Below are 72,089 nucleotides of genomic sequence, written 5' to 3' on the forward strand. Positions count from 1 at the left end.
CATGACTGTATACTTACATCTTGGTCCCTTAGTGATTTTTTATTAACTTTTAAGCTTGTAATTAATTCCATAACACTACTATAATCAAAATCCAATCTTATTTCATTGATTTATCACTTCCCCTTCAACCACCATAAAACCACATTTCACTCTTTTTGCATGAAATCATGCAAAAGTTATACCAAAAGAAAGAGAATTTAGTGGAGTACATTTTCCTTTTTCACACTTTAGTCCAAATTCTAATTAAAAATGACCAAAAATGAAACAAAAAATCACACTCACCTTGGATATGGAGGTTACGATCAGCTACTGGAGAAGAAGAAGAATTTCAAGAGAATTCTATCAAAATATCTCTTAATTAAACCATTAAAGCTAATTTAAAATGATTTTTTAATTCTTTTTGGCCTAAAAGTCTAGATTGCCATTAATGAATCCTTATTTTTACCTCCATGCCACTCCTTTATTTCTATTTTAATATTTATAAATAACTATAAAAATCTCATATATTAATTTCCCTTTTTGGCCTTCCAATTTTTCAAAATTTCAATTTAGTCACTAAATTACACTATTTCACTAAGACAAGGTAAATTCTTTTAATCTGATTGATTTACTTCGAATTCTTCAAATTAAAAATACTAAACAACATTTTTAACCTCATACTACCATCCTTAAATTTTTTGTAAATTTTTTATTTGATCCGAATTTCAATTATTTTACCGAACTTTACCGATTAATAACGTTTTCTACAAATTTCGGATCGAAAATCTGACAGATAAAAAAATCTTTCTTTTAAGGTAAAATATCCCTTTATGGGACCAAAAAATATATATATTTTTCAAAATCACACTTTATGTCCCTAAATTTTTCTAATTTTTATCCTTGAGCCACCAACTTTTAAAATTTACATTTTTGTCACCTATTGAAATTTTTGGGGTATTACAGTTGCTAATAGTCTACCTTTGTGGGGCAGTTCTAGGGCTAACATGAGTGTTAGTGAGGAACCTTCTGCTTCATCTATGAGCCATCCTTGTGCCACGATAATGAGAGAAGTGACAGATGGTGCTTTGTCCACATCAAAAGCTGAGCCATAACTTGTTGTTTCTGATGTAGATTGTGAAGCTACTTTGAGCGATAAGGTTGATGATGGTTTACATGTTGATACAATGGATGATTCAGTGGGTTTAATAAATGCTTGTAGTGGTGCTTTGACTGATAAGTCAAGAGTAGTCTGCAGTAGTGTTTTACCTTGTGGTCTTTTACTCGATGTAGTCTATAGTGGTCTTTTACCCGATGTAGAAAGGAAGTTGTCTAATGCATCGAGCAGTGTTCATGATCTTGGTTTATCTAGTAATACACCAGGAGTAGGTTCACTATTGCCTGAGGATATATGTGGTAGCACAAGATTACCACTTGCAGATTTCAGGACTAGTAAGTAGGGTATGTGTGAGTCTACGCATCTAGTTTCTATAGTTTGTGATGAACCAGTGGTTAATTCTAATGTTCATCACATGGTAACAAGGAGTAAGCTTGGCATTAGGAAACCAAAAATTTATCAGGTTGTATGTTCTGACTATGAGCCAAGGAATATTAAGAAGCCTTTATGAGTCCTCATTAGAAGGCTGCAACACAAGCTGAATTTAAAGTTTTAGTAAAAAATGGTACTTGAACGCTTACTCTGCTCCCTGAAAATATAAGAGTTGTGAGTTGCAAATGGTTGTTCAAGATCATGAGGAATGCAAATGGCTCAGTAGCTAGATACAAGGCTCATCTTATGGAGAAAAGGTTTCTTCAGCAACTTAGTATTGATTTTCATGAAGTTTTCAGTCATGTGGTCAAACCAGCTACTGTCAGGGTTATTCTTTCTTTAGCCCTAGCACGAGGTTGGAAGTTGATACTAATAACGAGTTTTTGAATGGGTTGTTTACTAAATAAGTGTACATGATGCAACCACCAGACTATGACCAAAGTGATGATAGCTTAGTTGTAAGTTGCATAAGGCAATTTATAGACTCAAATAGGCTCATAGGGCTTGGTTTGAAAGACTGAGAGTGTATTTGGAATCTGAGGGTTTTGTTTTAGCAAAATTATATTATTCACTTTATAGTGTGGTATATTTGTTGGTGTATGTGGATGATATTATCTTAATTGGAGATAACACTAATGAAGATCAACATGTTATTGATAAATTGAATGAGCAGTTTTCCTTAAAGGATTGTGGTTCTTTTAATTTTTTTTCTTGGGCATTGAAGTGTGCTACGAGGGTGATCGTGTTATATTGAGTCAACAGAATTATATTCGTGAACTTCTACAGAGGAGTGGTTTTGATGGTGCAAAGGGACTTGTTACTCCCATGGTGACTAACTACAATAAATGTACTCCTCTTGAGAATGTTTCTCAATACAGAAGTATAGTGTGTAATACCCCAAATAATAGGTCAGTGATTAAATTGAAAGGAATTAAAATTTAGAGGACTAAATTGAGTAATTGGTAAAGTATAAGAAATGAATTAAGTAAGACCAATTTTTAAGAGATATTTTATTCAAAGGGCATTTTGGTCTTTTAGATGAAATGAATTTAAAACCCATTTAAATTAGGGATTTAAGAAAAAGAGGAAAGGGAAACACTTATTTTTCTTCTTCTTCTTCCCGTGGGTGAGAGTGCTCCTCCATAGCTTAAGGTAAACTTCATCTAGCTCATGTTTTCAGTTGATTTTGGTTGGTCCTTGTAACCTTAAGTAATAGGTAAGCTTAAGGAAAGGTTATATGAGATTAGAACTATGAAATGAAGGAAATATTAGAGATTTAAGAAAATGGGTTTTTAAATGATATGTTGATATATGAGTGTTTATTGATGTTTAGTGGTAGAATTAACTTGTCAAAGTAGTAAATAAGATATTAGAAGCATTGGATGAGTTTAAAAAACAAGTTAGAAATTTTGGTATGATTCTTAGAATCTAATGATATTATGGGGTACTAGATGTTATAAGTATTAAAATGAAGGAATGTTAGTATGGATAGTTAAATAAGAGTTTGATAGTATTGTATGGTGTAAATATAACAAAATTTAACCCCATTTATGTAATAATCGGGTTGAAAACTGGAAAATATGGGCAAGGGTATCGGTACTGATAGAACAGTACCGATACTATAGGCTAAAATGAGATGAATTAGATGAGTAATATCGATATTGATTCAATCAGTATCGATACCGACGAGGTAATATCGATACCATGGTAAGGGTATCGATACCATGCAACATCGAATCTAAAATTAGTATCGATATCGGAAGGGGGTATCGGTACCATAGTATAGAAGTATCGGTACCAGGGTAGTAGTATCGATACTATTGAGTTTGGAACGACCAATTAGGTTGAAATTGTTATAGAAGGTTAATAATATGTACTATTGAATAACGTTTGAGTATAATTGTTAAGAAATATACTAACAATTGATATTGTATGTATCGTTATTTGGATGCTTGAATAGATCAAAATCAAGCTCCCAAGTCAAGCAAAACTAAAGACAAAGGCAAAGTACCAGAGTGATCAACTTTGCGTTTTGGATACATAACGAGGAAAGTCAGGTGATCACATTTAATTATGTATGTACATGCTATAATAGTCATAGTTGTAGGAATTATTAATGTATTTATGGTGATTACAAAATGGCATTAAGTGTACAAAAAGTTAAGAAATTCATACCAAGTGTATGAATTTTCGTATTGGGCACTTTGTGTGCAAAAATGTTAAGAAATTCATACTAAGTGTATGAATTTCTGTATTGGGAACTTTATGTGCAAAAAGACAAGAAACTCATACTAAGTGTATGAATTTCCGTATTGGACACTTTATGTGCAAAAAGATAAGAAACTCATACTAAGTGTATGAATTTCCATATTGGGCACTTTATGTGCAAAAAGATAAGAAACTCATACTAAGTGTATGAATTTCCGTATTGGGCACTTTATGTGCAAAAAGATAAGAAACTCATACTAAGTGTATGAATTTCTGTATTGGGCACTTCATGTGCAAAAAGATAAGAAACTCATACAAAGTGTCTAAATTTTCGTATTGGGCACTTTGTGTGCAAAAATGTTAAAAAATTCATACTAAGTGTCTGAATTTCCGTATTGGGCACTTTGTGTACAAAAATGTTAAGAAATTCATACTAAGTGTATGAATTTCCGTATTGGGCACTTTATGTGAAAAATGATAAGAAACTCATACTAAGTGTATGAATTTCCGTATTGGGCACTTTATGTGCAAAAAGATAAGAAACTCATGCTAAGTGTATGAATTTCCGTATTGGGCACTTTATGTGCAAAAAGATAAGAAACTCATGCTAAGTGTATGAATTTCCGTATTGGGCACTTTATGTACAAAAAGATAAAAAAAACTCATACTAAGTGTATGAATTTCCGTATGGGAAATATATGTGAAATTGTCAGAAGTTCATAATAAGAAGGTGAATTGTCATAATTGTAGTGGATGAGTAATCCATGTAAATTATAGTAAAATTGTGGTATTATTGCACTGGCATTATGAGTATAAATCATAAAATGTATAATGATTGAAAGGGTTAATTGATATTATGAATGATTATTATAGTAGAGACTGCTCTAAAATAAAAGATTAATAGGACTAACTGTGCATTTGACAGAAAGTTGTCATTTATGCCAGTTAGATGAAAGGCTAAGTACCTTTGAGGCCTAACTGTGCATTTGACAGAAAATTGTAATTTATGCCAGTTAGATGAAAGGTTAAGTGCCTTTGAGGTCTTTGTAACATCCTTAATACCGGGTTAGTGACCAAATTGTAAAGTTTTAGAAATTGGTGATTAAAGTAGGATAATTGAATAGTTCAATGATTTATTGGAAATATGATGAAGGTTATTTAGTAATTATTGAATGAATTAAAGGGTAAAATGGTTAATTGACAAGTAAGATTTTTATATTCCTTTTATAAGATAAAGAACCACGTGGGAAAAGAGAGAATTGTCCAGAGTTTTCTTCCTTCTTCCTCCTCCTCCCGTATCTCCAAGCTCAAAGGTGAGTTTCTTTGTTTATAAATTAATTGTTGATTTTAAGGTTGGGTTTTGATTATTAGATGATAACTAAGCTTAAGGAAAGCTTAAGTTATCTTAAAATCAAAGTATGATGGAGTTAGGAGAGATTAAAGATTTGAGGTTCTTGGGTGAAATCTTGAAATAGAGTTCATAACTAGAGTTGGAAGTTAAATTTGACTTGTCAAGGGTCTAATTAAGAAGTTAGAAGCCATAGAATTGGAATTAAAACATATTGCAAAGTTGGTTTAATTCTTGAGTTACATATGAGGAAAAGAATTTTGAAGCTAAAGATGGTTTATATGGATATAAATTGGTTTAAGCACGTGTATATGAGTTAAGAATATGAAAGGGGTTGAAAGATAAAGTATTTGAGTTGATTTGAGTAAATTTCGGGTTTAAAAATGAATTCTGGGATATGTGCATCGATGCACATTCAATGTGCACCGATGCATCAAGGGTAAATTTCTAGAAATTGTTCAGTGTGTATCGATGCACAGGAAGTGCATCGATGCACCCTTAAAAATGGAAACATCGAATGCAATTAATGCATCGATGCATAAGGAGTGCATCGATGCATATGTTAAGGGATGCATCGATACACTGTAGAATGCATCGATGCACTTCAAGGGAAATAGAATTATACCTTTCTTTTGGTCTAAGAAATGATAGATTAGTGTATATCAATTGGATACTAATATGTATTAATGTATGATTATATAGATATCGAGCACGAACAAGTCCCGGAGCGATTATCAAGTTATGATTCGATCGCAAGAGAGGAAATTATAAAAATGGATTGAAACTTAGTGAGGCCAAGGTGAGTGCGTATTATTTTATATATGATGTTTAATGGGAAATAAGACTTGTGACAAGTCTAATTTCTATAGTATTGTGCATGAAGCATGAATATGAATATGTGGTTGTTATGAGTGTCTGAGTTATATGTTATGGTATGTGTTGATATGTTATTGTATATGTATTTCATGGTTGATGTGAATATATGCTATGTTATGATGATATGATAAGAAATTATATGAATATAAAAGAGAAGTTATGTGATAAGATTTTTGAGATATATAGAAATGAAATATAAGATTACGCGAATACATGATATGGGATAAATTAGGTAATAATATGGGAATATGGTAAAAAGCGAGTTTAGAAGAAATGATGGGAATGAAGTACTCAAGTGTAAAGGTTATATAAACAATAAGAATGTGAGTTGGGTAAGTGAATAGTGGTATGAACATTTATGTGAAATAGTAAAATAGAATTATATCATTGAATGAGAATTGAAACAAGATAGATAATATTGACCTATATGATGATATGAGACTTGAACATAAGTGATAATAGGAACATATAAGATGAGTTATATGGGAAAGATACACTTGCTTAAATAAAATTATAATATATGGGTTGTATGATGGAAATCTACGTAGTCATATTAGAAAGTTATAGGTACTATATGAATTGAATTAGGTAAATAGATTAGATTAGTATATAAATGAAATAATAGAAGTGACAGATGTGATATGATCTAGGTGAATATCATAGAATGAGGTATAAGCTATATGATATGAGATAAGTTATTTTATACATATATGATATAAGCTATTAATCAGGACATATGAGATTATGAGAAGGAGAATATAAATGATGTGAATACAAGTATAGAATAAATGATGTGAATACAAGTATAGAAAAAATGATATATATATATATATAGGAAGATGAATTATATGAATACACATTTAGATGATGAAATGATGGATTATACGAACATGTGAATATCTATATATATATATATAGGATAAGACATAAAAGTAAGATATAAGCAATGTGACAAGAAATGTTAAATAGTATAAAAAGTGAATATGAGCTACGTGATATGTGAAAGTGACTTACGTATTTATACGTATATGTGATTCAACTTATGTGACATAATCTACGTGCTATGTGAAAGTGAACTACGTGTTTATATGAAAATGTGAAATGACGTAAATGATGATGCCCATGTTATGTGTCATGAGAGCTAGGGTATAGTTGGCATGCCAAGAGTCGAGGGTCTACGTGGTCCTTCGGGATATATATATATATTCTTTGGAACATGTGTGAGGTCTTTTGAGACACATACTTGATCCTTGGCATATGTATATGATTCTTAAGGAATGATATGTGGTCCTTAGGGACAATCTTATATGGCACTTTGGTGCATTTCTACGCGACACTACGGTACAATTCTACGTGGCACTTTGGTGCATTTATACGAGTTGTGGTGACAACATTAGTGCACAACCTCTATAGGCTTATATATCTATAGTTCTCACATGTGTACATGGGCTAATAAGAAAAACAACAAATATATTACCTGTGATTTGTATGCTTTTGTGATATGAATAGTATTAGATGATTTATATGATGATATGTGGATTGTATGATTAAATGAGGCAAATGTTGGTTAAAATGCTAGGTATAAGAGGATATGTATTAAGTAATATAAACAATAATAATATTGATAATGAAATAAGGCTAATGATGGAAATGATGAGTGATGAATATATGTGTGTATATGTTTTTATATGTGTAATGATATATATTGCATATGTGTTATAGGGATTTGTTACATGAATAAGGGTATGAGTGATAGTAGTAATTGTTCATGCATGATTACAAGCTATAGTTATGTTTTATGTTTATTGCCTCACTAAGTCATCGACTTAGTGTGTGATTATTTCACACGTAGGTTACCGAAGTGAGAAGAGTAAAGAGCAATGTGGAGCAAGACAGGTCAGTTCTCCTTACCAAAGGTCAGATCAGAAGAAAGGTGAATAATATGTATTTTAATACATAAAGTTCTAGTTGGCATGTATTCAAAATAATATATTGTATAAGCTTTGAATAGTTCGATAAAGGTTTTGAATAAGTTATATGTAATAATAAATTTTAATTACTCACTATTTTATACAAGTAAAGGTTTTTGAAAAGTCAATGTGACACTTCGGACTCGGTTCCGGGTCGGATACGGGTTGAGGGTGTTACAGTCTAACTGTGTATTTGATAGAAAGTTGTCATTTATGCCAGTTAGATGAAAAGGCTAAGTGCCTTTGAGGCCTAACTGTGCAATTGACAAAAAAGTGTTAATTATGCTAGTTAGATGAACGGTTAAATACTGTTGAGTAAAAGAATAATGGCCTAACTGTGCAATTGGCAGAAAGGTGTCAATTATGCCAGTTAGATGAATAATTAAACACTGTTGAGTAAAAGAATAATGGACTATATGTGCATTTGACAGAAAAGTGTCAAATATTCAAGTTAAGTGAAAAGCTAAATACCTTTGGGTAAAAGAATAAAGAAATTATAATGTAATGTGATATGAATAGTATATAAGTGATATGAATAGATGATATATAATTATATATATAATGTACAACAATGCAATTACTCAGCCGGATGTGGTGTTTGATGTTAATCGGGTGTGTCAGTTCATGCAGGCTCCACTTAACATTCATTTTCAGGTTGTTAAAAGAGTTTTGTAGTATTTACAAGGCACGATTGACTTTGGGCTATGTTTTTCTCCTTCTTCCCGAATGACTTTGACTGCGTCTGTTGATACCAATTGGGGGTCGGACATTGATGATAGGCGATCGACCTTTGGATATTACGTTTATTTTTGTGGGAATTTAGTTTCGTGGAGTTCTCACAAGCAACAAGTTATTGCACACTCCACTGTCGCGGCCGAATATTGGAGTGTTGCTTGTGCTACGGCTGAATTGGTATGGCTTAAGTCCTTGTTAAGTGAGTTACATATAGTCCCGCATGAAAAGGCAACGCTGTGGTGTGATAATACGAGCGCAATAGTAGTGTGTGCTAACCTTGTCCTTTATTCAAAATTCAAGCATGTAGAACTGGATTTGTTCTTTGTTTGCGAGATGGTTGCTAAGGGACAGTTGAAAGTGCGTGAAGTTCCAACTATTAAACAAGTTGTTGATGTGCTGACCAAACCTTTGTCAACACCGTCATTTTTCAAGCACACACAGAAGTTGTTAGTTGTACAGCTCAAGAATAAGAATGTTGAAGGTTCTCTTTGAGAATGAGTAATAAGGGGGTGTTAAGGAATAAGTTTTCATACATTGGATTACATGCATTGTTGTTGAAGGTTCTCCTTGAGGTTGAATAGTAAGAGGAATGTTAAGAAATATGTTTTCATGCATTGCATGCCTTGACATGTTTGACATGTTTATGTTAAGAATCAGTTGCAAGGTTGTTAAGGTTATTACAGTTGGCTCTCTAATAGTCTTAGCAAAAAGTTTAGTATAAATACATGCCTTTTTAATCTTGATAATTCATATAATGATTTTACATGTTTCTAGAAATGATTATCTTCTTCTCCCTTTAATATTGTTTCTCTTTAGATAGCTGTTTCACTATCTTAACAGTTAGCTATTTGATCATGGAAAATAATTTGATATATGTTGTACATAATCTTGAAATTGAATCTCTCTAAAATGACAAAATATATAAAACATGTCCTCTTTTTCCATAAGGGTTGGTTTTGCAGTATTGGTTTTGGCGTTGGTTTTAGCAACGCTTTTGGCGGTGTTTTGTTTTGTTTTTTGCCACAAGAGTTTTTAGCGGCACTTAAAAACACCGCTATATGACTGAAAAATACCGCTAAAAACCTATTTTGTTGTAGTGAATTAGTATAGATGTTATACTATAACATGATTGAAGATATTATATCATTCTTTTAATTAATTTTATTTACAAGATCTCCTTCACCCTTGAGAAACGAGTTGAAAACTCTTGTGCATTTACTTTTTTGTTCTCTATTACTAGGTTGTTCTATAAAAATAGAACAAAGGTTTAATATTTTTGTGTATAAATCTTCTTAGTCTTTGTCCTTTCATTTTTATTTTCCAATAACAGAGGTAGAAATGATGACTTGCTCAATATCACTTTTTTATAATAAATATTAGGAACGTTTTAGTCTTACGACTAATAAAAGCCTAAAGGGTCACACTTTAGGATTGAACCAAGTATAACCTAAACACAATTGATATTTAGTTTCCAAATGAACTAAATTACGCATTAAATTAATTTAATTTAACATGATAATTATATATTAAATAAATTATATGTAGGGTTTTTTTAATAATATTATATAGAGAAATTTAGTATGCACAAATAAAAATATATATATGGATTTGATTCATATAAATAATATTATGTGAAGAAAAGATATTGATTGGGCCATTTGCGAAAAAAGATACTAATTGGGCCAGTCGTGCTATATATAGTATTATAATAAAATGCAAACTCTACAGGGTTCAAAAAAGGCAAGGAATCTAGTATTAATTATTATTTATCAGTCATTATCCAACCCATGTCCAACACGTTCCTCTGACCTACGCAAGAAAAACTAAGGGCATAAAGGTTTAAACAGGTTTCATTAAACAAAGAGAAAAAACGCACAAACCAAGATTTTTCCTTTTATTTTTGTGTTTCTCTTTTCACATCGAAACAACTGTGAATGATCTCCTTTGTACTAGTATCGTTATAGTAAAGAATGGAAGATCCTATGAGTTTGGTTTTCCCGGAGCAAAGCAGTGATTCATTGAGTTCGGTATTCGCCATGATCCATCATCATCCTCGTCCACATCAATCCGCCCAATCCACTGATTCGGCCAGTTCGGTTCAAGCCATGATTGAAGGCAATCATTATCCTCTGAATCAAACCCACCTTAATTCCGCTCAGTCCCCTTCAAAACAACCCAGATATTCACCGGTTTTCGATGCTCCCGACAAAGACCTGATCAGCAGTTTACCAGATTCCCTCCTGCAGGAACTCCTTTGTTTTTTACCCATTGAAGATGCTATCAAAACCTGCTTTTTGTCTCGGAGATGGAGGTCTCTTTGGACGCAAATGCCAACGCTTTTTTTTACTCGTGAACACTTTGCTGTCAAGCACGCTAAACGTGCCAAGTTTGTTAAAGAAACGCTGCGGCGCTTCACTGGTCCCAAGATTAAAAATTTCCTTATCAATTTCAAATTCGATGATTCCATGGATGCTTCCCTTGAGGATTGGGTTCTTTTCGCTACAACACACCATGTCGAAAAGCTGTCTTTGATTTTTGATGGGGGGTTTCTCTATGCTCCATTCGCCGACTCTAAACCTTACAGCTTGCCTCAGTTCCTGTACCTGAGTTCATCCCTGAAAGATTTAATTTTAAGACAATGTGTTGTTTCACCTACTGACCAAGTTTCTTGGCCAAGCCTTAAGGTTTTATCCATCAACTATTCTAGATTGACCACTGAAGCAATTGAAAACATTCTATCAGGCAGTCCCAATTTGCAGAAATTGAAATTGCATAACTGTGGAGGGGTTAATCGAATCTGTTCAATGAGTCTGGAAGTTCTAGAGGTGGATGCAGTCTATGAGCCTCGTGAGAAAAACGAGTCAGTGACAGAGATTTCATGCCCAAATCTCCAGTCATTGAGCCTATCAGGGTATATGTACAAAAGAACATTTAGAGTGATGCATGTTTCGTCTTTGTCAAACGCTAATCTGAGTTTTGTGATGACAATTGACAAAAAAGACAAGTATGATTGTGCAAAGCATCGATCCATCTTGAGGGACCTCCTAGAAAACCTTTGCCATGTTGAGAAATTGACCATGGGGACTTGGTGCCTTCAGGCAGGTTCACTAGCTCATTTTTTCTCTGTATATGCATGCTGTACATATTCAAATGATTTTAACTATATATCAGTATCTATATATCTTTAAGACTTGAAAGTCCAAAGTGATCCACAAAGGCATTATTGAACATTGTTACTATTCACTCTTATTTTGTGCTGAGGCCATGTTGCTTTTCCAAATTGAAGTGTCAACAATCAACATATTTATTTTCTACTTGCTCTATTTACATTTCTAACGATGTTTTCTTTCTTTTGTCTTCTTGTAAAAGGTCTTATCTATATGGGAAATAAAGGGCATATCCTCACCATTATCCAAACGCCATTGTTTGGTGCTGGACACTGAGATATGTGTATGGGATATTCCCGGGATTGTGAGTCTGCTTCGAAGTTCACCATATCTGAAGAAACTAGTAATAAATTTGTATTACTGCGACAACTCTAAGGTAAGATCATTGCTTCTTTTTCTTTGGATATATTAGAAATGCTGCATATTTGAACTATGGGAAATCAATGAATATTGAATAGTGATTGATGTCTGATAATTTTGGTGTTTTTTGGATTTGACTACCGATTACCGTTGGGAGGAGGGTAACTAGCATACAAGTCAAGCAATAATGCACTTTAACACCATCCACCCTAACAAAACTAAAATGAAGGCTTAGTTTTTTTCAACACTACAAGTTCAGATTTCATATGTTACATTCACAAATTTCTTCATTCAATGCAAGGTTTAAGACAAAAACAAGAAATGGCAAAACTTGAAATCTTTCATGTTGCCATTTCCAACAATTTGAGAACTTTTTTTAATATGATTTTGAGCTTCAAAAGACATCAGATATTTTTTATTCCATTTAAACTAAACTTGCAAGCTTTGTCATTTATAAAGAACACTCTCATATCATGCTAAGTTCCCTGTCCTGTTTCCTTATAATTTCTGCTGACGTCTTTCTATTTGTTCTCTTGTTTCTGTTTTCTGGTTTATATACATTATACAGATACACATATTTCCTTTGAGAAGTACATTATTTTATTTCTTTTCAAGTTTCAAGGACTATGAAATATGCATAATAGGTAGAGTACAGTTGGGCCAACTTCATAATGAAAAAAAAAGAAATAGAAAAAGCCCACTTAAAGTGGGTTTACAACCTAACAATTAACAGAAGATTACATGTTTTTGGGAATTCAGATTATGACTGATGAAAGAAATACATCACCTAACATGATTGATGTCTTGCTTGGACTTCTCTAATTATTAAGGCATGATGTGTACTTTTGTCTGTCTACTTGCAGTTTGAGTTTGATCAGAGTTTTTTGGACTTTTATGAATTTGATGGAGAGGAATTCCTGGATTCAACTAACTGGATTTTCAAGTGTTTTCTGCAAAGCCTGGAGGATATTGAGCTAACTGGCTTCCAACAGAATTTTTCAGGGTCCCAGTTGTTAGTAAAGTTTATGAAATTTCTGCTCAGAAGCGGAAAAGTGCTCAAGAAGGTAGCTATCTATGAACAGAGTGGCGCTCTTCATAAATCCTGGAAATTTTCTAGACGAAAGATGAATATGGAATCGGAAAATGCTAAGAAAAACCAGATCATATCGACCCTCTCAAGTTGCATTCCCTTTAATGTAGTATCCGAGTAGATAGGACTTTCAAGTTCCTTTTTGTGAATCCGGAGCTTATCACAGTTGGTTCTTTTGATAGGTGATGTTTAGTAGATTCGAAATTCAAATATGTATCTGCAATCTCTTCACCTGTTACTAGTCAGACCATTTCTCCATCATAGCAAGAAAAGAAGAAAAAGCTTTTCTTTTTCTTCCAAAGTAAATTACAGATAGGACTGCATTTTCTTTGAAGAAATAGTTGTTGTTTAGCTTGAACTGTTGAGTTAGAACTTATAAAGTATATTAGCTTTTACGGCTAAAACATTTCTTTCAGTATTTGTTGGACAAAACAGCAAATGTTGAACCTTGGCAATGTGAAATTTGCTTTTTAATTACAAGGAATATGTTTCGATTAGAAACACAAGTATTTGTTTTTAGAAATTGGTTAAAGAAACCAAAGGAGGTAGATAAACTCTGAACTGGGAAGAGACAGGCACTGAGAAACCAGGCAGCAACTAGCCTGCCCTGTGTAGTATTGTTAAAATTATATGTTATGCTGTGACACGTTTGATCGGAGGCTTATGCGGCTTAACAAGTAATTTATTATTAATCAGTAAAGTGTCCGATAGAAGCTTCAAAATTGAATGAGGCAGGTAATCTTTTGTGTTATCCTCTCATGACTGTTGCTTGTATTTTTTTTCTCCGTCGGTATCTTGAAATTGAAAAAGGAAGTTGAATAATTGTCATAAAAAGATTAGCAATTTGATTATATTATTAGTTTCTAGTAGTTTTTATTTTCCCGTTTGTAAACAAAAAAGACTTACTGCGGAATTTGGGCATATGCTAAAGACAAAAAGAAAATATACCGGCTAATATTTTCTTGTACCTAAGTCGAGAAGTTTTACGTGCGACAACTTTAATATACACCTAAGGAAATGCGTTATAGGTTTTGTTATTTTTTTAAATAAAACCGATAAGAAATTACTTAAAATATTATTATTTATACCTAAAACATTAATGTTTTTAACATTTCCGGTAAAGTGTTCAATAATAACAAAATCGGTAAAAAAATAATGTTTTAGGTAACGTTTTACCGAATATGATAACAAAACTAATAAAGGGCCTAATAATAACAAAATCGGTAGTATATTCTGGCCTCAGGACAAGTTATTTAATGGATAAATATTTAAACTTAAAAGGTAGAGTGTAGAGAATGATGAAACAAATTTATCGGTATCTATTATGATTATAAAAGATATAGAAGAATGACATTTTTCTTAGCGATGACTGAAAATAAATGAAAAATCCTAATTTTAATCAGACGGGATAAAGCTACTGCTTTGAATTGTTTCGAATTTAGTGATCTAATACTTTAATTGACCTCCAAATCAAAGTATGATGTTTACATTGAAATGTTTTCAAGTTGAGTGTTAAAAATCAATTTAGAATTAAAGTTTAGTGGCATCTTATTAAAAGTTTCCTTTTCTGTATTATATTGACGTGGGCTTTTCCTATTGGACTACACAAAGATTCTATTTTATTTGATGTAAAGTGGAATTCATAAAGTTCTTTCCAAGGGAAAGGAAAGGAAGCAAAATCCTCATCGAATTTTCTGGCCATTATAAATTAGCGGGAGTGCAGGCCTCCATAAACTGAACTCACCATCATTGGCAATTCCTGCTTTGGCCGCCGCCAATCAACTGTTCAATTTTCTATTGTAAGCTTTTCTTCCAGATATTCTTTTGCTGTTTTTATTTTTCTTTTAATATTTTGTCAATATTTACAAAACATAGATCCTAGTAATATTGTTTTGTTTAGTTTCAATTACATTTTTTTCCTTTTAATTTGCAGCAATTAGTTAGTGCTTCCTTCGCTTTTGGCGGCAGTGTTTCGAGATTAATTTTTGGTTGCTGAAGCATCGATGGCCAAAACTTTGAAAAAGTTGGTTTCATGTGTTATACTTGATCCAGACGGTACACTTCTTAACACCGGTAAGCTTTCGTTCTTCGTATTACTTTGAAATTTTGTTCTTTATCTTGCTTCTTTTACAGTTAGAAGCCTGTTATTGGTTCTGCTTTGATAGTGGATCCAATTTTTAAAAGATTTGATATTGCTTTCTTGATTTTTTTCAAAGGAATTAGATTATTGATTTATAGAGTAACAATGGGATGGAAGAGAAGCACAAAAAATAATAGGAAAAACACCATTGGAAGCTGCTGCAGCTGTTGTTGAAGAATATGGACTTCCTTGTGGGAAGAATGAATTTCTTTCTGAACTCTATCCAGTATTCTCTGCCCAGTAAGTCAAGTTTTATGTTATTGTTGTTAGATGTTGAAGCAACTGGAATTATCACAATGCTAAGGCTCTTATTTACGCACTTTGTAATTGTAGGTTATGCAACATTAAACCTCTTCCAGGTGCCAATCGGCTACTTAAACATTTAAGCGGTCATGGTGTGCCTATGGCTTTAGCTTCAAACTCTTCAAGGGGAAATATAGAATCTAAAATTTCTTATCACCAAGGTTTTCTTCGCATGAACTTCTATGAATCTCAAATCTCTTATTAGAGATGTCAACTAATCCTTTTCTTTGCAGGTTGGAGAGATTTTTTCTGTCATTGTTGGTGGTGATGAAGTGACATCAGGGAAGCCTAGTCCTGAAATGTGAGTGGCATCAGTATATGGTCTGATATTCTGTTAAATATATTTTATCTAATTTGAATATAAAATTCTAACTTCTTTTTAACTTTGTCCAAGTCTAAAACTCTTGATTTCCTATTAAAGATTCTTGGAAGCTGCTAAAAGGCTAAATAGAGAACCTTCAAGCTGCCTAGTCATTGAAGATTCAATGTAAGTGACCTCTGCTTTTATTTAAGTATCCTGTTTAATATGTTTTCATTTGATAATGCACAATTTGTTACATTTCCTCTTTAGTAACAACTGAGTTCAATTTTTTTACCCAGATTATGCTCTGAAGATATTATTATGTTTCTTGAAACAATTCCTCAACCTTTTATGTACTAATTGTTCCTTGAAATAATTCATCTGGCTACTTGCAGAAGTATCAAAATATTCAAGATTACAGCTTCTTCTTCTTTTCGTACGAGAAGTTATAACTGTAATTAGTTTATGTGGAGGACTTGGTGAAATGAGAAAGACAGACAAAATTAACGCTAGCCCTCTTATGTCTCTACTAAATTTGGTAATAAGGGACTTTTGAGCTAGCCTTCAGCATTGCCAGAATGCTTTCCTGACATATGATCTTACAATGTTTAGATATTTTGTTGTTTTTGTGGATTAGCATAGATTTTTTAAATCATTACTCAATTACTTGACAGATTTTTTTCTGATACTGGGAATTGGCTATGTCAGACCAGGTGTTACTGCTGGTAAGGTTGCTGGAATGGAAGTGGTTGCTGTGTCATCTGTTCCAAAACAAACAGACCTTTACACCCCCGTAGCAGATGAAGTGATAAACTCTCTGCTGGATTTGCAACCTGAAAAGTGGGGCCTACCTCCATTTCCAGATTGTAAACCTCTGGACACCATCTCTTCTTAATGTGATTAGTAACCTTGACTTAGTAAAACTATGTTCATAAGGTATATGATGATCTGATTGCAGGGATAGAGGGAACGTTGCCTACAGAACCTTGGTATATTGGCGGTCCCGTCATTAAAGGATTTGGGCGTGGCTCAAAAGTGCTTGGAATCCCTACAGGTATGTAATACGCTGTTCTTCTTTGTTAAGCTAGTATTTATTTTGAAATTGTCTAGGCCTTTGAATATTTATTAGGTAAGAATCTTTGAGCTATTTTGCTTTGATGTAACATCAAGAGTGTTAGAAGTTTATTTATATTTCATTACTTATTTCTTCTGTTTTGCTTGATATCCTGTTTTCTCTCATTTCCTATTTTCAGCCAATTTGTCAACGGAGGATCATTTGAGTCTCCTTTCAGAGCATCCTTCAGGGGTATATTTTGGTTGGGCTGGATTATCTACAAGAGGAGTTTATAAAATGGTCATGAGTGTTGGTTGGAACCCATGTTTCAACAACACTGAAAAGACTATAGTGAGTGCAATGATAACTTTGTTGATAACTGATGCAAGACTTAACAATGATATATAGTGGTTTGTAACACTTTATTTACGAAACATGATTCATGCTGCAGGAGCCATGGTTACTTCATGAATTTAATGAGGATTTCTATGGAGAGGAATTACGTCTTCTCATAGTTGGCTATATACGACCCGAGGTAATCATTCAAATTAATTAGCATTCTTTCGCTGTTTTTTCCCTCCCCGGTTGTACAGCTGTGCTTTTTGCTAGCGATTTTTTCATGCTAAACAGGTTAATTTCTCATCCCTTGAAAGCCTTATAGCGAAGATTCACGAGGACAGAAGAATCGCAGAGAAAGCTCTTGATCTGCCATTATACTCAAAGCACAAGGATGATCCGTATCTAAATAGTTCTTTGCACAATGAAAGCAACCATGCATGATCTACCTGATTTTCAGGTTTCATTTGGAAAGAAACTTGTGAAATTAGTTTTGCCTTCTTTCATGACACAGGTCAATCCTTACGAGCACATTGGCCGTCTGTTGTCATCTTGTCATATGAAAATGTCATTTCCTTGTATTTTTATATATTTCATTTTCTTCTTCATTATTCATGTCTTCATATCAATGGAAAATCTAAATATTCTACTCTAAGTAATAATCTTAAAAATTAAATTAACCTTTTTACCTATGTGATCTTATATGTGTATGTCATTTTATTTACACCCATATAAACCTTTAATTTTTAAATGTTATTTATGCATGTCTCAACTGTTTGTATGGGTTGTTGTTCAGATTATTCTGAATCTATAATGGGTTTGGATTACAGTTTGATTGCCACATCTTTCTTTTGCGGTTCCTTTATTCAACCCCACGTTTCTCTGAAGATAAGAGTGTCCTTCATGTTCAAAATTTTCACGGCCATTTTCTCTTAACATAGATTTAGATAACCTACAGTCATCAAAATCCTTGGTAACCGAGCAATGGGCACTGTCTTCCTCGCCATAACATCGCCATTGTCCCTACCAATCGTTCCAAGTTTGCACTCAAAGTGATCCAAAGGTCTAACCATGGCGGACACCGTTGGGCTCATCGTTAAATTGGGTTCTTAACAAGGCTTCAACACCCATTTCTGCCTCGTCTTTTGGGTTTGAGTTCAGGCTTTTTTTTGGCCCAATAGGGTGTTTAGAATAAAAAATTAGGGTTCTATCTATCCTCAACTTTTAATTGGGGATCTACGGCATTTACTACAATATTGGGTGAACTTGTCACCTCGAGGTGACGAGTTCCTTGAATATGATTTTTTTAATGGACCCGGATGAGTGGGTATCATGTGAGTCATTAATTTATTGTTTTTAAGTAGACTCATCATGTCGAAGTGACTAGTACATCAAATTTTTTATTACTGTAAAAAATTAAATTAGAAATTAAAAAAAGGTAACTCGTCACCTTCGAATTCACAAAACTAGTCGGTCAACGGGTAGTTGTAACCCTTTTGTAGTCGTTGGTCAACGTTCTGTAGAGTCAGTCGTCACTTGAAATTCAGACTCCAACCACGTCATCTGTACCCAATAGCCATCGATGAACTCGGATGGTGGTAACTTTCCCAAAAATTCGTAGACCAACGTCTTGGGGTCGTAATTGTTTCACCTCACTACGGGGGTTCAATTCACAGGAACACTGAGTTGGTAAGCGACGTCTTCCAAACTAATCGTCGCTTCACCACTTGGGAAATGGAAAGTTTGTGTCATAGGCCGCCAATGCTTGATCAGAGCCTCAATCAATGTAGGATACACCTTGAAGCCACATGCAAATATGGCTAAAACGGATTAGATTGCTGAAGATATATCAACATCCGCTGACGCGGATCTCTCAAAGTCATCTTACACTGACGAATACTCTGTTCTTTTTTCGATCGGAGTTCGATTGAAAAAATATGGACGTTGTTGAGACGCAACATGCTTGATTGGGAAGCCATTTTCAAGACTTTCACATAAAGTAGGATTTTCATAATTTTTTGGATTTAGGGTTTGATAAAGAATCAAAACATCAAACCCCTATTTATAGCCTCAATTCCAACGACTATAATGCAAATATCTGGTGGTGCCAAGTGACTGTAGCAGCTGCCTGTTGGTTAACAGATACAAAACGATTCGTTTTTTTGAATTTGAATGAACTCGTCACCTCAAGGTGATGAGTTACCCTCTTTTTTTAATTTAATTTTTTCCAATAATTTTTTATGGATTCGACACCTCAAAGTGACGATTCCGTTTAAAAATAATAAATTAATGGCCCATATGAGACTCACTCATTCGGATCTATTAAAAAATTATATTTCAAGGAACTCGTCACCTCAAGATAATAAATTCGTAGTAGCAAAAGATGTAGATACTAAATTAAAAATTGAGGATGGATAAAACCCTAATTTTTTATTCTAAACGCCCTATTGGGCAAAAAAAAGCCTTGAGTTCATCGCTTGATAATTAATCGAAAATTTACAATTAGGTATGTGGCCTTACAATAACATTTTAAAACCCAATTTTTAGAGGATATTGATAATCTCTATAGCACGTGGATTAGAAGCAATGGTGTATTTCTTCTCTAACTCCATTAATTAGCAAATAGAGAAATCAATATTAAACCTATGCAGTGAATGAAAATTTTAAATTTATGAATAGAACCTGAAATTCCTTCTTATGTCAAAATAAATAGAGATCAAATTGCAATCTTATGTATAGTACAGGGATTTTTATGATACTTTTACCTTAACAAGTCCTTACAAATTTTAATGTCAATAAAACGTCAAAAAGGGAAAATGGCATAACAAAAATGCAATAAAATTAAAGTTCAGGGGTTTATTGGAAAAAATTAGGAGAGGCAAAACGAAAAGAAAAGACCACACTCTCGATACAGAGTTCCTCTCTCTCAAAGCCTAATATTTTGGCGGCAATAATCGGATAAGAGGAGCTAGAAGAAGAGAATCAGCAAACAAACTCCCTGTTATGAATTAGGATGAAGAATTTAGGTTTCAGAAAAGAATATAAAGGAATTTAGGAGAAAATGATTTCATTCATTCATAAGAGATGATTCCAAAGGGAATCAGGTACAATTTTATATATTTACAAGTACCTAGCTGGCATGTACTGGAATCTAACAAATTAATTAACTAATGCTGACTCATGCAGGTCCAGAAACATTTGGGCATCCCACCAATTTACCACCCGAGGCCCACTATTCCCCAGGCCCGTGTTTTGCCTCAGCAGACCCAACTCCTACTCCAGCCTCCATGGTAATTTGCTCCCCAATCTTCTCATTTTCTAATTCCTCCTCTTTCAAAATCCCTAACTCCTCCCCGTTCAAAATCCCTAACTGAGGTAATTTCCTTCCAATTTCCCCTTTTTCCAGCCCTAATTCCTCTTCCATAATAACAATACCCCCTCCACCAGATGATCTTTTTCCCCAAGGATTGAAATCCGAAAATTGAGTCTTCAATACCGAATAATCTTCACACGTCGCTTCTACTGGTCCTATATTAGTCCATTAAATCAACAACTGGGTTACTGCCAGATTTTGGCGCTTAACCATCCGTTTATTCAACACAATCGCTGGGTAAACTTTCAACTGGCCATCATTCGTGATCTCTGGAGGATCTAATGAAGGTACTTGTCCTTTCCCAATTTTTCTTTTTAGAAAACTGACATGAAAAACATGATGTATTTTGGAATGCGATGATAATTGTAACTTGTACGCCACTGACCCGATTCATTGCTGTATTTTGTAGGGACTAAAATATCTCGTACCAAGCTTCAAATTTTTCCTTAAAGCCAAAGAGGTTTGCCGATAGGGTTGAAGTTTCAGGTAAGCCTCCTCCCCCACATTAAACTCTCTGTCTGTGCGATGTCTATTTGCCAACTGTTTCATGCGATTACTGGCTTTACTTAGCTACTTCTTTAACAATATGTTTAATTGATCACGTTGTTGTATCATGTCTTGAACTGCTCCCACTTTAGATTCTTCTGTCCAAGCTAAGTTAGGAGGTTTATAACCATAAAGTGCATCAAATGGGGGTCATACCCAAGGCAATATGGTAATTAGTATTATACCACCATTCTGCTTGAGGTAGCCATTTTAACATGAAGATGGTTTAAGCAAACACATACATCTAAGGTATTTTTCCAAGCACTGATTAAGCCTTTCTGTCTGTCCATCCGTTTCAGGATGATAGGCAGTACTGAAAAACGTGTTTGTCCCTAGTTGCTTTAATAATTCCTGCCAAAAGAGACTTGTAAAAGTCTTATCCCTATCTGAAATAGCAATCTTAGGAGGTCCATGTAGCTTGTAGACTTGCTCTAAATATAACTTAGCAACTTCCACCACTGTATATGGATGTGATAGTGGTAAAAAATGAGCATACTTGGTGAATTTGTCAATCACTACTAGTATACATGAATGCTTCATAGAAGATGGTAAGCCTTCTATGAAATCCATTGTAATGACTTCTCAAGCATTATTAGGAATAGGAATGGGCTGTAATAAACCTGGCATAGCAGTATGTTCTATCTTAGTCCTTTGACAAACATCACATTGTTGCACATATTGTTGAACCATAGTTTTTAGTCTAGGCCAGAAAAAATAGGACTTAACTCTTTGATAGGTAGCTTGTATACCTGAGTGGCCTCCTATTGATGAAGCATGGAGAGCTAGAATAATTTTCTCTCTAAGGTCTCCTTTACTGCCCACATAAGCTTTATTTTTGAAATACAAAACTCCCTTAACCAGCTTCCAATCTTCTATACTTCTTGGTTGTATAACCAAAATAGGAATATTTTCTTGTGCCATTATATCATCCCGGTAACTCTGTTCAATATCATGCATCCAAGTAGGAGTTATAACTGCTATCCCTATTTGGAAAAACTCACCAAAATCCTCTTGTTGTCTAGAAAGAGCATCTGCTACTTTATTGTGTTTTCCCTTTCTGTACTGTATTGTATAATCAAGTCCCAGCAGCTTAGTGAGTCCTTTCTTTTGAATAGCTTTAGTTAACTTCTGCTCAAGTAGATGTTTTAATGGTTCATGATCAGTCTTGTTAACAAAATGTCCATTTTCTAAATAATGTCTCTAATGAGAGACTGCCATTAAAATGGCCAAATATTCCTTTTCATAGATTGACAAATCTGTATGTTTTGGCCCTAGAGCCTTGCTTAAATAAGCTATAGGCATTCCTTCTTGAGAGATAACTGCTCCAATACCCTTTGAACTAGTATCTGTCTCCAAATTTTTTTCTCTCTCAAAATTTGGTGAAGCCAAAACTAGAGCTCTGCACATTACTTGCTTCAATTCTTCAAATGCTGTCATAGCTTCTGGACTCCAATAAAATCCTTTCTTTTTGAGCATATTAGTCAAGGGCTTACTCAACTCTCCATAACCTTTAATGAATTTTCTATAATAACCTGTCAAACCTAAGAAACCCCTCAAAGCTTTTAAATTCTTAGGCAAAGGCCATTGCTGCATAGCTTTGATCTTAGCAGGATTAGTAGCCACTCCCTGTGCTGAAATCAAATGCCCCAAATACTCCACTTGTGTTTGCCCAAAGAAACATTTGCTCTTCGTATCATGTAATTTATTTTCCAACAAAATGTTTAAAACCACCCTTAGATGTTGTTCATGTGCTGCCAAATTAGGACTGTAAACTAAAATATCATCAAAGAACACAAGGACAAATTTCCTTAAAGAAACACCAAATAAATCATTCATTAATGCTTGAAAAAGTAGCTGGAGCTTTAGTAAGCCCAAATGGCATTACCTTAAATTCATAGTGTCCTTGGTGAGTTCTAAAGGCAGTCTTGTGAATGTCTTCATCCCTGATCCTGATTTACCAATACCCTAACCTTAGATCAAATTTTGAGAAAAATGCAGCTCCATTCAATTCATCTAGCAAATCTTCTACTATAGGAATAGGAAACTTATTCTTGATGGTGATAGAATTAAGTTGTCTGTAGTCAACAAAAAACCTTCAAGTCACATCCTTCTTCTTGATTAATAGACAAGGAGAAGTAAAAGGGCTTTGACTAACTTGTATGATGGAAGCTGCTAGCATGTCAGTAATATGTTTTTCAACTTCATCCTTATGAGGATATGAAAACATGTAGGGTTTGAGATTCACAGGATGTGACCCTTGTTTTAGGATAATAACATGGTCATGTTTCCTTTTAGGAGGCATTCCTTTAGGATCTTCAAAAACTTCACTAAATTCTGCCAATAATTTCTGAAGTGGTTGAGGAGTTATGCTGTCAGCAACTTCAACACTTAACTAAAAAATTTCTCCAGTCATTTCAATATCCTTTAATGCCAACTTCTGAAATTTCTCTCTAGTGATGGATCTGACTAGAGGTAATTTTTGAGTTCCTCTAATAACAACATTCTGGCCATCTTTCATAAAGCTGATAGTTCTGTCCTTAAAATCCATTAAAATGGGACTAAATTCCTCCATTCAATCCACACCAAGTACCATGTCACTGCCTCCCAAAGATAGAACTCTAAAATCATGTTGGAATTCATATCCCTGCATCTTCCAGCTTACTTTATTACACTTAGCATTGCTGTAAAGCTTATCTCCATTAGCTACTGTGATTACTAATGGTTGAGTATTTACCAACTCCATTCCTTCTTTAGCCCACTTAGGAGTTACAAAGCTGTGAGTGCTTCCACTATCTATCAAAATGTTCAATGGTTTTCCCTTGATAAATCCTTGTATCCTCAAAGTAGTATGACTCACATTCCCTGTAATAGCATTAATGGATATTTCAAGAGCTTCATTTTCTACATCCTCCTTTTCCCCAGCTTCTTCCTCAGTCATACCTTTTTTAGCAGAATCTTCCTCTTCTTCCATGCAATTCAGTTGTCTGACCTTGCATTGATGTCCAGGGGTATACTTTTCCCCACATTTAAAGCACAAATTGTGTGTTCTCCTATACTTCACTAAACTTTGCTTAACATTACTATTTAGTGGACTGGTTTTAGTCACCAAACCAGTATTCAAGTTCTTTGGCTGAATATTATGAGATGTATAAGCAAAACTTATGTTATGAACTTTATACATTTTATTCTCAATCTCATTTGCTAACTCATAAAGTTTGGCTTGTCTATATGCCTCGGATAGAGTTTTAGGTTCCAACACCTTGACCTTGTGCTTCAGTTCTTATTTGAGACCACTAATAAAACTGAAAACAAAATAATCTTCCCCATATACATATTTTGTTATAGCAAATAGGGTTTTAACTCTTTAAAATTCTCTTGATACTCTTCCACACTTCCTTTTTGCATTAACTTATTAAATTCTTCAATAATTTCTGAATAATTTTTATCACCAAACCTATGGCACAAATCAGCCTCAAATTCATGCCAAGTAGCTCTATGCTTCTGCATAATGTAACCATCAAACCAGACCTCATCATTCCCTAAATACATAGCAGTTATTTCCAGTTTCTGTTCTTCAGGTATTCCAAACAGATTAAAAAATTTCTGGCATTTCTGAATCCACCCAATGAAATTATTCCCATCAAACATTGATAGCTCCAATTTTGGTCTAGGTAGCACATAACTAGCATTTCCAAAAGGATTTTTAAAATAATTTCTAGTGTCCACATGTTCATCTCATCCCCCCTTAATCTCACTAGAACTACCCCTAGGATTTTCTTCTTGCAATTTTGGATTAACAGTTTGATGACCATTAAACCCCACAGGTTTAGAAGCTAATATCCCTGGTTCATTAGGATGAAAAGTATACTTCTCATGCTTACTAAGAACCGTAATCAAACATGGTTGTTTACCTTCATTCTTGTTATGTTTTCAAGCTACTGTTGGTTGATTCTTCACTGACTGAGGTGAATCTTTCTCCTCAGCTGCTTGATTAACTAGCTGTAGGATCCTCTGCAAATACCCCCTGTTTTCAGTCATCCCTTCTTCCAAGGTTTGAATTCTTCCTTCCAGCACCTCTTTCTGCCCAGCCCACCAAGATGGTAAGGTCTATTCCTTAACCTCCCCCATTTGTTCTGGTACCTCTGTGGTTCCAGCCTTCTGCATTTTTCTTGTCTTTCCCAGCGTGAAAATAGTTTTGGATCACTCAACTCATCTCTGATTACCAATTGTTATGAATTAGGATGAAGAATTTAGGTTTCAGAAAAGAATAGAAAGGAATTTAGGAGAAAATGATTTCATTCATTCATAAGAGATGATTCCAAAGAGAATTATCAGGTACAGTTTTATATATTTACAAGTACACAACTGGCATGTACTGAAATCTAACAAATTAACTAACTTATGCTGACTAATGCAGGTCTAAAAACATTTGGGCATCTCACCAATTTACCACCCGATGCCCACTATCCCTAGGCCCGTGTTTTGCCTCAGCAAACCCAACTCCTTCTCTACTCCAACCTCCACGGTAATTTGCTCCCCAATCTTCTCATTTTCTAACTCATCCTCGTTCAAAATCCCTAACTCATCCTCGTTCAAAATCCCTAACTGAGGTAATTTCCTTCCAATTTTCCCATTTACCCTTTTTCCCTTTTTCCAACCCTAATTCTTCTTCCATCATAACACTCCCAAATCGAACCAACGGAAACCTCATAATCTCCGAAGCTACAAGACTATGAATGGCCCAAGATTATATTCGATATTCCTCCCTAGATAACTTACCACTTTCATAAGCAGTTCAGAGCTGGTCCCAACCCTAACAATTTTCTCAAAGGCGTCAAATAGTTCATTGCCCCCTTTAACCCCTACTTGTATTTTTTCCGTCTTTTTTTTTTTGAGTTTTACGGTTTGGTCTTCGCAGGTCTCCTGACGGCTCTTGTTTTCTCACCAGTTCGGAGGATAATACTCTTCGCCTTTTCTCCTTGTAATTTCTTCTATTACTTCGTGTGTGTGTTGCTTATTTTCTATGATTTATTTCTTAGGGATTTTCATTATTTTGTGCCTTCAAAAATTGTCATTAGGTCGGATTATGGAAGCAGTGACCAAACTACTTCTTATTCTTCAGTCTCTGAAGAAGGTAATTTCTTATATACTAGGTACAACATGTTTTGTTGGAGAAACCACTGGGACTCTTTTGAGATTAGTTTAACTTTGTGGTTTGCTTATTTACGTTTAGATTCCTATGCCGCGCAACTTGTTGTGAGTGAAGGGGAATCTGTGTATGATTTCTGTTGGTATCCATTCATGTCATCTTCAGGTGTTTCTTTTTCTTTACATTTTCTTCAATAATGCTGTTAGGTTTTACTTTGATTTGTGGTTAAACTTTAGTCCTTTGTGCCTGCTGCAATGTTGTTCGATATAGACCCTGTTTCCTGTGTGTTTGCTACCTGTACTCTTGACCATCCAATTCATCTTTGGGATGCTACTTCTGGCCTGGTAATCATTCATTTTGGTCCCATTTTGCTTTCAGAATGGGATAAATAATCTTTCATTATGGACTTTAATAGAACTTGAGTATTACACTGTATTGCAACAAGCAGACAGGGTTTGTTAACCATTTGCATTTGCTAAATTTGGTGTCGTACAGTTGCGTTTTACATACCGAGCTTATGATGCCGTGGATGAAATCACTGCTGCATTTTCAGTTTTGTTTAATCCTGCAGGGACTAAGTAAGCATCATAATTTGCTGCATGTCCTTTTTGTTGAATCATGTATTTATGTTTTGAGCTTGAAAATATTCTCTTGAGATATCAAAAAAATATCAATTTGAAACCTATATTGCCTCATGTATAAAATTTGAAACCTATATTGCCTCATGTATAAAATTTGAAACCTATATTACCACATGTACCATTTCATTTCCTTTGGGGAATGCTCCGCTTACACTTTCAAAGAACTTCAATTGAACATAGGCACTTTCATTGGCTTCCACTGACATTGCTTTATTTCTTCTTTATTCTGGCAGGTTATTCGCTGGGTACAACTAGTCTGTTAGAGTGTTTGATGTACACCTCCCTGGCTGTGATTTTGCACAATATTCAACACTACAGGGAAACAAAGAAGGTCAAACAGGTAATTTTTATACTGAGCTAGTTAATAATCCTACTGAAGCTCAAGCATATTTGTGATGATATTACTATTTGATTACAGGTATTATATCATCAATTGCTTTTTGTCCTACTCACACTGGAATGCTAGCAACGGGATCCTACAGTCAGACTACTGCAATATATAGGGAAGATAATATGGAGCTCTTATATGTTTTACATGGCCAAGGAGGTGGTGTAACACATGTAAGTGAGCATTTATTCGCATTCACTTGATTTTATTTATTTTATCAGCAAGGCAAGGCAAAGTTTTTTTCCACCTTTATTTCAGGTGCAATTTTCAAAAGATGGGAATTATCTATATACCGGAGCCCAGAAGGTAACATTCTCTTCATATTCCTCTTTCCATATATAACCAACTTAACAAAAGACAGATTCTGTTTGCTCTTTTCTGTTTCCAACGATACAATCATTGTTTTATGCCACATCAACGTTGACTCACCAGATGCCAGAAATGTTTGTGCCAACTAGAGTTTATCCCTTTGTTATGAACTTAGTTAAAGGATCTAAAATGCCTTTTGTTTTACTTTACTTTTTATAATAATAACTTAATAATGCTAACTTGTGGATTAATTAAATAATTTTCACGTTTTGATCAAATCTATAAAATGGTGGTTGTATTTCAAATCAATCTATATGTCTAAACAACCACACTTGTAAGCAGAGTCCTTTCCTTGACCAATTTCACAAATGTTCCCCAGATAGTATTATAATTGGTTATGGTATATGTCAATTGGTGAGAGTACATGGCAATGGCATCACCTTTGTCTGTATTTTACAAATTACTCTTCATTTCTGTATTCAATTCTGATTTTCCATTTTGAGGAAATTTACTCTCTTCTTTTGCATATCCGCCTAACATTGACAGTGTCCGTTATCAAATTTATTCTTTAGGATCCTTCTATCATGTGCTGGGAAATAAGGATTGAAGTTGTCTACAAGTAAGTAATTTAAATTTATGGATGGTGCTGGATATATTTTTTTTTTAATTTATGTCTTGAAAAAGAAAAGTATAAAGGTTCAAGCAATGGAAGTAAAATATATTCGTTGGAGCACCCCCTAAGTTTCTCAGAAACAGTACGAACACTTTGGATTTTAATGCCAATGAGCTTGTTTGGCTTCAAAAAACTACAATAAGAAGTGGATATACCTACTTTCTTATGTGATTTGTAATTTTCTTGACTGGAAGTTTTAATTTACCTTGCCCAATGATAGTGACAAAATTAAAATGTCTATTTTTTTACACCTTGTTTGTAGGTTTTACAGATCATCTGAATCTACCAACCAACAATAGCTTTTGATATTGATTGCTCAGGTCAGCATCTTAGTACAGGTGGCCAGGTAAAATTTTGTTTTTTATACATCACTTTTGATCTAATGTTAATGCATGATTTATATTGTGTTGATTTCTCTGAAAATTATTTCCAGGATGGTCTTGTTCATATTTATGATTTACAAACCGGGCAATGGGTATCAGGATTTCAGGCTGCAGCTGGTTTGACATTCTATATTTCTTTCAGAAGGAAGTGATTCATTTTTGCTTATCTTGGCAATGATCTGTTCCTCAGTAGGATTAATATAATCTACAGATACCGTCAATGGTTTCTCTTTCCATCCTTTCCTGCCAATGGCTGTCTCTTCATCAGGCCACCGAAGATTTCAAAATCTTGAGGATGACACAGAGGATGAGGATTTGCACTTGAGAGGTACTTCCAGTTATATCAATAACTACTATCCAATTCACTCTCTTACTAGTTTCGAATTATGATTTTTATTGTTACTTGTTTCATTTCACTAATACCTATGCATTGCGGCAATGAGTATATAAAGTGCTGTTTTTCATAAATGCAAACAATATCTGTCAATGATTTCATCCTGTGCATGTAGGTGACGAGAATTGTGCTTCTGTGTGGAATTTCTCGTACGATGTTACTTCTGGACAACAATCTTGAATGTGGGTCATATCGATACTCCACGGGAACATCAGAAAATTATCCCCATTCTGTAAAAAAGAATTCTTTCCTCAGTTTCATTTTCGTAATTATAGTACTTTTTGTCATATTCTTGAGAATGATAAAGTCGATTAAGAAAAATTCTCTTCACCCCAAAACTTTATGCTCATATTATAATATGGGTAAAGTATAGTTGTAGACACTAAGTTTTTGCCCCCATTATCCTTATTATTATTATTATTATTATTTTATAATAATTACAAATATTATTACAGGCCTAGTTACAAGGCTTGCTGGAGGCTCGTTTACAAACTCGACCTAAATATAACAAAACCAACCTGGTTCAGGCCCAGACCCGATTCAAGCCCAGATGACCCAAACCTAATTAGGGTTTTCACATCTCATCTTAGTCGCTAGCATCTACAACCGTTGGATCTGGAGAGATCCAACGGTCCAAATCCAATCTAGCATAAACTCTAGGGTTTACCAACCCTAGAGTTATTTCGGCCACTGCCTCCAGATGGTTCACTCCGACGTTGCCACGCCACCACCGTTGCACAGAAGACTCCAGAAGATGTAAACCAGCCGCACACCTCACTCCCTATGGTGAGTCACCATCATATATCTGGTATCTCATCAAAATGAACGGTTGTCCGAGGCCTTCCGAGGCCTATAAAAAGGCCATCGAACCTGCAAAGCAAATCTGGTGACTCACCAAAATGAACGGTTGTCCGAAGCCTATAAAAAGGCCATTGAACTTGCAAAGCAAATCAGGAGGAGGAAGCAAAGGAAATACAGAGAGAACACCACATAGCAACTAAAGCAAGCCGAAAGCAAGAAAGAAAGGAGAAGAGATCTTACCTCCGTCGAAGCTCAAACGTCATCGGAAAAGTGATTTTACCGAAGGTAAAATCTCAGATCTAGTCCGATTGACTAGCTTTTAGCAAAAAAGAAGCTCGGATTCGGGTAGAGGGTTAATAGAACTACATTTTGAGCTATTTTGATTTTTTCCGGTGGCCGGAATAGTAACCGACGGTGGCTGGTGATCGGCTCTCCCTCCGATGGGAGGATTTTAGAGAGAAGGAAAAGAGAGTTATCTCTTTAGAGAGAGAACAAAAATGAAAAAAATGAGGAAGATGGGTCTTTAGGGTCGGTTTTAAGGGTATTTATACCCTCACCAAAACTAAGTCGTTTTGGTGAGGGGTGCCTCTGTAATTTCCTACATGAGAAAACCATGTCTTCAATACCTAGACTTCGTAAATTTTCTATTTTAGTCACTAAAATCAATTTAGGTACATTTTATTTTGTTTTCGAATTTTTTTATTTATAATTTAGTCACTTTCTCATGTTTATATATTTTATGGTAAATAACGTATTTAGTCCTTTTAATTATAATATTTTATATATTAATAATTGATTAATAATTAAGGATAAATTAGAATACCAGTACCTATATTTTTGTAATATTTCGAATATTGATCAATAATTTATATATATTTTTTAATTTAATCATATATTATTATTTTGTTTATTATTTAATTGCAACTTTATTTTATTTTTATTATTATCTTTTATGTTTAAATATTTTAAATCTAGTATTTATTTATTACTTTTTATTTTAGTCACATATGTATATTAATAATATATACTAGTGTTTAAAATAAAATAAAATAATGAATAATTAAAAATAGTAATAAAGACATAAAGGTGATACCATTATTAAAAGTAATAATAAAAAATTGGAAAGGTAGAGTATTATAATTATGGATGTTCCACTTTAAATTGCATTACACTAACTTTTGTCTATGTTTATTAAATTTTGCTATATATATTTGATTAAATCTCATTTTTTTGTTTTAATTAATTATAATCACTTTAATTTTTGTTTTTTAATATGTATTTTATTCTTGAATATTTTCTAAATAATCATAATATCTTATGCTAATTAATTTAATCAATTAAAGAACAATATTTTTTTTAAAGAAATGATTATCTTAAAGTAACTAAATATCTTATTTTTAATATTTTAAAATAAATAAATATATTACTTATAAAAAAACCTAAAAAAATATATTTATTTTATTTTTGGCCATAAGAAATTATTTTAATATTATTTCTTGGGAAGAATCATCACATTTTTATTATTTCTGTCGGAAAGAGAAATATTCGTCCTAAAACAGTTTAGGGAATAATTTCTCTTCGATTGGAAATATAGGAATATTTTCTATTTTTCCTTAGAATTATGCGGTTGAATATGGAATAATAGGATCATAAACTAAATTTATATTCGAATTCTTAGATTTCTACAAATAGAGACAATATATAATCAACGGGTGCTAATTTTGGGCGTTGTGGGAGTGTTAATCCTTCCCCAAACGTAACCGACCACGAATCCCTTTTTATTATTAAAAAGAATGAATTTTTGGTTATACGCAGACCGATTTATCTTTTAAATGATGTTTTCTTCAAAACTCTTTTAAAAGATAATTTTTAGGTATTTGACTTACCTAACCCAAAAGATCGATGACGACTCTAAAACATTTCAATAAAAACTATTTATTTATTCCACAATTTCTTTTTTTTTTTCGTGCCCGGGTGAAAACCAGTTACGACAATAGTAATGGTCACTGAACTTTTCTAAAGCTTTCATTTAGGTATCCCAACTTTTAAAACTTGCAACACAATCCCCCAACATTTATTCTGTTTGCAATATGGTCCCCAATATTTAGTTTGTTTGCAATATGGTCCCCGATCGTTTGACGCCTTTACACTACCGTTAGTACGTTTGCAATATGGTCACTGAACTTTTCAGGTGCTTGCATTTAGGTCCCCCAACTTTTAAAACTTGCAACATAATCCTAAATTTTATTCTAAACCCCAAATTACTTTTCAATATCAAATTTCATTTTTCGCTTCTTTCTTCTCATTTCCAGCGTAACTTTTCAGTCGGGGATGCATTGGAAATTATAATCTAACTTTGAATTATGTGGAGGTGTTGACTTGAATAAGGGTCCATTGAGAGAAGACCCGACCAAGGGACTATTGATACCATCAACGATTCAAGGTGTAATGTTAGATACAGGTCATCTCAGGTGAAGCATAAATGTTCAATGAAATGCTTGTGAGAAAAAAATGGGGTTAGAAATGCAGAGTTTACAAATACTACTAAGATGAACTAAGTATCATTGTTGAAAGTCATCAACAAAGTTGGAATTATTTTGTATAAATGTCATATAATAATTTCTTCGTTTAATCATTGTGCTTAAAGATTTTCCAACAGATGATCAAATATAATGAAATCCCAAACAACACATTCACCTCTCAGTCTTTTTCGCAACTCGAAAGGCATCATGATAGGGTCAAGTAGCTGCTCCAAATATACTAGCCTGTCATTATGCCTTTCGAGTTGCGTGCATGCATAATTGACTTCTAAAGTTATAATTCAATACAATTCAACTGTAAAATTTCCAAAACATGTAAAAAAATTAATTCGTTCACGATATATCAGTCTCATAATCAACATGAACTTATTAAAAAGAATACGAGCTCACAGGACGTCGAAAACCACAGGTCATATCAATATAATTCCCAGTAAACTAGTACTAGCAGTCTCTCGGATTGAGCCTGACGATTTCACTATGTCGATACCCACGACCAATTCCCTGATTTAAAGAAAAACCAAACAAGAAGATAAAAAAATTTAGCCTAGGACCCTATTTAACTTCTATTCTGATGGACTGAATATATTTTATAAGGAGCACTTAAAGTTTTGATTAAGAAGAAAGAAAGAAAATTAGATGGTTTTGGTTCAAAACTAACACTGAATATCCAAATCATTGACATGCAGTTCCAGAAACATAAAAAATTCAACAAAATACACACAATGCGAGCTAAAAATGGGAAAGCGCGAAAGAGGAAAAGCTTACTTCCAGATAGCCCAAAAGAAAAAATAAATACCTTATTGCAAGTGAGGGGAAAGACTAAGAAATAAACGCAATCGATATTGCGTTCCAGCAATTCTTCTTCCATTTTTTCTTTATAAATAAAAGCTGAAAGACAGAGCACTGCTTGGGTTTACAATTTTACATGGCGGAAAATTGAAGAACAAAAATCAAATGAGAGGTGAATACGCTGTTTGAGATTTCATTATATTTGATCATCTGTTGGAAAATCTTTAAGCACAAGGATTAAACGAAGAAATTATTATATGTCATTTATACAAAATAATTCTATCTTTGTTGTTGACTTTCAACAATGATACTTAGTCAATCTTAGTAGTATTTGTCAACTCCACATTTCTAACCCAATTTTTTCTCACAAGCATTTCATCGAACATCTATGATTCACCTGAGATGACCTGTATCTAACATTACACCTTGAATCGTTGATGGTCCCGATAGTCCCTTGGTCGAATCTTCTCTCAATGGACCCTTATTCAAGTCAACACCTCCATATAATTCAAAGTTAGATTAGAATTTTCAATGCATCCCCGACTAAAAAGTTACGCTGGAAATGAGAAGAGAGAAGCGAAAAAGAAAATTCGATATCGTAAAGGAATTTGGGGTTTAGAATAAAATTTAGGACTGTGTTGCAAGTTTTAAAAGTTGGGGGACCTAATGCAAGCGCCTGAAAAGTTCAGTGACCATATTGCAAACGTACTAACGGCAATGCAACGACGTCAAACGGCCAGGGACCATATTGCAAACAAACTATATGTTGGGGAACATATTGCAAACGGACTAAATGTTGTGGGACTGTATTGCAAGTTTTAAAAGTTGGGAGACCTAAATGAAAGCTTTAGAAAAGTTTGTGGGACTGTATTGCAAGTTTTAAAAGTTGGGAGACCTAAATGAAAGCTTTAGAAAAGTTCAATGACCATTACTATACTTTACCCTTATAATATTTATGTGATGAAATGTAGTGTTTTAGTCCAAGGTTGTGTCATTGGCAACAGACTTTCATTAGTTTACCTTTTTTGTAATTTTGAAAATCTAGAAAAGAATATTGGGTTAAATATGATTTTGAAGGCAGAGAAGAATCATAAATTTCCAGGGTGGTTGCTAATCTTACCTTATATTGGGTCAAAAGTTTATTTAATCAATATTTATAAGACTAAATATTATTTAAAATAAAGATTATTTTAATAATCACCACTAACATTAATTAATTAATTAACATGCCTTTAGATAAAAGTTAATTGAAAAATTGAGTATTGACGTGTGTTGTTGACCGTGGGACCGCGTTCATAAAGAAGTCTACCTCCGAATTAGAAGAATGTCGAAGGTCAAACATAACAATGGCTGCTGTTACCGTCCACTCAATGTCAGCAATCTCATATCCACCTCACACGTGTATACTCGGACTGATGAGACGTATCTCCACCTTCAGCCAAGGTGTTCAAAAGACTTGAACCAATCATATCTCTCCACCTCACCTCCAGCAGCATGATTGTTTAATACGTGTCCTTTCCCAACGGCTAGTTTTTAGATTAACCACCAAAGGCAGCAATATTAAAATTTATTAGAGCGAAAAAATTAAAAAGGAGCAGATTTATCATTTTTTTTATTTGTAATTGTCGAGTAGTTTCTAGATTTGAAAAAGAGAAGAAGCTAACATCGCCTAAATATTCTCTCATTTTAAAATATAAAATGCCCTTTTTATCGGATTTTAAGAGCGATTTGGCAGCACAAACAAGCAGTTATATTCTCTCAACTTTCAGGGTTTTTATCTCATCTCTACATCTAAAACAAAAATCTAGGCTCCGAAGTCTCTGTTTGAAATTGGAGAAATGGGTTTGGGCAGAGTATACCGTTCTTATTCACTGAACTCGAAACGCGGAGTAATTGAGGAGCAAGAGTCAGGGTTAGGGTTGGTTAGATGTACGCTTGGATTAGGGAGGAAAAGGGTTGGGATTTCAAATGAGATGGAGGAAATCACGCCTGCACCCAAAGTTCCATTGTTGAAAAGGCAATGCAGCGAGAGGTTTCTTATGATGCTGACGCCTGATGATTGCCATCAAGTATCTGCTCTCCAATCACTTCCTCAAGATGTTCTTGTAATTACCAAATACAAACCCAAAGCTTCGCTTTTTTCATTACTTGCTGTTTTTGGATTCATGAGAAATATTTTTGTTCCCCCCCCCCCCCTTGCAGATTAGGATTATTTGTGGTGTCGACCACGAAGATTTGAAGCAACTTTTTAATGTTTCTAAATCAATCAGAGAAGCCGTGAGTATCGGAAATCATCAGTTTAATTTGGATTGTCAAATTGTTGAATATGTCTGATTTTGACTTTGATTGTTCCCCTATTTTCTTCCTCAGACTGTCATTGCAAAGCAGTCGCATTTTGCTTATAGCACACCAAGAAAGGTGAAAGCTTTTCGAACGTCCATAGACTTGGAGGAATCAAGTGAATTGGACGACATTGAAGCTCCAAATGCACCAAGGCAACGGAGGTCTCATACGTCCATCAACAGGAAGAAACTTGCTGATATTTCAGTGGCACTATTTGCTTGACACGGAAGAGATTGTAGATATAGCTTGTAGAAGCAGACAGCACTGCAGTAGCTGTTGTAGATTAAAAAAGGGGTTGATTAGTGGATCTGGTCGTCGGGTCTTTGTCCATGGGTAAGATTCTTGACAAGCAATTTCTTCAAATGTTTCGTTGAAGATATATGGGTTGTTTGTATCTTTATGTACATGAGAGAATCCAGATTCGGGTTTTATTTGTTTTGGAGGGCCATCTTTAACCCTTCTCATGTGATAAAGTTGAGATTGGGATAGACATGTTTCCAATAATATCATCAATTTAGATATTTCCTCGTACACGAACTTCTCCACTTCTATTAAAGCGATTCTTGTTTTTTTTTCCCCTCTACTAGACTAGATTATGGTTGGGTCTTGAAGCCCTAAAACTCAATTATGATCTTAACCCATCATCTCGTAAAGACCAACTTTGTTTCTGCTTTTTGCTTGGTGGGTTTGAGTTACAAACATGCAGATTCCTTAGGTCTATTCCTTTGAGATTTAATAGCTTAGAAAATACACTTTGCAATGAATGATAAATCTATGTTCTTGTGATTTATGGCAGACCATAAATATAGGAACTGATTAGTGAATGGGAAACGTATTTCCAGATCTTCTTCCACTCTTGCAGAGAGGGAAATCCATTGAAAAAATTTATAATTCAAGGAAAGGCAGTTGATGTCAATGAATTAAGTCAGCCTTGATTTTAGTAATCAGAACTAAATTGATTTTAAAATTTAAATCAGGTTATTAGCTAGAGATAAACAAGATGCCTGTTAATTGTTATATATTCCTTTCATCTGAAAAATTAGTTATACTTGCATTTAGAAAGTGATAATCACCGTTACCAATAAATTCTTTTTTACATTGTTAAAAGAATCTATTTAATATCCATAGCTAATACAAGTCTAAAAGCCAACGAAAAAGGCTTCCTTTTTAGTGATAACTTTACAAGTTGCTTGTTGTACAATTTGATTTTTTATAAAATAAAACGAAGATGAAAATGTATTTTTATATGAAATAGAAGATGGTGATTTGAAAACATAATTGATGCAGGTATGCAGTACAAGAATGTTGATTGAACGAAAGTGTCGTCACTTCTAAACAAAAAATTCAATTCCGTAATGCAACCTTTAACCTGGATCCAACTATAAGATGCAAAACAATCCACAAGCACAAAGAGAAATAATGGTAAATTGCATAACATCAAAGGTGCGAGCAAAGCGTACAAGAACTTACCAACTCCACCGACTGTTTTTATCCCATTATATTTCTTTAAACAATTTAAAACTCCCCTTTTTTATCTTTATCATTATCTTATAATTATTATTTTATCATTATCTTCTATTTAAAACAATTTATATTTAATTAATTATTTTATTATTTTCTTTTTATCTTTAAATGAACTTCTATCTCCTTCTAAATCAAAAGTCCACTAAATCAAAAACACCAGAGTTTATGTGGATCGATCCTGTTTCTCTATACTACTATCACTTTTTACTTATTAAGAAGCTGGAATTATTTTGATAGGAAAATCGACAGTTATCAAATTGGCGCTGTTTCTGGGGAACTAACGGCAAGTACTGATTTATTTTTCTTTGTTTTTGATTTATGACCAGAAGAAACCCAGGCGAATTAGTGGATTTTGACCAGGAGATCGAAGCACGAGCACGAAGAATCCACGCATAAACGCTTCGAGAAAAAAGAAAGAGACGAGAATAGCATAGTTTAGAAATGAAATCAAATTCGGAAACAAACTCTGAAGTAGACACATATAACGAAGATCAAATCCCGATGGCATAAGAAGAACAAACAATCCGAGAGCTAGTCGCAGCTCCTGTCACTCAAACGTCATTATGCATCACTTTTCCTACTGGATGGGCTCCATTTCAATTAAAGACGTAACTTATTCATCTTCTTCCCACTTTCCACGGCTTTCCCACTAAAGATCCGCACAAACACTTATTGGTGTTCCATGTGGTTTGCACTAGCATGAAACCAAAGGGAGTTACCGAAGATCAAATTAAATTGAGGGGTTTCCCTTTCTCTTTAGCCGAATTGGCTAAAGATTGATTATTTTATTTACCTCCAAATTCAGTTAATTCATGGGCTGACATGAGTCGAATTTTTCTTGACAGGTTTTTCCCAGCGGTTAAAGCAAGCGAGTTACGAAGGAGCATTATTTTCATTTAGAAAAAGAGCAAAGAAAGTCTTTTTGACTATTGGGAATGATTCAAAATGCTTTGTGTACGTTGTCCGCAACACGGATTAAGTGAGAAAATGTTACTACAATACTTTTATGAAGGTCATTTACCAATGGAAATGAAAATGGTAGATGCCGCTAGCGGGGGAGCATTAGTCAACATGACCCCAATAACAGCGAGAGAATTGATTTCAACCATGGCAGCCAACTCTCAACAGTTTTCAAGTGAATCCAGCCGACGGGTTCACGAGATAAGTGCATTTTCCCTTGAAAATAAGTTAGATAAATTAGATGAAGTAGTTAATTCACTTGTTACAGGAAAATCTGGGGCAACAAGAGCATGTGGGATATGCTCGAAGCTAGACCATCCGACGGACTGCTGCCCTATGATACAAGAATGAGGCAATGCAGAAATTAACGTTGTAGGAAACTTTCCAGGTCCTCCACAAAGATCATACAACCCATATATCAATACTTCTAATTCGGGATGGCGAGACCACCCAAACTTCAGTAATGCGGCAAATCAAAGGCTAGCTTTTCAACCAAGATCTTCTCATCAACAACAAACGCAAAAGCCATCATTGGAGTAAATCATAGAAAAATTAGCAATATCACAAGAAAAATGGTTGCATCCCAGGAAAAGCTAGTTACATCCCAAGAAAAATTCCAAAGCTTAACCGAGACACATCTTCAAAAGTTGGATAACCAAGTGAGCCAACTCGCTCAAACTGTGGGAAAATTAGAATCACAAGGAAGACTACCTTCTCAAATGGAGTTAAATACGAGAGAGAATGTTAGTGCCATCACAATCCGAAGTGAAACAGTCACCTCAACAAAAGTTCCAGCAGAAAAAGCCGCATATCAGGAAGAACAAGAAGAAACGCCACCTCTAGAATTACAAGGTACATATGACGCACATACTTCTCATTCTCCTCATGAAATCACACCACCACCCTTTCCATCAAGGCTAATAAAGCGTGATAAAAGAGCTGAAGTAAGGGATATCTTAGAGGTGTTCCAAAAAGTTCAAGTTAACATACATCTTCTTGAAGTAATTCGACAAGTACCGAGGCATGATCGATTTTTAAAAGATCTTTGGACTACAAAAAGGAAATTAATGGGGCACGAAAAGGTAAATTTGGGAGAACATGTTTCCATAATTTTTCAACGAAAACTCGCACCAAAGATGAAGGATCAAGGTATGTTTGTTATACATTGTAAAAAAGGTAATTTTAAAATTAAACATGCAATGTGTGACTTTGGGGCTTCAATCAATGTTATGTCATTTTCTATTTATAAAATGATTACTAATTAGCCATTGAAGGAAATAGGAATAACCATTTAGTTGGTTAAACAATCCGTGATCTATCCAGCGGGAGTGATGGAAAATGTCTTAGTAAAGGTTGATGTATTATTTTTTCCCTACAGATTTCTATGTCATTGACATAGAACTTGATAGGTCGGATTCTTATTTAGAAGTACTTTTAGGCCGACTCTTCCTAAACACTGCACATACAAAGATCGATGTTAGGAGTGGTATACTGACAATGAAATTTGATGGTGAGATCGTTAAATTTGATATTTACAAAGTAATGAAATGCCCGGATCATGTCGAAAGAATTAATTCTGTTGATGTTATAGATCCTTTAATTGATAAATATATTGAATTAATTATTCTTATAATCTTTCCAAAGATCCTGAACTATGTCACAAAAAGAAAGAAAGGGAGTTTGAAAATATTCATTCAATCAATTCTGATTTTCTTTACCTTTCTCTAAAACTAAAATTTTACCTTCTGTTTTGCAGGAACCTGAGGTAGAAATAAAGCAGTTACAAGAACATTTGAAATATACCTTTTTAGGCGAAAATAGAACCTTACCAGTGATCATCTCAAGTAAATTATCCAAAGGATAAGAGGAAGCTTTGGTAACAGTGTTGTATTCTCACAAAGAAGCCATATGATGGACCATTTCTGAAATTAAAGGATCAAGTCCCTCAACTTGCATGCATAAGATCAAAGTCGAAGAAAGAGCAAAGTCATCATGAGAAGGACAACGCCTATTAAATCCACCGATTATAGAAGTAGTAAAGAAGGAAATTAAGAAACTCCTTGATGTTAACGTAATCTATCCGATATCGGATAGTAATTGGGTAAGTTTGATTCATGTGGTTCCCAAGAATACGGGAGTAAAAGTGGTCAAAAATCAAGAATGAGAGTTAGTGCCAACAAGAGTTCAAAATGGATGGCGAGTTTGTATTGATTATAGGAAGTTGAACTCTCTTACTCGAAAAGATCATTTTCCTCTTCCAATTATAGACCAAATGATTGAAACATTAGATGGGAAAACTCATTATTGTTACCTTGATGGTTTTTCAGGTTTTTTCCAAATTCTAATAGCGTCAGGAGATCAAGAAAAAATGACTTTTACTTGTCCATTTGGTATATTTACATATAGATGAATTCCCTTTGGCCTTTGTAATGTGTCAACCACTTTCCAAAGATGCATGTTGAGTATATTTTCTGACTATGTGGAAAAATGCATCGAAGTCTTTATGGACGACTTCACAGTTTATGGTAATTCTTTTAGTGAATATCTTGATAATTTAACTAATGTGCTTAAAAGATACGTAGAGTATAACCTTGTTTTAAATTATGAAAAATGCCATTTTATGGTTGATAAAGAGTTAATTTTAGGTCATATTGTTTTCTCAAAAGGGATTGCAGTTGATAAAGCTAAAACAGATATTATACGCTCACTTTCTTACCCCACAACTGTGAAGGAAATTCATTCTTTTCTTGCCCGTGTAGGATTTTACCGTAGATTTATTGAATATTTTTCGAAGATAGCACAACCTTTATGCAATCTTCTTCAAAATGATCAATACTTTGATTTTGATTCAAAATGTAAGGCGTCTTTTGATTCATTAAAGGAAAAACTTATTTCAGCTCCAATTGTTCAGCCACCATATTGGAATCACTTTTTTTGAACTTATGTGTGACGTATCGGATACTAACGTTGAAGCAGTTCTCGGCCAAAAAATAGAGAAAGAGCCACATGTCATAGCCTATGGTTTTCTATAATTTTTGAAAAGATCTTTGGAGAGAAAATACCATAAAAGTTCTTTCCAAAAAATAGGGAAACATCTTTGGACTTGGCTCAGAAAAATTTTTCAACTACGGAAAAAGAACTTTTTGCTATAATTTTTGCTTTAGAAAAATTTAGATCTTATTTTCTTGGCACTAAAATTACTGTTTTTTATGATCATGTAGCTTTAAGGTATTTGATTAGCAAAAAGGAAGAAAAACCGAGGCTTATCAGATGAATCATGCTTTTATAAGAGCTTAACTTGGAAATCAAAGACAAAAAGAGTTGCGAAAATCTGGTAGCGGATCATTTGAGTCAATTTCCCCTTTCCACATCTAACCCACCACTTAGAGAAGAATTTACTGAAGAAAAACTGATGGTAGCGCAAAGCATAACTCCATGGTTTGAGGATATGGTTAATTATTTGGCCACAGATAAGTTACCATTAGATTTCCTGAGAGCTGAAATCAATTGAATTAAGCGATAATCTTGATATTATATTTGGGACGATCCTTATTTATGGAAGCACTTCTCGGATTAGGTAATTTGGCAATGTATTTTCGAAAATGAGGTAAATTCAATTTTATAATTTTGTCACTCTTACTCTTATGGTGGTCATTTTGGACCAAAACTACAGCCCATAAAATTCTTGAATGTGGTTTCTTTTGATCTAACATCTTTCGAGACTCTTATCTATTATGTAAAACTTGTGAAAGATGTTAACGAATAGGTAATTTAAGCAGCATGAATGAAATGCCTTTTACTTCTGTACAAGTTTGTGATTTTTTTATGTTTAGAGAATCGATTATATGAGTCCTTTTATTTCGTCATTTGGAAATATTTATATTATTTTAGCCGTAGATTATGTTTCTAAATGGGTGGAAGCTAAGACCACTCGGAATAATGTTGCTAAATTACAGTTAATTTTTTTAAAAATACTATTTTTCCAGGTTTGGCACGCCACGGGCTATAATAAGTGATAGAGGAACTCATTTTATCAACCGAGTAATCGAGTCACTAATGAAGAAATTTGAAGTAACTCAAAGAATTGCTACTACTTACCATCAATAAACAAATAGACAGGCCGAAGTATCAAATCGGGAAATTAAAACAATTCTTGAAAAAATTGTTAAACTGGACTGAAAGGATTGGACTTTAAAATTAACTGATGCACTTTGGGATATTGAACCGCTTTTAAAGGTCCCATTGGGTTGTCACCATACCGACTTGTTTTCGGTAAACCATGCCATTTACCAGTTGAGTTAGAACATCGCACCTATTGGGCCATTAAATAGTGTAACATGGACATGGATGCGGTTGGTGAAGCTCGGAAATTACACATTCAAGAACTTGAAGAAATCCGAAAAAAATACTTATGACAGTTCTCAGATATTTAAAGAAAAAATAAAAGAATTTTACGATTATAGAATTTCTTTTAAAATTTTTGTCGGTCTAAAGGTTTTGTTATTTAACTCCAAATTTAAACTTTTTACATGAAAACTTAGATCAAAATGGCTTGGACCGTTTACAATAAGTCAAGTATTTCCTCATGGTGCTATTGAAGTTTAAGATAACTCAGAAGTTTGATTTAAAGCTAACGGTCAAATGTTGAAACCATATTATGACAATGCTCCGGTTGGTCTAATCGAAGAAATTAATTAAGAGGAACCCACAGTCTGAAAAAATCAGGTCGTCGAGATAACAATGTTAAACAAAGACACTTTATGGGAGACAACTCATTATTATTTTTATTTTTCGTTTGTTTAATTTTTATTTTATTTTCAATTATATTTCTGATTTATTTTTGTTTTTATTTTTCTTTGATTTTTCAGGTACCCGTTATTCCTAGTTGAATTTTAAGCAAGATAGAATCAAGAATTGTTCTAACAGAAATAAAAAAATGGTGAAAACCCGACCCCAAGGCGTGAAGAGATCGTGTGGCAGCAAACAAAGAGAGAATCCTACGAAAAAAAGGCGTAGAATTTTGAAATACACTATTCGAACAGTGCAAAGAAAATGATTTGGTTTGAACAGTGCAAAAAAAAAATACATAGTAGATTCAAACAATGCAGTGCAGAAAAAAACAGTGTAGAAAAAAATAGATTTGGTTCGAACTGTGTAGAAAAGTTTGAACAGAACAGTGTAGTGCAAAAAAAACACATCAGTACAATTTTTTTGAACAGTGAAAAAAAAGAGAGGATAAAGCTTGATCTATATTTTCTTGATTTTTGTTTTGCAGAAATTTTTTAATATATATTCTAGTGGCTTCTCGATCGGACATTCTACTCTACAAAAGCTCGTCTCGATGTGGCCATAGCCACGATCGCCACTAGATCGGGGAGTATTCCTTTTCACTCTCTTTGTTTGTAAATTTGATATACGTTTTGGGACAAAACGGATTAAGTGAGGGGGAAGGATAAGCATGTCAAATTTTTCCCTTGAATTGTTTGATTGTTTGAAATTAAATTATTCTGATATTGATATGTTGGGATCGTTGGTTGTTATTCTTGAACTTTACTTTATACTCTTGCTTCCTTTTGGATTATGACAATGTTTTGATTGAATTTAATTTGCATGATTGGTGATTGGTATAGTTGGTGAATTTTTTTATTGAGTACTGATATTTCATGCTTTTGTTGATAGAGATAAACTCGACTCAGTGCATATAAACTTTTCTTGTGAGATTTGAGCCTAACGAGCATATATTTTCTTTCTTGCTCATTGTTTGATTTGAGTGTGTCGGATTAATTAGGATATTCTATAACTTGTAATCACAATGCATATCAAGACTACATGTTGAGCATAATGTTTTAATGTGATAGGGGCACCTAGGATAAACCCACTTTTCCCCAAAAGCCTATTCGTTTATATATCCACTAGTGAACCACATTTGAGCCTATTTTCCTTTCTTTATTTTACACCTCATAATTAAACCCGAAACTTTTCTTTTTATTTTTCCTCTATTTTCACACCCTTACCGAGACTTGAGATCTTGTATCACTCTTGCTCTATGAAAAATAGGGAAAAAAAGAAGAAGTCGATTATTTTTACTGTTTCGAACAACAACAAAAGAGAAAAAAAGAAAAAAGTTCACTGTTTGGAACAAAAAAAAAGAGTTCACTATTTCGAATAGATAAAGGAGAAAAAAAATAAGGAAATCAATTGTTTCAATTGCCTTTCATTTATTCTTTTTCCTTGTTTTATTGTGCTTCATATTAGTTTGTGGATTGTTCCTAATTGTATTAATATCTTGTCTTGGTACTTAACCTGATCATCATGGCCTTTTCCCCTACCCTAACCTAAGCCCTGTCACACCTTTTTTAAATACCCCTTGATTATTGCATTATGTTCATTTTTAGTAGTGGAGACTTGATTGGATTCCAAGCTTATGGTAATATTTTGGTTAGTTTCGGTTTGAGCGATTTCATTTACCCCAAACACTTTGAGCGAATATGTGTGCATCTTTGTGAGGTATTGAGTCATGTTTCATTGAAGTTGGCAATTAATTGGGATATCTTGGTTACTTTAAATTTTCTTAGTTGTGTCTTTGCTTGAATGTAATTTGAATTCGGTAAATGTCATGGACTTAATTCAATTGGAAGTTTGAGAAATAAATTGAAATTTAAGATGACAACTAATTATTTTGATGTATTAATTGATGAATGCTTGAGGAAAAGCATTGAATAAGGGGAGAATTTGATAAGTGATTTATTTGGTTAATATTTTGCTTCTAAATTACTCCTTAATCATTAGTTTTTGTGACTTATTTGTTCATTTTGATTCATTTTCTGTGTAGGACGCTAGATTCTGAAAATTGCACTAAAATGACATAATTCTGTAGTTTTTTTTATTTTCGAAATCAAAACTGGATTAGTGGGCATGAAACATCTGACGAGGCGATGAAATCAGCACCTTCTAGAAGGTTCACTCAGCGCTTCTAGAAGAACGAATGGATCAGCCGCACATTTATGCAATTCGGATTTGTATTAAACTCATGTTTTAGGATATTATTTAAATAATATATTTTATATTTGTTTTAGATATTTAGTTAAAATAGTTTTAAGTATTTCAATTAGGATTTATTTCTTTATTTTAGGAATTATCTTTAGCTTGTTTTTAGGATTTTGAAGGCTATAAACACCCTCTCAGGGTAAGCCTGAAAACACATCTTTCACATCTGAGAGTTTAATCTTCTTCTTCTCACTAGCTTTATAAAATTCTCTTTTCTATTTTCTTTCAAGCTTTTCGCATATATTTTTTTACTTTATTTTAAGTTTTTCAAATATGCTAAGTATGACTTTGGTCATTCTTAGCTAATTTTCTTTTAAGTCGAAGGCTAAAGCGAAGGCTCAATTCCAAACGTGAGAATTGTAAAGTACTTAAATCGCTTCGGATTTTTCTCTCTATTTTTCTCAGCTTATTTTCAAATCAAAATGTTTTCAAAACCAAAAGTTGGCGTTGGTCTGGATGTTGTTATGGTTAACGTGGGAAGAATGATCGGCTTATTGAAGTATATTCGACATCATGTGAACACACTTAGCAAAATTGGTTGCTAAGAGGAAACTGAGATTGAAATCAATTATTGTTGAAACAACATAATCCGAGTCGACAACTTTTCGAACTTCAACATTTGAAAGTCTACATTGTTGTTGCTTAGATCAACTCACAAATCAAAATTTAATAGTGCACTTGGATATTCGGTATACAAAGCATAGTCACAAGGAATTATCCTTGTAGAAAAATAATCGACGTGAATATTGAAGTAAAGATCTATTTCGATGATTCGATGAATTTGAGGCTAAGCTGAAGTCTGAGGCTGTTCTAACCATAAGTCTTCTATATCTCAATTTATTTTATTTTTTTATTCACTTATTTAATTTTTTTATCTCATTATATTTCTTTAAACAATTTAAAAACTCCCATTTTTATCTTTATCTTTATCTTATAATTATAATTTATTATTTTATTATTTTATCTTTATCTTCTATTTAAAAAATTTTATATTTAAATATTTATTTTTATTATTTTATTTTTATCTTTATCTAAAATTCTATCTTATTCTAAAACAAAAAGTCCATTAAATAAGAAACACCAAAGTCCCTGTGGATCGACCCTGCTTCTCTATACTACTCTCACTTTTTACTTATTAAGAAGCCAAAATTATTTTGATAGCAAAACGACAGTTATCACAGCTAATATCAAGGTAGATTTTTCATGATACTTGTAGTTATATTCCTAAGAAAGAAGGTTATGCTTGGAGAATAAATTCTCTCTAGAGCAGGTACCAGTGAAGAAGATAACACGAGTGAACCTGAGAGTGCCCAACCAGGTGACATTGTGTTAACGGCAGAGCCTGCGGTGTAGCCTTGCTGATCCCAATGATCGTTATAAGCTGGAACTGTCGAGGGCTTGGGAACCCGACACAGTTCATGAACAAATGAGACTTATCTCCGAAAAGGACTCGCTGGTAGTTTTTGTTGCATAAACGAAATTTTGGAAAAATATGGTGGAACATATCAAAATTTCTACCAATATGTCAGGATGCTTGCCGGTAGAGAGATCAAAAGATTACGTGAGATTGTTGATGCTTTAGAAAAAAGGAGTTAATGTCTCGCTCATAAGTTTCTCCAACCTTCATATTAATATTGAGGTTTGTTGGGAAGAACTCAGGTTTAGATTCATGGGTTTCTATGGCCGAAGCACATGGAATGAAAAATGAGAGAATTGGGAAATGATATCAAATCTTGCCTCATCTACTTCCCTCCTGTAGTATATGAGATGAGATTTCAACGAGATTATCCATGCTTCAGAGAATGATGGGGGTAGACGACGTGTCAATGTTCATATGGAAGACTTCAAGAAGTATCTTTGTGATGCAGATCTTTGGGACATTCGGCCTAGAGAGGGGTGGTTTACTTGGTCAAGAGGAACTAAGGCCCAATCCATTATCAAGGAACGTATTGATAGATTTGTGGCTTCCAATGACTGGCGATTGATGTTTCGCAACTGCTCGGTACTTACGGTTCCGACTACAAGTTCTGATCATTATACTCTTTTCCTCAATTTGAAGGGCTCTACATCAGCCCGACCCCCTCGTAATGATCATTTTAAATTTGACTTGTGTTGGGCGAAGAAAGCGCAACGCGAAGACATTGTTAAATTAGTATGGGGAAACCAAGAAGACTAATTTTTAGGGAAGATTATGAGGACAGGCTTGGTAGTTGGTAATGAATGAAAAGAACTCAGGTTAAGCATGATGAGAGGCGCCTTAGATAGCAAATCCTTCTATTGGATTCTACTCCGGTCTCAGACCAAGTCTGTGACCAGCTTTATCAAGCTAAGGTGAAGCTTAATGAAATCATTGACAAAGACGAGGCCTATTGGATCCAGAGATCTCGGGTGGCATGGCTTCGTGAAGGGGACTGGAATACAACCTTCTTCCATACGCCTACAAATGGGAGGAAAAAGAAAAATTAGGTTGAATGCATTAAGGGTGAAGATGGTGTGTGGTGCGAACTGCTGGATGGTATCTTCGACATGGCCACGAAGTACTTCACTCTCTCTTCCAGTCTTCCAGAACAGACCCCGATGAGGAGATTCTCCAAGCCATTGATCGATGTGTCTCGCCAGAGGACAAAGAGATCATTTGTCACATCTTCACTTTTGAGGAAGTTCTTTTTGCCTTTTCTCAAGTCAATCCTTCCAAAACCTAGGAATTGATGGTATGTATGGTCACTTCTATCGATGTTTTTGGAATATTATAGGAGACGAGTTTGTTAGCCTGTGTCTCAATCTTTTGAATATATATTCAGATTTTGTTGATGTTAACCATACGATAATTGTGCTTGTTCCCAAAACTAACAATCCAAAAGTAATGAAGTATTTTAGACCGATTAGATTATGCACAATCATTTACAAAGTGGTGTCAAAAGCTATAGTAAATATATTAAAACCTTTTATCTCTAATTGCATAGCTAAAAACCAATGTGCTTTTGTTCCTGGTAGACGTATCTCTGACAATTTCTTTGTAGCTCATGAGCTTATCCACTATCTAAAGGGCTCCAAAAAGGGGCCAAACAAGGGGGTTGCCTTAAAGCTTGATATAGAAAAAGCCTATGATCGTGTTGAATGGGATTTTGTGTTAAATGCCATGGTTAGCATGGAGTTTAATGTTTCCTTTGTGAACCTTATTCGTAAATGTATAAGTTCTGTTTCTTTCCTAAATTGATTGAATAGTGCATCATCTGACCCCTTCACCCATGAGAGGGGTCTACGATACGGAGACCCCCTGTCCCCTTATTTATTCATGTTTTATGCACAGGGCTTCTCAGCACTTCTTCTGACTACACAAAGAATGAACAAAATCAAAGGCATCCGGGATAGCATCAGAGGACCAAGAATCACTCATCTTTTTTAGGCAGATGATAACATCCTTTTTGTTAAGAATTCTCTAGAAGAACTGAGGTGAATCAAGAGTATCTTCTCACTGTATGAACGTGCATCCAAAAAGATGGTTAACTTCAAGAAATCCAACATCTTTTTCAGCTCGAACACCCCCACTGACTGCAGGGCTTTTCTCAATGTGCTTGGAGTCGAGGAATCATGGGAACCATGCAACTATCTTGGGATGCTGTTGGCGGTTAGCAAATGAAAAATGGTGGCTTTTAACTTTATCAAAGATAGAACGACGAAGAGAATACAAGGTTGGACAAAGAGACTCATCTCCTTTGAAGGCTGGGAGATTTTCATAAAGTCAGTTTCTCAAGCTCTCCCTATGTATGTTATGTCCTGCTACCGTTTGCCAGAAGGAAATATTGAGGCCATTAAATCCCAAGCTTATTTCTTTTGGTGGTCAGGCAAGCAAGACACTAGGGGTTAGGCCATGTACTCTTGAGATAAGGTATGCCGATCCAAAAAGCTTGGTGGAATGGGCTTCAGAGATATCAAGTTGTTTAACCTTGCCCTCATGGGAAACCAAGTTTGGAGACTCATTCATGATGAGAGCTCGTTGATCGTTAAGGTTCTCAAGGCTAAGTATTTTCCTCATTCTGACTTTCTAGATGCCAAACTTGGTGATAGACATTCTTATGCATGGGCAAGCATACTCAAGGCTAAAGATGCCCTCTTGGATGGATTTTTCTGGAGTGTGAGAATTAATAGCTTAGCAAGGATGTTCAGTGACAGATGGGGTGACTCTGGCCCCCTCGGGTGGACTGGCCAGTATATGGAGAGCAATATTGATCCCGTGCATGTTTCTTAGTTCATGCTTCCTGATATTCCTAGATGGGATGAGCTTAAAGTATGCTTGATCCTGACCTTGGAGGATGCTTCCAAGGTCCTCAATACTCTGATTGCTCCCATACATGGAGACAAAATTCTCTGGTGCAACCATAGTTCAGGTTCTTACTCTCTGCTAAGTCAGGCTATAACTGGTTGTTGATTCGAAACTTTCCGGTCCAGGTACAGGGAAAAAATCTGGAGTTCCATTGCAAAGGCCAACACCCTCCCAAATATTAAAATTTTTGGATAGAGACTTTGCCACGAAGCTCTTCTTACTGGAGAAAAACTTAAATAGGCCTGACTAGCAGAAGGAACTTGCAATCTATGTAATGAATCGGTTGAAACTACGCTACATGCAATTAAAAACTGCCCAAAATCAAGACCCATCCTCAACTTGTCGGGCCTTCCTGACTCTCAGCCTCCAAGCTTAACCGCGAAGGATTTGATTTACTCCTCACACTATTATAGAATATATGAAATCGTAGGAATAAATGGATCCATGATGCTGACCTTCAGCCGAACAAAGATGTTATCACTAATGCTTGGAATCTTCTCGGCGAGTTTAAACAGGTTTCAACCTCATTCTCGAGCCTTTATGGGAGGAGCCACCCCCTAGAAGTCACAAGTGGAGTAGCCCCCAGGGTATGATTAAAATCAATGTGGATGGAGCGTTCTGTTCTGATTCTCAGAAGGCAGCCATAGGCATTGTGGCTCGAGACTCGCATATAATGGTACTAGGAGGAGTGGCTAGACAAGTTAACCCCCATAACACGGCAGAATCTACGGAAGTATGTGCTTTTACACAGAGAATCAATTTTGCGGTTGAGAATGGATGGTACAATGTCATCATTGAAGGAGATGATATTTTAGTGGTGAATAGATTGTCTAACAAAAATCGGAACTAGACCCAAGACCTCTCTAAAATCGGATTGTTGCTCAATGAGTCCCGCTCCCTCCTCGATGATAATTCTTCCTTCAAAGTTTACTATGTTTGTAGGGATGCTAATAGAGCGGCTCACTCGCTTGCTAAATGGGCTTTATCGAACCCCAATCTGGTTTGGTTTTCCTATACGAACCTGAATATATTAAACAAATTGTAATCATTGATGCTATTAGAATATAATCCCTTCTTTTCCTTAAAAAAAGATATTGTCCATTGTGATGATGGTTGCTCCAATATTTTCTTAGATTTTTATTCTCAAACATATCAAATATAACACACCATTCAGAACAGATAAAAGTTTTCAAGCTCCTTGTGTTCTTCATTCACACACACACTCCCCTGTCCCTTTAACCATGCATCTTTCATCTGTTATGACTCCCAGTTCTTTAAATATGACTCCAACTTCTAGCAGTCTGAGCTTCAGCTATCAGTTTAACCATGGTTACTGTGATCGGAATGTCATTCACCCAATTGACTTGTCACTGTTATGCAATGTTCCAAAATGTCAGCCCTGTAAATGTAGAATAAAATAAAGTCCCAAAATTTATCTTTAGTTGTACACATAACGATAACTAGGCCATTTTATCAAAAATATCACCCTGACATGTAATAATAACCTGTCAGACGCCCTTTTCTCCTAATTTTACTGATCTAGCACTCTTTCTGACAAGACGCAGATCACCATCTGTGCCTTCGCGAGGTTTTGTCTGAGCTGGTACCAAGTAAGCGAAGGCGCGGATGACGATCCGCGCCTTTGCTGAACCTCCGACTTATTCTGACAAGGTGCAGATCGTCATTCACGTCTTAGCATTTTTAAAAAAATATGCTTTAAAAACTTTTTTAAAAATAAAACTATAAGGACTAACATTGTGATTTAATACATATTAGTTTCATGAGTTGAAGAGTTTAATAGGGTTAGCTTATACGGGCGTATTGGAGTGTTTAGGTTATGTTTCTTGACAATGTGGGATAAAAGTTAAAATGTGTATTTCTTGACAATGTGTTTAGGTTATGATTTTATGAGTTGTCTTCGATCGTTTTCATTACATTTTTATTTCAATTATATACATATAAATATAAATATAATAAAAAGTTGATAAATTATTATTTTTTCAATTTTTAAATTACCTTAAATCAACCCAAAAAATAAATATGAAAAGATTGATCAGAAGATAGTCTAGAATGCAGCTTTAACATTTGCAAATTTTGACATGCAGCTTCCATGTGTTTCGGAATGCAGCTTTAACATTGGCGAATTTTGACATGCACAGAATTAGACGCATCAGCTAATGCAAAGATTGATCAAAAGATAGTCTGAAATCCTTTTGATGGGGTAAGAAGCTCCATTCTGTGTTCGTTTTTTTTGTGGAGTAGAGGAATTCATTGATTATCTTTTCAAGGTGCTTTTCGTAGACACGATGATCTTTTCGAAAATTGACAATAATGTTAGAACAAAGGAGCAGTTAATTATGAGAACAAATGTAGTAGAGAATTACTGCCCGAATCCATTGTTCCCAACCACACACTCAAGTTTATGCAGCAGAGTTGGAGGAATATTTGATTGTGTATTTCCATATCGTGTCCTATTATATGTTATCTATCTTGGAGCATGCTTGTAAAACCATCAAACCTACTAAACGAAAAAAATAAGCATTTAAAACCTTCTCTCTAGAAAATCTTCAGAATAACAACACTAATATTAGTGCAATCAATGAAAGAAATGCCACTAATAAATCAGTACTACGAGAATTTAGACCTATCATTGTACGCATATCACTTTTTTTTTAAGGTAATTTAAAAATTGAACAAATAATAATTTATCAACTTCTTATTATATTTATATGTATATAATTTAAAAAATTGTAATGAAAACTATCGAAGTCAACTTATAGAAACATAATCTAAGCATATTGTCTAGAAATACAACTTTTAACTTTTTATTTAATATTGTCAAGAAACATAACCTAAACACTCAAAATATGCTTATATAAACTAATCTCATTCAACTCTTTAGATCATTGAACTAATATGATTAAATTACGATATAAATTCCTATAATTTTATTTTTTAAAATTTTTTAAGATATGATACGAATGACAATCTGTGTCTTGTCAAAATATGTCATAGATTTAATTAAGGAATGGATGATATTTCGGTAAAATCGCCTGATAACTATAGTTATGGTGTCACTGCCTCCTCTCTGTCTCATCTTCTGATAAGATCACCTCTTCTTTTTAGATTCATTTCTTCCAATGGAATCCTTTTTGAAAACGAAAATGAAGTAAGCTTGTTTCAAATTTTGTGTTAAGGAAGACAAGCAAAATGGGGGAAGAAGAGCAAAACCAGAACTCCACTGACTCTTTGACGGCAACGAATTCCAGTTTGAGGCAGGTCTTTGAGGTTATATCTTCTTTGATTTCTTTTTCTCATTCTATCAAAGTTTTCACTGTTAAATGGCAACTTATTCGGAAGAAGCTAGAAGAATTAAGCTCCGGCTTAATGGCAGTCAAAAACTGTGATTCAAACCAACATCCCGCAGTCTTTTCTGGCTTGGTCCCCTCCGTTTTGGCAACTGTAAATGAGTGTCATAATCTTGCAAGAAGCTGTGTGGATCTTTCCTACAGCGGGAAGCTCTTGATGCAAAGTGACCTAGATGTGATGATTGCGAAATTCGACAGCCATTTAAAGAATCTTTCCGGGTTTTACACTGTCGGTATTCTGAGTCAGGGTTTTGCGATTGTGGTTTCAAGGCCTGGTCTCGGCGCTTGCAAAGATGACATGAGGTTTTACATCGGAGATTTGTTGACAAGAATGAAGATAGGCGATATAGACATGAAAAGGCAATCCTTGGTTAATTTATACCAAGTTGTGGATGAAGATGAGCCGTATGTTAAGCTTGTAGTGGAAGTTGGTGACCTTGTGAATGTGTTAGTAAGATTTATTGATTCACCAGAGATGGAGATTCAGGAAGAGGCTTCGAAGATTGTGTCTTTAATATCTGGGTTTGAATTGTGTAAGGAGGTTTTGGTTGGTTCTGGGATTATCGGGCGTTTGGTTGGAGTACTGGAAAATGGCAGTGATTTAGGTAAAGGACCTACTAGGTGTCTTCAGAGATTGTTAATTCAGACAATGCATGATCGGTTTCAGCTTATGGTGGGGTGACTGCCATTCTGAAAATATGCTCGAGCGTTGAGTATAGAGGGGAACTAATTGGCCTTGCTTGTGGGTTGCTGAGAAATCTTGTGGGTGTTGAAGAGATTAAGAGGTTCATTGTTGAAGAAGGTGCCATTGAAATGTTTATCAAGCTTGTAAGATCCAGACAAGAAACCGTGCAGATAAATTCTATTGAGTTCCTTCAAAATATAGCTTCTGGGGATGAGTCGGTTCGTCAAATGGTGGTTAGAGAAGGAGGAGTTCGATCTTTGATACGCATTTTGGATCCGAGATCATCCACCTCTTCCAAGACAAGAGAAGTAGCATTGAGGGCAATTGAGAAGCTATGTTTCTCTTCACAGAATTGCATAACAATGTTGATGAATTATGGGTTTATTGATCAACTATTTTCTTCCTACGCGATGGTGACGTTTTGGTTCAAGAATTGGCACTGAAGGTAACGTCCAGGCTTTGTGGCACATCAGAAGAGGCTAAAAAGGCAATGGGGGATGCTGGTTTCATGCCAGAGCTTGTAAAGTTGATCGATGCAAAGTCATATGACGTGAGCGAAATGGCAACTGAGGCACTCTCTAATTTGATCTCAGTTCCGAAAAATCGAAAACAATTTGTTCAAGACGATCTGAACATAATGTATCTCCTTCAATTGCTATATCAAGAAGAAGGCATGTCAGGTAACTGAAAACTCTTACTCTCAATACTAATGTCATTGACAAGTTGCAGTAGTGGAAGAAGAAAAATTGCCAGTTCCGTATATCTAAAGAACATAGAAAAGCTTGCTCAAGCTGAAGTTACTGATGCCAGAAGGCTTGTCAGGATGTTATCTGCCAACAGAGTTCGTAGTATTCTAAGTGGATTCTGGCATTCTTAAATGTAATTCTTTTTTGTTTAGCTTACTGCAAATCTGCATAAGTACTTTGCAAGTCTCATTAACTTGGTTTTACAAATCTTTAAAAGGTCATTGTATTCTCAAAGTTCAATCCATCTCCTCGTTAAAAAACAGCTTTTTGTTTTACTTGTAATCATCAGCCGTAATCTCATAAAAGTTGCTCTCATAGATTCTATAATGATACTATGGCATTCCTGTTTGGGATTTTCAGTTCAAATATAAAACTAATCATGCAATTACAGTTGCGTTAGTTAATATTTGTTTTCGTAATGAAGGTTTAATATTTAATAAATAACATGGATTGTTTTGGAAGCATATGCCATGCTTGCACATGGGAAAGACACGTGAACAATGGCCATCAAGCTTTGGTCAGCTACCATTTCTCAGATGAGTCCATTCTAGAAAATCTTGTTTGTTTTCAGCAAGTACCGAGTTAACGAAAATCATACTTGGAACTTGGTTTTTAGGCGATTTTTCCCAAAAATTACCCTGATTAATTTTATTTACCTGTAAGATACCCTTTCATCTTTATTTACCGATCTAACACCCTTTGTAGGAAATCACTACCCATGCACCGCGACTTACGCCACATGTTAAAAGGGTCGCACCTTGCTAAATGTGTAAAAAACTGATTGTTAATTTCGTAAATATTTTTAAAATTATGTCAAATATGTAATTAATTTCTGTTATGGTGATATTTGTGTAAAAACGTCAACTTTATTCATTTTTTTTTGTGTATAAAAAAAAGCTTTATGCATTAAAATCTTTAAATATTCATTTGTAAATTATTTTATAACTCGACAAATTTTGATTTTTGCATGAAATTACACAATACGTATAATCTAGTATAGGAAAACTTTAAATGTAAATAATTTAAAATATGAATAACTTTATAAAAAAATTTATAACTAGTATTTCTTTTACAAAATGATGATGATGATAAAAAATATTTTATAATTTAAAAAATTATAAATTTCATATATTTTTGAAAAATTTATTTACTTTTAAAATTAACTGTTTAAAAATATAAAAAATATTAAAATAAACTTTTAATTACAATTGAGGGATCAAATGAATTATTATTCATTAATTATTATTTTTTAACAATAATTAATAATATTTATTCATTTTTAATTATAATTGAGGAAGCAAAGAAACTTGGAAATAAAAGCATGTATATAGGAAATATAAATTACTACCACAGACCTCTACGAGATGGTAAATGAGCAGCAACGTATGAAGTGTGTGCAACCTGTTGAACTTAGCAAATTTTAGTGGAACTTAATTTGAACAACTTATTCTTTAACATTTGCTTTCTTATCTTCATCACGGCATCTTAATCATTTTGTGTATTTTGATATACTAGTTATAAAACCTTTATAAAATTATTCATATTTTAAATTACTTACAGTCAAAGTTTTCATATACTATATTATATGTATTGTGTAATTTCATGCAAAAATAAAAAAAAATTGAGTTATAAAATAATTTGCAAAAGAATATTTAAAGATTTTAATGTAGATTTTTTTTACGCACAAAAAATAAATGAATAAAATTGATGTTTTTACACAAATATCACCTTAAAAGAAGTTAATTACATATTTGACACTATTTTAAAAATAATTACAAAATTAACACTCGATTCTTTACACGTTTAACAAGACGCGGTACATAGGTCACGTCTTTAAACACGTGACGCCAAATCAACGTAAACAACGATAAATAAATATGAAAGTATGTATAACAGTTAAATAAAGTTGGTTTGAAAAAAATTGCCTCGTTTTTAGTTTGTGGTCCAAACAACCATTGTGAAAATGTATGCCATGATTGCTATGCACCACTATGATTTATGTTTATCTAATTACCGTGTTGTCACCAATTTTTTTTGTTGCCCTGTCCTGTCCCCTACTTAGAAAACTGTGGTGGTGTCATTTCCCCCCTTAATTCCCTTACCAATTTCCATGGCTTTTTAAAGCCTTTGTTGAAATCTAGAGCTTAGAAGTGGCTGCGATCATTAAGTTGCTTTCAAGCTGAGTGAGTTGTTTTAGCTATCGGTATTTCTTGCTGGTGTTTAGATATGAAGTAGAGTGTATATTATGCATTACTGATATAGAGATGATGACTACATTTTTTTTTCTGTCGATCAGGCAATGAAAGGTAGAAGCAAATATGGTGAATAAAATACCAAAGGCGAGTGCAAAAAAAGAAATGTTGGGGAAGGACCACAATCAGTTTTACTTCTCTTTCGAAGAACCAATTAAACAATCGGACTATTCTGTTCTAATGCAAAATTCAAATCCTTTCCCTCATTCGGTCCATAGTTGGGAGCAGGGCCCGTAATAGCATCATATACTTGTTGAGTCTGGTCTGTCATTTTCATCAAGTCTGTGCTGTCCTGTCATACAGTGCTCATAATTTGCTTAAAATTTTGCTTAATCATCATATTCTCAACTCTCACTGTCATTTGTTATTAGTTTTACTTGGGGAAGCAAAAAGTTACAGAATGGCGAAAGCTGTTTTGAATCTACATTCTGTCTGATTAAAATTATATTGATCCTTCATTAATCACTTGCTAACTACTAGATAGAAGCTTTTCAACTTGTTGATTGGGGAGCCGCAGAATTACAGATAAAATAGAAAGCAACAACTTTATCATATAGGGATCAAAACTTAACTTTACAGACAATATTGACTGTCAATGGAAACGTGGAGTCAAAATGAAGATTCTAATCCGTTTTTAATCCTTGAAAGGGGTCTACCAACGTTGTTTCGATTAGAACTGGAGTACTGGTCCACTTCATAAATGCAAAGATTTATGTATTGAGACAGAGGGTTATGATTTTATTTCCTCGTCGAGTATTGTTTTCCGTAATTTTATCCGAAAATCACTTAAAAAATTAAAAAAATATATTGCTTTGACACTTTTTCCCAAATATGTACCAAAGTAATATCCTTTCGGCGATTTGATCTAACCGACCCGTTTTTTTTTTTTGAAATTCTCTCGTTCTAACACCCGTCGACCAATATTTCTCGAAGTAGCACTCTTTCGGCTGAGGTGGCACAAAGGCGCATTCCCGGAGACGCGCTTTACCTGGGTTTATGCTGAGTCGGATGCCTCGTGTGAAAGACGCATCCCCGGGAATGCGCTTTATATGAGTTCTGCTGAATTAGATGTCACGCTGATATTTCTTTTAATAATAAAGATTTTATTTTTATTATTATTATAAATAATTAATATATTATGTAAAGTGTTTTGATTATAATTTAAGAATTATCGAATGTATTTTTTAAATGTGTGTTAAAGGTGGAGCGAATTTAGGTTTAGTGTTATATGTTTCAGGGACTTTGGCATTCATCCATTCCACGCGACATTAATCGGATAGAATAATAGATGAAAACCATCTTTGATCTTATTGTAGTTATAGGAAAATGTATGAAATTATAATATTACACGTATTGTTGTATATCTATTATTTTTTTATTATCGATCTATTAATTTTATCACTTAATTATTTAAATTTTATCAATCTAGTCATTTGTTATCAAAATTTAAAGAAAATATTGATGCATAAGTTAATAAAATTAGTATAATTACACATTTAATCTTCAATAGTTACATATTTTATCAATTTAGTCTTACTTTTAATTTGTTTAATTTAATATTTTTTCTCTACTTAGAAGGTGGAATTATTACAGATCAGTTGCGTCGGGCTATCAACTTGATCAACATGATATGCAATGCCAAAGGGAGAGGAATATGAGAGACCACGAGAAGCACGAACCTCAATAAAAGTAACATACATTTCAATAAGAGATTGTGAAATCCCCATATGAGCATCAACCATCATAGAAACGTCATCATCGTTGGAAAGCTGAAATGATGTATACATGAGTGGAAAAAGTTGTAGGAAATATATACTGAAGTGAAGATAGTCTTCTCCGGCCAGCTACACTAATCTTTAACGAAATTTTTGTGATTAACTCCTCAGGAGTGATGTTTCTCTTCAAGGTTAAGGGGATATAATGATCTGACTCAAAAACAACCCCCTCTTCAGCTTCCTTAATTTCTCCTTCATATAAAACAACAACAGAAAGACGACTCATTTTCAAAAAATAGAGGAATGAGATTTTTGAGAAATTTAGAGTTTGAGAATTTGAAAGCTTGTGAACTGAAGTTTGTTTTGAAAGTCCATAATACGTTGCATATAATAGTGTCTATAACTGGGGTACTATTCACGTGAAGGCGCGTTCCCGGGGGTGCGCCTTCGATTATTTTGTCAGAGAATATGTTATCATTTCCCTATTATGTCACTCATGTCCTCGGGGGCACTATTCATATCAGTACATATTATTTCTGAGCGTACTTGGCAAAGTGGTGAAAGCGCGTTCCCGGGGGCGAGCCTTCAATTATTTTTTCAGAGAATATGTTATCATTTCCCTATTATGTCACTCATGTCCCCCGGGGGCACTATTCATGTCAGTACCTATTATTTCTGAGGGGACTTGGTAAAGTGGTGAAAGCGAGTTCTCGGGGGCGCGCCTTCAATTATTTTGTCAGAGAATATGTTATCATTGACCTATTATGTCACTCATGTCCCTTGGGGACACTATTCATATCAGTACCTATTATTTCTAAGGGGACTTGGCAAAGTGGTGAAAGCGCGTTCTCGGGGGCGCGCCTTCAATTATTTTGTCAGAGAATATGTTATCATTGCACTATTATGTCACTCATGTCCCTCGGGGCACTATTCATGTCAGTACCTATTATTTATGAGGAGACTTGGCAAAGTGGTGAAAGCGCGTTCCCGGGGGCGCGCCTTCAATTATTTTGTCAGAGAATATGTTATCATTGTTCTATTATGTCACTCATGTCCCCCGGGGAACTATAGATGGATGGTGAAATCAGGTAAATTATAACCAAAATTTAAGTTCTTTTTAGAATAGGCGCGCAAGTTAAGGATAAAATTATACATATGGATAAATTTAAGTTCATAACTTAAATTAAAATGTTATGTGAAGTTTAAATAAGTTGGATAAAATGTTATGAATAAATTGAATAAATGTTAAGTGATCAATTGGTTGTTTGAATATATTGGATAAAATGTTATGGATAAATTGAATAAATGTGAAGTGATAAGTTGGTCATGACATTGAAATTGTATGGAATGAGCATCGACATATTTTTACGAATAAATATGAAGTGATAAGTTGGTTTTAATGTATATGTTAAGGATAAAATCATACGTATAGATAAATTTAATTTCAATTTAAGTACTGTGAACTATAATTGGAATATAACTTTTAATTTTGAATACTATTGGAATATTAAGTTGAATTTAATGTTAAATTTTGAATACCATAATTTGTATTTTAATTTTAAATTTGGAATACTATAATTTGTATATTAAAAACATTTAATGTTAAATTTGAATAAAAATAAAATTAAAAATATTGTTCTAACAACCATGAAACATTAAAATAACATAACCAAATTACAGAAATTAATGAAATATAACTATTTAAATAACATTAAAATAAAACTGGATCACCGATGTCGTCTTCTGGAATGAGTTCCACATGACAGTGGTTGTCTATTTCGCTGAGGATTTCTTCGTGGAACTTGTTCTTCAGTCTCATTATCTTCACTATCATCATCATCATCGGCATTTTCTTCGGCTGGTGTTGTAGATGACGCTGAAGGGCCTGTATAAAATAACGACCTTGGAGGAGTGCTACTAACAATCCCAACGCTCATAGAAAATTGAGAAAAATGTGAAAACATTGGCATCGATGTGTGTGATCCAGATGGAGATTGAGGTGTCTATGGAGAAGGACCGCCAGCCAAATAAGATGCATATGAACCATATGTTGGATCATTAAAAATAGCCTTATATGCACCTCCATATGGTGTCATAAAACCCTGCCGGCTAGTCATGTAACCTGGCGGGCTAGGAATGTAACCCTACGGAGATGGCATATAAACTGGTGGGCTTGGCATATACCCCTGAGGAGATGACATCTGAACTGGAGGGCTGAGCATCATCATCAGTGGATAAGGATGTTGTGGTGGGACTGATGCAGAACCGGTAGCGCCTTCTCTCCGTCCACGAGTCAGGGGACGATGATATTGAGACGGTGGACGTCTCTCTCGGCGCCTAGGAATGTTAACCCCTCGTGCTTCCTTCGAAAGTGGAAATATCTTTCCATTTTCATTAAACCAGTCCATATAGTTATCCGTAACCCTATGACCATTTTCAGCATAATATTGTCGAGGGGTCAACTGTGCATACCGGTTCTCACAAAGCGCAATCCAATCTCTGTGTCTCACCACCCAGTTAACATATTTCTCGCCTCGTCTATCTATGTTATGCATGTCGTCTAAATTCCTAGGTGCTCTAGTAATATATTGTGTACAACCAAACTGACGGAGCACACGATCAACTAGATGCCACTCAATAATAGAATAACATATAAGAGGTACAATTGACATTCATACCTCTAATGACCCACTCAGGTGGGGTGGGATGCAAGCCTTTACTTCATCGCTCGCATAAGGTATCCACTGAAACTGAAATATAAATATACAATTCAAATAAATATAATATTCTAATTATATCTAACATTTTAAATTAGAATATTCATATTTAAACAGATTTCAAAACATACCTCAGACCCAGCTTTTGTAACAATAAGTAAACGGATTTCCTCTAGTCCAGTAGGTATATCTCTATGGTTCTTTCTTTTCATCGACCACCTATGAAATATAATATAAACTAAATATCACCCTATTTAATTAAAAATATTTAAATCAAAATTTAGTTCGAAAATTACCTCAATAATAAGGGGAATACGTATGGTTCATTGACGATCGGGCATAAGAAAGGCATGCGGAACCACGCCCATGATTGCAGAAGCAGGAGACATCCACCGATATAGCAGTTTTCTTATAATTTATCGCACGACACATTTCTCTAAAGAGAAATGTCAAAACTGCAGCGCCCCAACTATATCTTCAGATGCCGCAACCACATACAATGCACCTGGTTGCGAGATTTGTCGGGCATCAATATTCCTCCAATGATTCGTAAAATATAAGCCCGAGAACATGCCTTTACTTCATCATCTGAAGCATTTTCATTCAGAACTTCAAAATTAGCTTTCAACCATAATAAAGCTATTTTACCCCCATTAAACTCTGGCGGAGCAGCTCCAAGATACTCCATGCACATTGACTGCCAATCACCATCCGCCATACCACACATAATATTCCCATCGACGGGAAACCCCATATGCATATAGATATCCTCCAATGTAATTGTAGCCTCTCCATATGGAAGATGAAATGTGTGTGTCTCAGGCCTCCACCTCTCAATCAATGCAGAAATTAGGACAGGTTCGAGTTTGCAACCGCCAATAATTATTGCAATATACTCGAACCCAGAATAAGACAAATATGGCAAAATACGTTGCGGTGTCGGTATACGTGGGTTTTTAATAAAAGTCTCTAAAATTCAATCATTTTCCTAAATAATATGCATTATAAAAATTTATAATTAATATAAATTCATTATAAATTTAAATTAAAAATAATAATAAATATTAACATTAATTATAAAAAAATATTACCATATCACTAAAATGTCTGGAGATATGGTTTACATCCAATCACAGCAGCATTTTACTTTCTATTATAACTGATGACAAAAAAATATAATTAGTACAAAAAAATAATTAATTAATAAATTTAAATAAATAACAATTATATAAATATTATTTTAATAAAAAATAATATTTATATAATTATATTACTATAAAATATAAAAACTATTTAAAAAAATACTAACTGAAAAATAAATTTCTTACCACTAATAAGAAATTTAAAACTAAAATAGTTGGAGAATTTGAGTTATATAAGAGAGGAGAATATGATTTTGGTGTGAAGAATGAGGGGGGTTGAGGGGTTTTATATAGGGGATGAGGAGGGATAGTTGGGGGAAAATGGATAGGGGCATTTATGGCATTTAATGGAAGACGCATCCCCGGGGATGCACATTCCCCATGTGGCATCCGATCCAGCATAATCCCGTGAAAGCGCATCCTCGGGGATACGCCTTTCACACGTGGCATCCAACTCAGCATAAACCTAGGTAAAGCGCGTCCCCGGGGATGCGCCTTGTGCCACCTCAGCCGAAAGGGTGCTACTTCGAGAAATATTGGTCAAAGGGTGTTAGAACGGGAGAATTTAAAAAAAATGGGTCAGTTAGGTCAAATCGCCTATCCTTTCTACAGAAAAGAAAGGAGGCATATTTCGTGTAACGTGCTTTGTTGAGGTGGACATAAAGCACGCCTTGAAGGACGCTTTTTAGGGAAATTTTTGAGGTCACAAACGTGTGGAAGGCACGTTTCATAGGGGGTCTTTCTAAAAACCACCATGGTTTTAGGGTTAAAGTTTGGATGAGCGACTTGGGTTTTTTAAAGGTTAAGTGGTTTAAGGTTAAGGTTGAATTAGAAAAATACAAATATTAAACCCGAAATCTAAAAACAAAGCATACACTTTAAATTATAAACCCATAATCATAGACGTTAAAAATGTATATAAAATAATTAATAATATTTATATGATAAAATATAAAATAAAAATACATAAAATACAAAAAGAAAGTACAAGAAAATAAAATCACATAAATTGAAATATTAGAAAATACAATTACATAATTAATGGTCAACTGTTAAGTAATGATAAAAGAGATGAATATTTTTCTTATTGTGGCCTAGATTTCTGTAATGTCCACATCTTTTATGTTCTTTTGATGTCTCTCGAATATCCATATCACAATGAATTCGATTGAATTTTAGATGTATTGACTCCCTTAATAACAACTAATCTAGTATAATTGTAAGTCAAGTCTGAATCTCATTTGGGTATTTTTCATTACCTATGGGAAATTCAAATTCATGTATATTGAATACTTGTGGAAGTTGGTATACAAGATCAATATAACTTTTATAGTCCAAATAGGAATGTGAGCAAGTTGTTATGACATGGATACTTTAAAGCTTGAAAAGACCCACAATCACACCACCTTTCTTGTATATCAACTCTGAAAGAGTTAGATTCAATTCCTTCAAGAGGTCATGACATTTATGTCTGCGAGAAAAAAATTGTTACCAACATTCCATTTGATGCTGCAACTTTTTTCTGTAGATCTGCTATTAATCTTGGGTAATAAACATGATTGTTTTGCATCCAAGTAAGAGTTTGTCCCCCGAGCTTCATAAAAAGTTTACCCAAATGAAAATATGTCGTTTTAACCAAAGTAGTTACAGGTAAATGATGCTCCCCTTTAAGGTTGAATTGATAACCTCACCCAAGTTGGTTGTCAAATGTCTATATCAATATCTACCATCGTATGTATTTGTCCACATTTCTTTGTTAATGACTCTGATGTAATTATATCATTTCTCATTTTTTTCCTTGCATTGTTTAGAAAAAGTATAATTGAGTGTTATTGAAGCATAAACTCTTGAAGCAAGGCTCTCAATGGGTGTCATTGAAGTAACTTATGTGTTATGTATACGGTTACTTCATATAAAAAAACATATTGAAGAATGATATCAAGTGTTATACACTCTTCACCCAATGCATCTAATGATGAAGCAAAATGAGTTTATGCATTGTAGAAGTATCACTATCTCTACTATCTCCCAAATTATATTAGTTTTGTACATTGAAAGGATTCCACATTTCTCATGTGATGACTTATTTAAACGTTACTTTTATTGTTTCTAGAATCGTGAAAATAATATTATAATAGATTTTGTTTATAAAAACAAAAAACCATCAACATTACATTAAACCATAAACCATAAAACATTACATTAAGGAGATAAAAACAACAAACCTAACATATTACGTTAAGGACATAAATACAACAAACCTTACACACACCTTAGACAGTAAATAAAATCATAAACATAACATTATTTTTTATGATGTTTTAATCCTTGTAATTTGTAGACTCATCAGAAGTAATATTCAATTCTTCAATTCTCTATGATTTTTCTTGTTGTCATTCACGTACAAATTAGAACCATGCTTCTAGGTCTCCATCATCTATCTCTATTTCTTCATAATATTTCTTAGTTGGTGGGATATTCGAGCTGGAAGCAACATCCTCAACCATACGAGCAAGGTCAACATCAACGAACTCTATAAACAAATCCACATTAAATATGGAATGAGAGTAGTATGTCTCAATTACACCAGCAAGATCAATATCATCGCTTATATGAAACCTCGTGCATGATAGTGGCAACTTATAATATAATGAAGATATTCTTCTATTGCTTTCGAGGTGAACCTTTCTTTCTATTTTCAACTTCAACTCGTCTAGTTGAATGTTTTTTAAAGACATACTTGAAGATTTGCAATCGTAAAAAACATATGCAAAAATAGTAGTCATGCTAGAAAAATAGTTTTCACCTCACACATATTTATAGGTCATCAAGAAGCGCTTCTCATAGGACAAGCCTTTCCTCATTTTTGGGTTATGTTTTTCTTTAACTTTTAATGGAAATTAAAAACATAATATAAAAAATTTAATATTTGTGTATTTTTATTTTATATTTTATTATATAAATGTTATTAATGCTTATATATATATTAACGTCTACAAATTTTTGGTAATGTTTTACCAACTTAAATCGCCCAACCAATCTTAACCTTCAATCGGTTTAGGTTCATTATTTTTGAATTAGGGTTCAGATCTTGTGATTAACATTTTTAATTTTAATCTAATCCTATTTCATTTAAAAAACTCTAAATTATTTTAATATTAAAAAATTCTAAACCATTTTAACATAAAAACTCTAAATTATTTTAATATTAAAAAAATTCTAAACCATTTTAACATAAAAACTCAACCTTAAACCACTTTAACCTAATAGCCCTAAATCGTTGAACACTAACTCTAAATCAAGATTAAAAGGTGTGTGCACCGTAACACGTCTTTCAAGACACGTTCCCTATACGAGCCTTCCACTATGGCACCAAATCAACAAAAATCCATGAAAAGCACGTCCTTAGCATGCGCCACGAAACACACTTCTCCCGTGTTCTCTAAAAAATAATGCTAATTTGATACATATTAAAAAGAGAAAATAACCTCAGTGACCAAAAATCTCATATAATATACGATTTTAACCAACTTTTTCCGGATTTGACAAAATGACCAACAAAATCGCAATGCGATCGCTAATTCGCAACGCGATCTCCATTATCGCAAATCAGTTTCCAGATTCGCAACGCGATTATGACTATCTCAATGCGATTTTCCAATTTCGCGTTGCGATTTTCCCAATTCGCAATGCGAATAAGTAAATCGCAATGCGAATTTGGAAAATCGCAATGCGATACTGACTATCGCAACGCGATAATTCAAAATCGCAACGCGATACTGACTTTCGCAACGCGATATTGACTTTCGCAACGCGATTCTGACTTTCGTAACGCGATTCTGACTTTCGCAACGAGATTCTGACTATCGCAACGAGATAATACAGAATCGCAATGCGATTTTCAAAGTTCGCAACAGGTTGTAGTTTCGCAACACGAATTTTTTGGGTATATATCTACGCAGCAGCAACAACTCATAACCTAAATCCCTAAATCGCAACTCATTCCATCTCCATCTATCACTCTCTCCGGCGACATCCGTTCCTACATCCTTCCCCATCCGGTAACAGATCTTAGTTTCGCAGCTCGTTTGTTTAGTAAATTAATTTACAACCATGAAATCATCTAATGTTGATCATGTTTGGATAGATTTGTGTTTTGGAGGGTCATGGGAGAATGTTCATGGTATTTTACAATATATGCCTTTACCCATGAATCTTCAACTAAAACTGTCATTACAAAAGTTAACTTATGAAACTCTAATGTTACGCGTTTCAAAGAAATTGAATTTAGAGCCCCTAAGTGGATTTAGGCTATCTTATCAGAGAAATGGTAAAGTTTATTTGTTAACCGACAATGAAGATGTTGAACGATTCATTGCTTACATTAGTGTTTCAAGTGATGATGTTACATTGTATGTTGTTGAACCTAGAAGTAGTATTGTTGGGTCAGTAGCGGGTAGTAATCAACTAAGTTTTTCTCAAAACCCACAACCTTTCTCTAATCCAAATCCCAATCAACTTTCAGCACCAAATTCTGGTTTTCGTATTGACCAATTAGACGATGATGAGCCAACAGAAAAAATTGTGAGTACTAGTCAGTATTCGAAATTTGATCTTGGTCAATACCCGGACTTTGATATTGGTCAATACTCGGATTTTGATGATGTTTCAGAAGAAGAAATAGACCCTGCGTGTAATGATTTTGATATTGGTCAATACCCGAATTTTGATGATGAAACAGCCGTTGCCGAGGAAGATGTTGTTGATGATAATGAGGAGGAAGTTACGACTGTGAATGAACATGTTGAACATCCATTCTATAATTCATATAATCCTGAAGAAGAAAAAGAAGAAGAAAAAGTCCCCGAAGAAAAGAAAATGCCACGGGAGTATAACTGGAATATGCCAGAATTACTTCAGATACCGGAAGAAGAGTTGGTAAAGAAAGCAGTTGATTGTTACACAAAAGTTATTCATATCAAGAAAGATGATTGTTTTGATACAAAGGAAGACTTGAAGATAGCTTTGTATACGAAATGTGTGAAAGATGGCTATCAACTAAAAGTTAACAAATCAAGCAAAGATTGTTTCAAAACAAGATGGCCATCACAATCATCTTTTCCTCTACCAAAATATGGATCCTCATCAAAATCCAAAGCTCATATGGTGTCAAGCAAAAGGCAATCAAAATCGTAATCATCTTTAAAATCCTAATCACAACTGGCTTCACATTTTGGGACTGTTAACTTAGGTGATTTTTAAATGCAAACGTTGTATTATGTAGATTTTATGTGTGAACTTTTAACATTTTCAGTTAGGCATGTATTAGTAACTTGAGTTTAAAAATTGCTATGATCTGTTCAGTTGTTATCACTTATTAGGCAATCATTTGACTATCGCAACACGGAAATGACGTTCGCAATCATCTTAATGTCTATCGCAACGCGGAAATGACTATCGCAATACGAAATGAAAATCGCAACGAGAGAATCGCAATGCGAAATGAAAATCGCAACGAGAGAATCGCAATGCGAAATGAAAATCGCAACAAGGGAATCGCAAAGCGAAATGAAAATCGCAACGCGAATTTAGTTTCGCGTTGCAATTTTCATTTCGCGTTGCGATTCTCTCGTTGCGATTTTCATTTCGCGTTGCGATTCTCTCGTTGCGATTTTCATTTCGCATTGCGATAGTCATTTTTGCCTTCAACATAATGTAGATTCAAATCAACAAAATCAACCATTACATTTCAATCAATTAAACAAGCACAAATAAGAATTATGTTCACATCAATTAAACAAATCAACTTTTACAAATCATCTTTTACAAATCAATTAAACAATCAAAAAATAAGCAATAATTCTTATTTCCTCATCTACTATTGAATCAACTTTTGCAGCCATACATCATTTTCACGCAGCTCACTCTGAGATTAACCTGTAGAAACCAAACATTTGCTCAAAAAACACTTTCTACACATCTAAAACCTACAAACAACAAATTATTGAATTCTAGGTACTTAACCAAACATTTTCAAACCACAAGCCTATAAACTTACCAATTATTTATGGACATTTTTATAACGCGGATGCAGGTATGCAACGTCTCGTATATATCGATCTAGCCATATAATGCCGAAACCACAAGCCTACTGCAACTCTATCTCTATCGGTGGGAGGTAGATACTTTATACTTCCTGTGATCAAACGCTCCAACGCCAAGCATACGATAGGACCACAATCCCCTCTGGGTCCTTTCGTTTGTTGTGGTGCGGTCTCGTCTCTGCTAACTGTAATATTGAGCTTCTTTGGCTTCTTGTTTCCAGAACGAGTCTAATAATTTATCGCATCCAAGAATTTAGCCAAATGAGAGCTCCATCCCTTAATAATATCTCTTAAATCAACCAATGATATGTAATTTATCATGCTGTCATATACTTTTGCCTTAAGGGATGGGAGCTGAAGCTCGACGAGAAGCCAATGTTTACGTTCCAAAACAGGGATAAACACCTGCAATCATAAGTAATAATTCATTCATTTGCGCACTTATTTATGAATACCTTTAAACTCAATCTAAAATAAATACTAACCTTATTGACCTCCCACCATGCAGGATAAAGTTTAGCTTGTCCATTGCCCAACGCAAATGATTCATCTCGTTGATTCTTCAAGTGAACGGCGTTAAAAGACGTCAGCATAATTGTATATCGTGTATTTCTTTTATTTTCCTTAGGTTTCATAATTATTAGAAGACGTGACACCTACGCATCGATATGCTGTTTTACAAAAAAAGACATATATTAGTAACTTACATAAATTTTTAAAAAAATAATCAAATTGAAATATAAGAAAAATATAAGACTTACCCCTCCATCGAAATAGCCATTGTCTTCGACCCCTAATAATACGCCCCACCAAGACCGATCAAGCAACAAATAGATATCATCGTTGAGCTCATCGTTGAGCTTGCATATGTCAGTGAAACACCCCTGGCTCCGCTCATGTAGATAAAAATCAACTGCGGTCTTAGCCCAAAGGGTGTTATCCAGAATTATGTCCGGTAGTTGTCTCCTCTCCACTTGATATACCGGTATGGTACTGGCCGGTAACTCATACGAGAGCCAACTTGAATCCATCATGTCCGGCACGTCAGAGGGTTTCTCAAGAATCCTACATATGACGCCATGTGAATCGGGCTCTTGAATGGTGGGAGGGACCTCTTCAACGATGACAGTGGCCTCTTGAACGGTGGGAGGGGACTCTCGAGGAATGATAGGGGACTCTTCAACGATAGGAGTGGACTCTTGAGGGATGACAGGCGAGTTGGGCTTCTTCTTGCGGTGTCTTCGCACTATTGGGGTGTACGGAGACTTAATAGCACGTGCACGCCGTCTGATGCGTGAACTCTGTCGTGCAAGAAAAACCCGACGTAAAGCATCCACCTTATCGGTCCACTAAATAATTAAATACAAATATCAGTAAATAAGCAGACATGATATTTAAACAGTGAAAACAAAGACAAATATGTTTCAAACTTGCATTGAATTCACCCAAGTCATTATTCTATCATAGTTCACAAAATGCATCAGATAACAAAGGCAAATGTTCAAACTTGCAACACTGTCAACTTAGTATTTGTCTTTGTCTATTGGTTGAAGTAATGCAATTCATTCAAGTTTCAATTTGCAGAAGAAGAATAGTTTCTGGAACTTAAAATCGCAACGTGAAAAATGACTATCGCAACGCGAAATGAAAATCGCAACGCGAAACCAAAAGATAAAACAAAAGACAAAACAGTGTTACTAAATTAGTTTCAAGAATAAACTATTTCTTCTTCTTCTACAAATTGAAACTTGAATGGATTGCATTACTTCAACCAAAAGACAAAACAAAGACAAATACTAACTTTAGAGTATTAAAGAATACACAGTTTAGCAGAATTGGCACCAAACGAACAAATTTACTTTCAACCAAAAGACAAAACAAAGACAAATACTAACTTCACAGTGTTAAAGAATACACAGTTTAGCAGAATTGGCAGTAACCGAACAAATTTACTTTCAACCAAAAGATAAAAAAAAGACAAATACTAACTTCACAGTGTTAAAGAATACACAGTTTAGCAGAATTGGCAGCAACCGAATAAATTTACTTCAACCAAAAGACAAAACAAAAGACAAATACTAACTTCACAGTGTTAATAAACAGTTTAGCAGTATTGGCAGCAACCGAATAAATTTACTAAGCAATCTAAGTGAAATGGTTAATCTAAGTGAAATTACGAGTAAATTTATCATCAAGTTAAATATGGAAAATCTTAAACTTACCTCGTTGCGTAGAGTATGAACCTCATTCTGTAACGATACTACCATCTCACGTAGAGCGACAACATCACCACATAAAGTAGACACCTCCACATGCCATGCACCATCGTTATCGCGTAGAGTACCGATCTCCTCACGCAAGGCATTGACCTCATCACGTAACTCCCTTGACTCATCCCGTGGAGGTGGAGAACATGGAGATAGAAGTCGTGGCATCTTTGCCGTTTGCCTATCATGAGGTGATGGTGGAGAAGAGGCTCGATGATGTGACGGGATAAGTGATGGCTCTCGTTGTAGAGGTGTATAGTCGGGTCGATCAGGTGATGGCTCTAGGTGAGGTGATGGCTCTCGAAGTGGAGGAAGTGGAAGCTGCTCATCATTCGTGCCATCAAGAAAACGCTGACTAGCTTGCCATCAATCAGTGGCAAGCTCAACCTCCGTGGGTGTCAGTCTCATTAATGGAGTGTTGGCCTCCTAAAAATATAAAAACTCAAACAAAGTTAAACGTCTACTATTAATAACTTGTTTATATATGATAGTATTTGTGTTAACTTACATTATTTATTGTCGCATATGGTATTAAGTCTTCCCAATCCAACAGACGTTTCCTCTTCCAGGAAATAGCCCTAGGAATATCATTTGAGGTTTTTAATGCATATGTCCGCATGTTGGGGAAAGCCTCGAATATCCAAATCTACAAACAATATAATAACAAACATTAGTACTTGTTAAATAATTAATTATAATTTTGAAAACATTATATAGAAATTCTTACCTTAAAGGCCCAAACAAAGCCTGACAAAGTGTATACGACCCATCGCCCCCGCAAACTTTTGCGGTCATCAAAGGCAGACGACAACTTAGTCCAGGTAGCTTTCCATATATACGAACCCCACGGAAACAGATGCCATGCATTTAGGTCTTCTACCAATAATATTAGCTCCTGAGGAATAGGTTGTCTGGCCTCTCTGCCTAAAAAGTCGGCATACAAAAGTAGTAAAGCATACTCGGACAACATCGACGTCATTCATCCGAGTAAAACCATCTTTCTTATTAAACAATTTCTTCAGGTCGTCGACGTGTAAGTTCGGCTTCTCTATTGACTCATCAGGAAAAACCCTGGATAACCATGATGGGCGGGTGATATGACGAGTGTACCGGCCTACATCATCGTGTCTGAATCGTAGACCAGTGATTAAGTAGAACTCCTTCCGCCAAAACAAGTATACGCCGGTGGAAAATGAAACCATATCTCTTCCTCACCACGTTGTATACTGTCGGGATGGCTAGTCATGGTTGAAGCCAAAAATGGGTCAAATTAGCATCTCCACCGGATGTTGTACTCTCAGCCATGGCCCGAAGCAGGTTTCCTCAAACAATTTTCTTTGTGCAGGTGAAAGCTTCGAAGCAATTGTAGTGGCTAGGCTAACTTTATTCCTTAATGTCAATGAAGCCGAAAATAATTTCTACAAAAACAATACATACCAAGTTAGATATACCAAAAACTACACTGTGAATATACCAAAAACAATAAACAAATAGTA

At 34.4% G+C, this 72,089-nt stretch overlaps 5 protein-coding genes and 2 pseudogenes across 7 annotated transcripts; 6 read left to right on the forward strand and 1 right to left on the reverse strand.

The window, feature by feature from the left end:
• Positions 1–10,551: 10,551 nt before the first annotated feature.
• Positions 10,552–13,637, forward strand: LOC120209902 (F-box/LRR-repeat protein At3g03360-like). 2 transcript variants are annotated; one of them, XM_039208788.1, is made up of 3 exons: positions 10,552–11,760; positions 12,032–12,264; positions 12,354–12,775. In XM_039208788.1, exons 1-2 carry the CDS (start codon positions 10,633–10,635, stop codon positions 12,239–12,241), a joined length of 1,338 nt encoding a protein of 445 aa, XP_039064719.1. In that variant the 5' UTR covers positions 10,552–10,632; the 3' UTR covers positions 12,242–12,264; positions 12,354–12,775. The 2 variants fall into 2 exon arrangements, with proteins under 2 accessions (XP_039064719.1, XP_039064718.1); XM_039208787.1 differs by lacking the exon at positions 12,354–12,775 and adding an exon at positions 13,053–13,637 and having other exon boundaries at positions 10,554–11,760; positions 12,032–12,205.
• Positions 13,638–14,150: 513 nt separating this feature from the next.
• Positions 14,151–36,275, forward strand: LOC120209903 (F-box protein SKIP27-like). 2 transcript variants are annotated; one of them, XM_039208790.1, is made up of 5 exons: positions 18,774–18,778; positions 31,060–31,069; positions 35,230–35,504; positions 35,602–35,676; positions 35,770–36,275. In XM_039208790.1, exons 3-5 carry the CDS (start codon positions 35,238–35,240, stop codon positions 35,962–35,964), a joined length of 537 nt encoding a protein of 178 aa, XP_039064721.1. In that variant the 5' UTR covers positions 18,774–18,778; positions 31,060–31,069; positions 35,230–35,237; the 3' UTR covers positions 35,965–36,275. The 2 variants fall into 2 exon arrangements, with proteins under 2 accessions (XP_039064720.1, XP_039064721.1); XM_039208789.1 differs by lacking the exons at positions 18,774–18,778; positions 31,060–31,069 and adding an exon at positions 14,151–14,159.
• On the forward strand, positions 15,283–17,966 carry LOC120209872 (bifunctional riboflavin kinase/FMN phosphatase-like). The gene is made up of 10 exons (XM_039208758.1): positions 15,283–15,352; positions 15,557–15,659; positions 15,753–15,816; positions 15,956–16,023; positions 16,144–16,209; positions 16,732–16,889; positions 16,982–17,077; positions 17,277–17,428; positions 17,529–17,612; positions 17,708–17,966. The coding sequence occupies exons 1-10, from the start codon at positions 15,283–15,285 to the stop codon at positions 17,855–17,857; spliced, it is 1,011 nt and encodes a 336-aa protein (XP_039064689.1). The 3' UTR covers positions 17,858–17,966.
• Positions 20,646–25,496, reverse strand: LOC120209873. Its single transcript, XM_039208759.1, has 9 exons — positions 25,473–25,496; positions 25,272–25,412; positions 24,861–24,944; positions 23,923–24,462; positions 23,488–23,724; positions 23,303–23,382; positions 22,545–23,139; positions 22,082–22,460; positions 20,646–20,941 (listed from the first exon to the last, which is right to left on the reverse strand). Exons 1-9 carry the CDS (start codon positions 25,494–25,496, stop codon positions 20,646–20,648), a joined length of 2,376 nt encoding a protein of 791 aa, XP_039064690.1.
• LOC120209874 lies at positions 25,734–29,580 on the forward strand (annotated as a pseudogene).
• A 10,832-nt stretch (positions 36,276–47,107) lies between the features above and the next one.
• LOC120209875 lies at positions 47,108–47,739 on the forward strand. The gene is made up of 2 exons (XM_039208760.1): positions 47,108–47,357; positions 47,573–47,739. Exons 1-2 carry the CDS (start codon positions 47,108–47,110, stop codon positions 47,737–47,739), a joined length of 417 nt encoding a protein of 138 aa, XP_039064691.1.
• Positions 47,740–52,777: 5,038 nt separating this feature from the next.
• On the forward strand, positions 52,778–54,757 carry LOC120209904 (annotated as a pseudogene).
• The last annotated feature ends 17,332 nt before the right edge of the window (positions 54,758–72,089 follow it).

This window comes from Hibiscus syriacus, unplaced genomic scaffold (assembly GCF_006381635.1).
Source record: "Hibiscus syriacus cultivar Baekdansim isolate YM2019G1 unplaced genomic scaffold, ASM638163v2 tig00020682_pilon, whole genome shotgun sequence".
Taxonomy (NCBI): domain Eukaryota; kingdom Viridiplantae; phylum Streptophyta; class Magnoliopsida; order Malvales; family Malvaceae; genus Hibiscus; species Hibiscus syriacus.

Bases quoted from the DNA above. Each gene is read 5' to 3' on its own strand.
- LOC120209902 (XM_039208787.1), top strand. From the start codon at position 10,633: ATGGAAGATCCTATGAGTTTGGTTTTCCCGGAGCAAAGCAGTGATTCA. The intron at 11,761-12,031 runs GCAGGTTCACTA...TTCTTGTAAAAG, and splicing joins TGGGGACTTGGTGCCTTCAG to GTCTTATCTATATGGGAAAT. The intron at 12,206-13,052 runs GTAAGATCATTG...GTCTACTTGCAG, and splicing joins ATTACTGCGACAACTCTAAG to TTTGAGTTTGATCAGAGTTT.
- LOC120209872 (XM_039208758.1), top strand. From the start codon at position 15,283: ATGGCCAAAACTTTGAAAAAGTTGGTTTCATGTGTTATACTTGATCCA. The intron at 15,817-15,955 runs GTGCCTATGGCT...TTTTCTTTGCAG, and splicing joins AACATTTAAGCGGTCATGGT to GTTGGAGAGATTTTTTCTGT. The intron at 17,613-17,707 runs GTAATCATTCAA...CATGCTAAACAG, and splicing joins TTGGCTATATACGACCCGAG to GTTAATTTCTCATCCCTTGA.
- LOC120209873 (XM_039208759.1), bottom strand. From the start codon at position 25,496: ATGCAGAAGGCTGGAACCACAGAG. The intron at 24,945-25,271 runs GTAGCTTGAAAA...GGGTGGATTCAG, and splicing joins CAGTGAAGAATCAACCAACA to AAATGCCAGAAATTTTTTAA. The intron at 23,140-23,302 runs GTTAGGGTATTG...TGTTTCTTTAAG, and splicing joins TTCTCAAAATTTGATCTAAG to GAAATTTGTCCTTGTGTTCT.
- LOC120209903 (XM_039208789.1), top strand. From the start codon at position 35,238: ATGGGTTTGGGCAGAGTATACCGTTCTTATTCACTGAACTCGAAACGC. The intron at 35,505-35,601 runs GTAATTACCAAA...CCCCCCTTGCAG, and splicing joins CACTTCCTCAAGATGTTCTT to ATTAGGATTATTTGTGGTGT. The intron at 35,677-35,769 runs GTGAGTATCGGA...TTTCTTCCTCAG, and splicing joins CTAAATCAATCAGAGAAGCC to ACTGTCATTGCAAAGCAGTC.
- LOC120209875 (XM_039208760.1), top strand. From the start codon at position 47,108: ATGGAAGACTTCAAGAAGTATCTTTGTGATGCAGATCTTTGGGACATT. The intron at 47,358-47,572 runs GTAATGATCATT...CTCCGGTCTCAG, and splicing joins TACATCAGCCCGACCCCCTC to ACCAAGTCTGTGACCAGCTT.